The 72,089-nt window shown below is 33.4% G+C and overlaps 2 protein-coding genes across 2 annotated transcripts; both read right to left on the bottom strand.

Moving 5' to 3' along the window:
• Positions 1-10,385: 10,385 nt before the first annotated feature.
• Positions 10,386-32,053, bottom strand: MEPE (matrix extracellular phosphoglycoprotein). Its single transcript, XM_051966713.1, has 6 exons — positions 32,012-32,053; positions 31,821-31,909; positions 30,306-30,424; positions 26,793-26,858; positions 13,735-13,808; positions 10,386-11,876 (listed from the first exon to the last, which is right to left on the bottom strand). Exons 1-6 carry the CDS (start codon positions 32,051-32,053, stop codon positions 10,386-10,388), a joined length of 1,881 nt encoding a protein of 626 aa, XP_051822673.1.
• A 6,241-nt stretch (positions 32,054-38,294) lies between these two features.
• On the bottom strand, positions 38,295-49,516 carry IBSP (integrin binding sialoprotein). The gene is made up of 6 exons (XM_051966141.1): positions 49,463-49,516; positions 49,315-49,365; positions 48,713-48,790; positions 44,171-44,233; positions 41,339-41,482; positions 38,295-39,230 (listed from the first exon to the last, which is right to left on the bottom strand). Exons 1-6 carry the CDS (start codon positions 49,514-49,516, stop codon positions 38,709-38,711), a joined length of 912 nt encoding a protein of 303 aa, XP_051822101.1. The 3' UTR covers positions 38,295-38,708.
• Positions 49,517-72,089: the final 22,573 nt, after the last annotated feature.

The raw sequence follows: 72,089 nt of genomic DNA on the forward strand, positions 1-72,089 counted from the left end.
TTCTGTACTGCAAATTATATCAAATTTATCAAAGAATAGTGAGAATGATAGCACTTTGATTTTAAGACCATAAATTTAAAGATAGTAGGAACCCAAAGATCATTGATTCCAATCCATTCATTTTATAGATGATGAAACTGAAGCTCTGAGAAATTAAGTAAATTGGCCAGGCTCACACATATATAGCAAAGATTTGGTATGCACTAAAATAGAATAGTTTTGAAGTCCTAGCAAGAACCCTGAGAATTGTGGAGAATTAGGCTCAGATTATAACATCAATTGGGTAAGTATCATATCAATGGAATGCAATTGTTCCTTAAAAATCAAAAACAAAACACTATTGACATCATGCAGGATTATAATAATAGGACTCTCACCATTGTGATCATCATTTTAACCTGGAGAATAGCAAAAAGGTAATACAGATAGTAAATATTTAAAGTAGAATTTGAATTCATAGCTTTTTGATTCCAAATAAAGTGTCCCTCTCCATTTCAAACATTTCACAAATTCAATAATGTGAAGAATAATTTTTAAAAAGTGACATTTTTTCAAAGAGAGTATATAAAGTCATTATGGTTCTGTTAAGCCTCAAATTAATTCTTAACTACTAATTAGAACAAAGTAAGGCTTACAAGTTAAAGAGATAATCAACAAAATATCTCATTAATGATTTGATGCACACAGGGAACATAAAACCATATATACATAAAATAGTAATTAATTACGATTATAATAATGACATTTTATAACATATGCAAACATATTACAATAACTTTATCTCATGGATTTTTCTCCAATGATGTAAGTATTATTTTTACCTGATAAATTATAAAATTCTTAGTGTACACTAAAGAAAGGAAGAAAAGTAAGAATTTGAATTTGACTCTGGAGATCAAATAGACATAATAGATGAAGATGATTAACTTAGAAATTCCTTGATTTTTCTAGAGGCATCAAAGTATCAAAGAGAAAGCTGCAACTATGTATGTCAAGACACTTACTTCTATACTTTAATCAAAATTCAGTTCTAAGGTAACATATATATTAGCTAACACTTATGCAATACTAGTCTTAGTGAATAGAATTTTATTTTAGAAATGTAAAATGAACAATATAAGATTTACAAAGTGCCTTGATAAAAATCTTCATAATATTTTTTTTAATTTTTTATTTAATAATTACATTATATTGACACTCATTTCTGTTCCGATTTTTTTTTCCCCTCCCTCCCTCCACCCCCTCCCCTAGATGGCAAGCAGTCCTTTATATGTTGGATATGTTGCAGTATATCCTAGATACAATATATGTTTGCAGAACCGAACAGTTCTCTTGTTGCGTAGGGAGAATTGGATTCAGAAGGTATAAATAATCCGGGAAGAAAAACAAAAATGCAGATAGTTCACATTCGTTTCCCAGTGTTCTTTCTTTGGGTGTAGCTGCTTTTGTCCGTCATTTATCAATTGAAACTCAGGTCTCTTTGTCAAAGAAATCCACTTCCATCAAAATATGTCCTCATACAATATCGTTGTCGAGGTGTATAATGATCTCCTGGTTCTGCTCATTTCACTTAGCATCAGTTCATGTAGGTCTCTCCAAGCCTCTCTGTATTCATCCTGCTGGTCATTTCTTACAGAACAATAATATTCCATAACATTCATATACCACAATTTACCCAGCCATTCTCCAATTGATGGGCATCCATTCATTTTCCAGTTTCTAGCCACTACAAACAGGGCTGCTACAAACATTTTGGCACATACAGGTCCCTTTCCCTTCTTTAGTATTTCTTTGGGATATAAGCCCAATAGAAACACTGCTGGATCAAAGGATATGCACATTTTGATAATTTTTTGGGCATAATTCCAGATTGCTCTCCAGAATGGTTGGATTCGTTCACAACTCCACCAACAATGCATTAGTGTCCCAGTTTTCCCGCATCCCCTCCAACATTCATCATTATTTTTTCCTGTCATCTTAGCCAATCTGACAGGTGTGTAGTGGTATCTCAGAGTTGTCTTAATTTGCATTTCTCTGATCAATAATGATTTGGAACACTCTTTCATATGAGTGGTAATAGTTTCAATCTCATCCTCTGAAAATTGTCTGTTCTTATCCTTTGACCATTTATCAATTGGAGAATGGCTTGATTTCTTATAAATTTGAGTCAGTTCTCTATATATTTTGGAAATGAGGCCTTTATCAGAACCTTTAACTGTGAAAATGTTTTCCCAGTTTGTTGCTTCCCTTCTAATCTTGTTTGCATTAGTTTTATTTGTACAAAGGCTTTTTAATTTGGTGTAATCGAAATTTTCTATTCTGTGATCAGTAATGGTCTCTAGTTCATCTTTGGTCACAAATTTCTTTCTCCTCCACAAGTCTGAGAGATAAACTATTCTATGTTCCTCTAATTTATTTATAATCTCGTTCTTTATGCCTAGGTCATAGACCCATTTTGATCTTATCTTGGTATATGGTGTTAAGTGTGGGTCCATGCCTAATTTCTGCCATACTAATTTCCAATTATCCCAGCAGTTTTTATCAAATAATGAATTCTTTTCCCAGAAGTTAGGGGCTTTGGGTTTGTCAAACACTAGATTGCTATAATTGACTATTCTGTCTTGTGAGCCTAGCCTTTTCCACTGATCCACTAATCTATTTCTTAGCCAATACCAAATGGTTTTGGTGACTGCTGCTTTATAATATAATTTTAGATCAGGTACAGCTAGGCCACCTTCATTTGATTTTTTTTTCATTAATTCCCTTGAGATTCTCGACTTTTTATTGTTCCATATGAATTTTGTTGTTATTTTTTCTAGATCAATAAAATATTTTCTTGGAAGTCTGATTGGTATAGCACTAAATAAATAGATTAGTTTAGGGAGTATTGTCATCTTTATTATGTTCGCTCGGCCGATCTAAGAGCACTTAATATTTTTCCAATTATTTAAGTCTGACTTTATTTGTGTGGAGACTTTTTTATAATTTTGCTCATATAATTCCTGACTTTCCTTTGGTAGATAGATTCCCAAATATTTTATGGTATCAACAGTTATTCTGAATGGAATTTCTCTTTGTATCTCTTGCTGTTGGGTTTTGTTGGTGATGTATAAAAATGCTGAGGATTTATGGGGATTTATTTTGTAGCCAGCTACTTTGCTAAAATTATGAATTATTTCCAATAGCTTTTTGGTAGAATCTCTGGGGTTCTCTAGGTATACATCATATCATCTGCAAAGAGTGATAGTTTGGTTTCCTCATTGCCTACTCTAATTCCTTTTATATCTTTCTCGACTCTTATTGCCGAGGCTAGTGTTTCTAATACGATATTAAATAATAATGGTGATAGTGGGCAACCTTGCTTCACTCCAGATCTTACTGGGAAAGGTTCCAGTTTTTCCCCATTGCATATGATGCTTACTGATGGTTTTAAATATATGCTCCTGACTATTTTAAGGAAAAGTCCATTTATTCCTATGCTCTCAAGTGTTTTTATTAGGAATGGATGTTGGATTTTATCAAATGCTTTTTCTGCATCTATTGAGATGATCATGTGGTTTTTGTTTGTTTGGTTATTGATATAGTCAATTATGCTAATAGTTTTCCTAATATTGAACCAGCCCTGCATTCCTGGTATAAATCCTACTTGGTCATAGTGTATTATCCTAGTGACAATTTTCTGTAATCTTTTTGCTAATATTTTATTTAAGATTTTAGCATCAATATTCATTAGGGAGATTGGTCTATAATTTTCTTTCTCTGTTTTCAGCCTACCTGGTTTAGGTATCAGTACCATATCTGTGTCATAAAAGGAGTTTGGTAGGACTCCTTCAATCCCTATTTTTTCAAATAGTTTATATAACATTGGAGTTAATTGTTCTTTAAATGTTTGGTAGAATTCACATGTAAATCCATCTGGTCCTGGGGATTTTTTCTTAGGGAGTTGATTGATAGTTTGTTCTATTTCTTTTTCTGAGATGGGACTGTTTAGGATATTTACTTCTTCCTCTGTTAGTTTGGGCAAGCTGTATTTTTGGAGGTATTTTTCTATTTCATTTAAGTTGTCGAATTTATTGGCATAAAGTTGGGCAAAGTAACTCCTAATTATTGCTCTAATTTCCTCTTCGTTAGTGGTGAGTTCTCCCTTTTCATTTTTAAGACTAACAATTTGATTTTCCTCTTTCCTTTTTTTAATCAGATTTACTAAGGGTTTGTCTATTTTGTTGGTTTTTTCATAGAACCAACTCTTAGTTTTATTAATCAATTCAATAGTTTTTTTACTTTCAATTTTATTGATCTCACCTTTTACTTTTAGAATTTCAAGTTTAGTGTTTGACTGGGGGTTTTTAATTTGTTCCTTTTCTAGCATTTTTAATTGCAAACCCAATTCATTGACCTTCTCTTTCTCTATTTTATACAAATAGGCCTCTAGAGATATGAAATTTCCCCTTATTACCGCTTTGGCTGCATCCCATACATTTTGGTATGATGTCTCATTATTATCGTTTTCTTGGGTGAAGTTATTAATTATGTCTATGATTTGCTGTTTTACCCAATCATTCTTTAGTATGAGATTATTTAGTTTCCAATTATTTTTTGGTCTACTTCCCCCTGCTTTTTTGTTGAATGTAATTTTCATTGCATCGTGGTCTGAAAAGGATGCATTTACTATTTCTGCCTTACTACATTTGAGTTTGAGGTTTTTATGTCCTAATATATGGTCAATTTTTGTATAGGTTCCATGAACTGCTGAAAAGAAAGTGTATTCCTTTCTGTCTCCATTACATTTTCTCCAGAGATCTATCATATCTAGCTTTTCTAGTATTCTGTTTACCTCTTTGACTTCTTTCTTATTTATTTTCTGGTTTGATTTATCTAATTCTGAGAGTGCAAGGTTAAGATCTCCCACTATTATAGTTTTACTGTCTATTTCTTCTTGCAGCTCTCTTAGTTTCTCTTTTAAGAATTTAGATGCTACCCCACTTGGTGCATATATGTTTAATATAGATAGTGCTTCATTATCCATGCTACCCTTTAGCAAGATATAGTGTCCTTCCTTATCTCTTTTAATTAGGTCAATTTTTGCTTTAGCTTGATCTGAGATCAGGATGGCTACCCCTGCTTTTTTGACTTCACCTGAAGCATAGTAGAAAAAATCTTCATAATATTAACAAAACACTGGGGACATTACTACTAAGACACTTCCTAGCCAAAAAGGAAAAATAGGTTTGATAAATATTCTCAAGAGTAATAATAAACTAATCAAAATATTATAAAAACCCTTTTGGAACAAATGACACTTTACTGAAAAAAATTAACACCAATAATAGGTACATGTAACTGAATTTTTCAAATATAAATCAAAGTCTGTATGAATTCTATGAAAGGAGTAAGATCCAAGAGAAGAATCAAAAGATTCTTCTAAAAAGGATGTGTTATTATTCCTTTTATAGAAATAAGGAACCTGAAACTCAGAAAGATAAGATGAATTTTCTAAGGCCATGTAGCTAGTAAATAGCAAAATCCAAATTAGGAAGTAATTCTTCTGATTCTCAAAATAGGCTTATGGAGTTGATTTTAAGGAAACGCTATAGACAAAAATGCTGCTACTGCCCTCACCAGGTGGAAATTCTTTAAATGGGAGCAATGTCTTTCATTAGAGATTAAACATATACAATTAAAAATAACAAAAATAGTAATGGAAGAAATAAGATTTTAGTTTGATTTCACTCTACAATGCTATTATGGTGTAATAATAGACTGCTATTATGTAATTTCCTGAGCATAGGCGTGATCTATGATTTCTATATACATTTTACTGACATTTAGTTTTAGGTATATGCTATTCACACAAATTGCCAAAAGATGGAGACTTTGCTCCATATTGGTAACACAGATTTCAACAATGCAGTTCATCAGGAACATAGATTTTTAAGGTCCTATGGGACCTTATATGCATTTAGTTTGTCTGAGATTGAAGGAACTTTAGAAATCATAAAGTCTAATACCTTCATTCTCTAGATGAGAAAATCTGATATAAAGTTTATCTTTATTTTTTCTATTTTCTATTATCTCCATTATCCTCTCCATTAGGTTAGTATTTCTATAGTATTATCACAATTTTTCAAACTCTTTATTATCAAAATGTGATTATAAATGAATAAATTTATACAACACTTTAAGGTTTCCAGAAACACTTTTCTCATGACAATGCTACGAAATAGATTTTGTCCCCATTTTACAAATTAGGAAAATGAGCTCTTAAGAAATTAAATGATTATATGATTAGCAATGTTCTGAAACAAGAAACCCAGATATATTCAAGACCAATGTGCCTGTGTCATTTTGCTGCTTAAGATCTTTTGTTTCCCTTTTAAACCCTAATTATTATCAGCATCTCTTTTGCAGTCTTATAATTTCCTGGATCACAGAGAGGTTGTGTGACTAGCTCAGTCACACAACCAATTTATGTGAGAAGTGAGATTTGAATCCAGAAGAGGCCAGACCATCTATTTTGCTATTGCCTCTAAAGACCAGAACAATTTTTCACTTAATTTGCAGCTGAATCCTCCTAACCCTTTTAGAATAGCAGCCTCTGATATTCAGCAGAATCTTGATTTTCTATCCTTATCCCCAGAGTTTAACAGAGTTAGCACATATTAACATACAAAAATAATTAATAAGTGCTATTTCACTTAGTCATTCACTGCCCTGGCTCAGGAATCACCACAACCACTTAGTTCCATATTTGCATCTCTCATTTGCATTCTTGTCTACTTTCTCCTTCTACCAACTTAACTCCCAGCTTCTTTTACCCACAAGTTCCTTACCCAAAGGGGAACGGGAGAGATGTCAAATTTCTTAGTCTTGTGGCCAGACCATTTTGGTCACCCACAGCATCTACTTATCCCCAAGTTTTTTGAATCACCGTGTCATGGACTTGTCTAAAAGTCCAGTTGCATATTTGTATCTTGAATTTTTAGAATTAATTATCTTTCATGTGAAAATATATCAGATTAAAGAGGATAATATTTCCTGTTCTTTAATTTACTATATTACATTTTTGAGCAGAAGATATGATATAATATGTATGAATAAATAAGTACATTTATGTTTATGTAACTTGGAGCTCAAGAGTGCTGTATTAGTATAAGATTCTCCTCATTGGTAAATGATCTTCTGTGCCTACATGAAGTGAGGAGTTGTTGAGAGCTTTTTTATTCTGGCTTCCAGTTAAGAGTGAAGATGGTGCTCTCTTCAGAAAGACTTTGGAGAGAAGAAGACATTGAAAACCTAGAGCTTTGACACATTTACCACACAAGAAACATCTGGAAAATTCCCTTTGGGTGAATTTGGAGGCTATTTCTTGGTTGATTTAAATAGTTTGCTCCAGTGGGAGAGTTCTTCCTTCTTATATTGTCCTGTATATTCTAATCTATATACTATCAGCTTGGATAAATGGGTTTATTCACTATTTATTAGTTACAATGATGTGTGTAATTAGAATTTGTTGGTAATGCAGTCAAGTATTTAGATACAACTTGAAGTATTCCTTTCCTATTAAGGCTTAGGAGGAAAGCAGCTTGAATCTATAAATCATTTTCCTTAGGCTGGCTATACTTAAGGGGGCAGAGGAGATAAAATTCTAATCTGGTGTCCCTTCTCTGAAGCAAGCAAAGTGGCAAGCCCTGTGACCTCAATCTCCTGTTCTCCTCCAGGTAGGAACCAAAGCTTCCTTTGGAAGGAAATAGATAAGATTGTAGATTTATTTATTTGGTTTCCTCGTGAACTTCTTGGCAAATCCATGTGAGCATACATACAAACATAACATTCACGAGCAACACACATTACTGTATATGCATATATGTATGTATAACATATCTATGTTTATAGCACTGGAGAAATCAAGGTTAGCAGTGTCTAACATTTTCCTATTCTGTTCTTCAAAGAACCCAAGCATTTATGGCCTAAGGAAAAAATTGTTCTCTGTTACATTAACTGATATAAAAGGGCAGAGATAAAAATTATAAATATAAATCATTTATTTAATCAGGTACTGACAATTTCTGAGCCACCCCAATAGACTGCATACTTATTTACTAGAAGATTTTGCTGTGAATAAAAAAATGAAAAATTCATCCTAGGGTGAATACTTTCCCAGGTCTCCCTATGAGTAAATTTTTAAGACAGAGGAAATTTGTTGTCTGGTTTAAGGAGGACAAAATGAACTTGTAGATGTCTAAGTATAATAATTGTATTTGCTTTATTTCTACTAGTGTGATTAAAGTTTGTACAACTTGAATTTTCATTTAATCCATTTATAAAACAAGTTACACACAAACTTTAATCAGTAGTAGCATTTGTGAAGTTGATTTTTTAAAGCAAGTGTAAGATGTTTATAATTATCCCTATTAAATTTAATATTATTAGATATTACCCAGTGTGCAAGTCTATCAAGATTTTTTGCATTTTTATACATTTATCACATCCAATGTGATAAACATTCCTCCTTGTTTTTCAAAATTTTGAAAAAATTAGTGGGGATAAGAACAAATCTCTAACTATGCAGTTTAAGTGCCAACATCCACACTTTAAAAAAAAAAGTGATTTTTCTTGGCATCCCAGGTAACCAACCCTTGGCACAATTGAAATTGAAATAAAACAAGTTTTAAAAAAATACCTACATGCTGTCGGCATGGCACTCTACAGATCGAATTGTTAATTAATTTATAGAAATCAGGGATGGAACCACAAGGAAATCCTTCTGGACCAAGTTGGAGACAGATTCTCCTGGTTCTTTGAATACCAAGAAAGACCACAATGGGAACAAACTAGTATTAATGCTTGAATAATACACACATGTTGAATATGCAGAACCACAACTTGAGGTTGGGGATCTCCTCAAGGTTGGTCAGGAGTAGTTCTAGACTTTTTGGTATCTGCCAAAGTTAACATTTCTATGAGTAGCTTGCCCTCAAAGTCTCTATCTTGGTCAGAATGGAACATGGCATAAAATTTACACACTGAAACAAACCTTTTTTTCCCATAACACTGTAGCAAGAGTTATATATTTTTTGGTTTCTTCAGAAGATGGGCCTTTCCTCCCTTTCCAGTCTTTATTCATCTTATGCTTCTCTGCATAAATTTGTCATACACTGACACTCCTGTCACATGACATTCCATCACTGGTTTTTGTGTTTTGGCTAGATGTTCTTGATGCTCACAATGCTCTCTCTCTCTCTCTTCATTTATACCTTCTGGTTTCCTTCAAGTCTCAGCTAAAGTCTCCCTTTCTGCCAGAAATTTCCCCCAGTCTTCCTTAAATTAAGTGCCTTTCCTCTAGTATTATCTCCAATTCATTTTTTCCCCATTAGGTTAAGAGTTCCTTAAGAATATTAACTTTTTTGGTAGCTCCAGTGCTTAAGCACAGTGCCTGGCACTTAGTGGGCATTTAATAAATACTGGATAATTGACTGATTGACTTCAATGGAAGACTTCTTTTGGTTCTTTTAAATGGTCCTTGTATGGCCTCTCATTAGATGACAAGAATATTTCTTTTTCCCATTATGCATAAACTTACTTAATGATTTATGGAAAACATTTATGGAAATTCTCATTTATGGAAAACATCAGACTAAAATTTAGATTTTGTTTCCTGCCCATTCCTGTTCTTTTCTTCTTTCACTTTTAATGACATTGACAATAGTGTAATGTTTTAGTTTTTAATTTTGAGTGTGAGTGTTTCTCCCTATATCTTGAAGTTTGATCAAAGAGAAGAAGAAAATGTTTTAGTTTTTAATTTAGAGTGTTTCTCCCTATGTCTTGAAATTTGATCAAAAGAAGAAAATATAAGCAACTATGCCATGAAATGATTACAGACAGAAGTGGGATAAACATTAATATAATAAAAGAAGAAGGAAAGTTTTTCTTTATTGGAGACAGGAGGAAAAGAAAACTAGACCAAATCATAATTCATTCTTGAGCTCTTGATTTCTAACCTAACTAATGCCATGAATTTTACCTATATAATAAATAAAAGGAATCTTGTTAATATATATAAAAAATCACCACAGACAGCCAATATCCTTATAAAGTATTTAATTTTAGTAAATTACAATAGATTTTTTTAAACATTCTGGTTTTATAAGACTCAGGCAAACAATAAGATAAAATAAAATATTTCCTATTCAAGCCATTCTATTTTATATTAGGCTTTCTCCTTCAAAGAAATCAAAATCAAATTATACCCAGCTTTGAAAAGATTCCCTTACTGTCATGTCATTATAGTATTGGAAATAACCCTGAGAAGACCTAGTGTCCTAATAAAATAATTAATTACTGTCTTCATTGTTAGATGGCTCTAATCTCTCCAAACTAATTGGTGACTATTTACCATTACCACTTTGAAAATATTCAGTGGATTGGTCACTATCACTGTCACTTGAGTCACTGGAAGTTGAATCACTGCTATCATTTCTTTTAGGAGGTTTAAATTTTTTATTGGAATGGGAATTTGTATGACCCCAGAATCTTTTCCTTCCAGATACATGGTGACTTTTGGTAGAACTGAGCCTTCTGTGTGCTGCATAATGGTTTTTTCTGATATTACTAGGAAGTTTTGTGATACTTCTCTCTTTATGGTAGCCATAGTGGACACTTTCCTCATTTTTTATTTCATTTTCTGCTTTTAAAGGGTGGATGTGATCATTAGATGAACTTAGTAAGCCTTGACTTTTTTCTTTACCAAATTTTTTTCCCTTATCATTTTTGGTCTTTTGATCTCTCTTAGGACTTTCTATACCTGCTTTAGTATTATCTTTGCCATATTTAGAAATTTCTTTGTCTTCAATTATATCATTACTCCCTTCCCTAGCATGTTGGCCAATAATGTTTTGCTTTCCCATAGATCCTTGAGAGTGATGAATTCCTACTGACTCCTGAAAAGTATAGCTTGTGTTGGCTTCTCCTTCTTTTCCAGGAAGTTCTCTATAATTTGTACCCCCTCTAACAGCATTACTCTCTTTTACAATTTTGTTATCAATGATGCTGTTCTCTTTTCTTGGTGTTTTCCTGCCATCAGTTCCAACAATGTCTCCAGCAGATTTTCTACCATTGGAATTCAAGTCATATACCTCTTTTTCTGGAACTTCATTATTGCCTTCTTTTCCTATGAGAAGTATAGAGTTGGGATCAATGGCATTATTATTGTCTGGGTATGGAACACTTGTGTAACCATTTATGGTTTCTGTGTCAGGAACAACTATTTCTCTACTGGAAGGAGAAAAGTCATTGTCCTCTTTCCCTTGACCACTGCCTTCAAAATCATATGGAAACTTTATGTGTTTTGGAGTCAGTTTTGAGTGATCATTGGTATATTGAACATGACTAATAGTTCTGTGGTCTCCTGAAATATTTTGGTTTTGGATACCTCTTTGGGTATTATCAATGTCTTCATCTCCTTTGCCTTGGGCTTCAGAATACTTAAGTTCCTTAAGTTTATTGTGAATGGAATTCCCAGTTTCAGTCTGTTCAGTTTTCTCCTCTATCCAGAGTCTTGGAGCACTTGCATATTTTCTGCCATTTTTGTTAATGAGAATGACACCATGTGCTTTTTGGTCAGGTGGATCCTTAATAATACTCTCCCCATGGTCAGTTTTGGCATTTCCAATGAACTCAGCGTAAATAGTATCCTCCAGGTCATGGTGGGAAGTCTTGCTACTATCAGTACCTTGCTCTTTAATCACTGTTTGTTTGCCAGCAGAAACATCCTGGGATTTGTCACTTTCTTGGATAACATTTCTTTTAGGATATACCTCTTGCTTTTTTCCCTTGTCAAAGTAGTGAACTGGAACACGGTCTTGGTTACTTTCTTTTTGCTAAATGGTATTTGCAAAAACAAAAACAAATTGTTCTGTATTAAATTTGGAAGTGACTAATATTAGGCAATATAAAATTAGTTACCAATGATTAATAAAATCAATCAGTAAATTAAATAAATATTTATTAAATATCTACCATGTGCAAAACATTGAGGTATATGTCAGCAAAGTGGCAAGGACAAGAATCAAGTATGAAATACAGTGTCTTTGCTTTGAGACTTTAGGAGTTTATAATCTAATTGAGTAGATAATACTAGTATTATCTATGAAAAGTGAACAATATAAATAAAAATGAAAAGTGAGCAAATATAAATAAACAAAATAAACTTGTTAAAACATGTATATAATTAAGTGTGAGATGACTGAAACTAGGATGGTCAAGGAAAACAACATGAAGAGGGCAGGACTTGATCTGGACTGGAAACTGGACTTTGAAGTATGAGCACAATTCAACAAAATTCATAGACTTAGAACTGGAACCAAATTCAGATGTTATCTAAATCAATGCCCTGATTTTACAAATAAATTAAAACTCAAGATTGGATTATTGTAATAGCCTTCTAATTGATCTCTGTGCCTCTAATACAGCCTCCATTAAGTGGTCAAAGTGATTTTTTTTTTGTGAAGTGTAAATATATCTCCATTCCCCTACTCAATAAACACAATTAATTTGTTCAGTCATTTCGGTCATGTCTGACTCTTCATGATATCATTTGGGATTTTCTTGGCAGAGATACAAAGAGACCTACTCAAGCTCATTTTACAAATAAGAAACTGATGCAAACAGGATCAAATGACTTGCTCAAAGACATAGCTAGTTAGTGTCTGAAGCCAGATTTGCATTTAGGCTTTCTTGACTGTAGGACTATTCCCTGTGCCATATAGTTGCCCCTATAAACTCTAATAGTTCCCTATCACCTCTATTATTAAATATCTGATATTTAAAGTTCTTTACAACCTAGTCCTTTCTTAACTTTGCAGTTTTTAGTGCCCTTCCTGCTCTCTGCAACTCAGTCTCACTGAATGATTCACATATGGCATTTCATCTCCTAATCCTAATATATGGACTGAATAGTCTTACTTCCAATTATTGGGTTCTCTAGATTCTTCTAAATTCATCTAAAATCCTACTTCCTCCAGGAGGCCTTTCTCAGAGCCCTAGTTCCTCTCCTAAGAAGTGAGAGGGAAAAAAAAGAGAATCAAAGGCTCAATTAACAAAATAAGGAGATCAGGAAGAGAAGCTGGTTTGGAAAGAGATCATGAAAATTTCAACTTGAAGCAAGCTGAATTTATTGGGAAATGGAACAAATAGCTATAGATTAGTTATATGGAAATCCTGTGATTGAGGACTAAAGTAAATTTTAGATATCGTCTAATCTAGTTCTTCTATTTTAAAGATGAAGAAAGAGAGGATTAGTGAGACTAAGTGGCCCACTCACCATTATGGAATTATGGAATAAAAAGCTGAGAATTTGAACCCAAATTTTCTGACTAGAAGTCCGTTGCTCTTACACCACCACCATATTAGCTACCAAATGGAATGAGAGATAAATTGTTGAATCATGAATATTAAAAGTCAAAAGAGATTTTAAAGTTATCTATTCAATCTTACTCCCAATGTAAGAATCCTTTCTATAATATCAGACAATGTAATCATTCAGTTTCTATTTGACCAATCAGTGTTCAGAAATTTGCTTATTTTTAAAGAAATAAAGTTATTATCAATTTAAATTTTTATAGTTTTCTTATATTGATCTAATTTTTCCCACTATAATTGACATCTATTTATTCTCTAAGCTAATTACCTTTTTTTCCTAAATTACTTCTCATGTGACATAATTTTCAAGTCCTTTACCATCTTGTTGACAAATGAGAAGAGGGTAAAAGCCTGAACCAAAGTGTGCCAATAGACATTCAGTGGAAAAAGAACTAGTAAACATTGCAAAGAAGAAATAGTCAATAAGGTACACATCTTGGAAAGGAATAGCATTATATATATATTTTTATGAAACAGAAATTGTGTCTACAGTCATTTTCCATATATGAGAAATGTTATTTCCATATATTTTCATAGTACTCATTTCATTCAAATCAGAAAAATTTATTGTGATTTAGATTTTCATGATAAGTAGTAGAAATAACAAGAAGAAAGACAATTTAATACCTGCCCTCAAGAAGCTTATTATCATTTAATTGTAAGGGATAAATATGTACACATATAAAATTTCTTAAGGGAAAATGTGGCAAGATATAGAGATATATCCAGACAAATCTGGAAAGGTCTCATGTAAAAAGTGTCAACTAATGGAAGTTTGTGAGAAAATTGGGGAATTAATACATTGTTGGTAGAAGTGTGAACCAATCCAAACATTCAGGAGAGCAATTTGGAACTGTCCCTGAAAGGTTTCTCAAACTGTACATACTCTTTGATCTAGCAGTGTCTCTACTGTTGTCTGTATCCCAAAGAGATCATAAAAAAAGGGAAAAGGACCCACATTTGCAAAAATGTTTGTAACAGCCTTTCTTGCAGTGTCAAAGAATAGAAAATTGAATGGATGTCCATCAGTTGGGTAATGGCTGAATAAGTTATAGTATATGAATGTAATGGAATATTGTTGTTCTATAAGAAATGATGAGCAAACTGATTTCAGAAAAGCCTGTAAAGACTTATGTGAACTGATACTAAGTGAAGTGAGTAGAACCAAGAGAACATTGTGCATAGCAACAACAAGATTATGTGATGATCAATTGTGATGCACTTGGATCTTTTCAAGCCAATTCAAGGCAATTTTAATAGAAAAGAGCCATCTGCATTTAGAGAGAGAACTATGGAGACTGAAAGTGGATCAAAGCATAAATATTTTTACCTTTTATTGTTTGTTTGCTTGCTTGCTGTTTTTTCTTCTATTTTTTTCCTTTTGATCTGATATTTCTTGCAAACATGACTAATGTGAAAATTGTACATATTTAATCTACATTGTTTGCTGTCTAGGGGAGGGGGTGATGGGAGGAAGGGAGAAAAATTTGGAACACAAAGTTTTGCAAAGGTGAATGTTGCATGTATTTGGAAAAATTAAAAAGATATTTTTAAAAGTGTCAATTGAGAGGAATTATGGCCAAACAAGAGATAGAAAACATTAAGGGATATAAAATTGATGATTTTGAGTACATAAATTAAACAATTTTTTTTCAAACAGAACAAATGCAGCCAAAAATAGAAAGTAAGCAGAAAACTGTGCATATGTGTGTGTGTCTGTAAATGTAGATTTTATACTAAATTTTTCTGAAAAAAATCTCATTTCTCAAATATGTAGATAAATGAATAGAATTTGTAAGGCTGACTCAGTTCTAACTGATAAATGGTCAAAAGATAATAAACAGAACATTTTCAGATGAAATCAAAAGTTATCTATAGGCATCTGAAAAATTGCTCTAAATTGCCATTGATTAGAGAAATGCAAATTAAAACAACTCTGAGGTACCATCTCATACCTTTCAGATTGACTGAAATGATATAAAAACAAAAAACAAATATTGGGATGTGGGAAAATTGGGATACTAATACACTGTTGGTGAAATTGTGAACTGATCTAACCAGTTTAGAGAGTAATTTGGAATTGTGCGCAAAAGATTGTAGAGCTATGCGTAACTTTTGATCCAGAAATGTGGTTACTAAGTCAAATAAATTTTTTAAAAATTCAAAAGAATCTATTTGCATGAAAAGTATTTATAGCAGTTCTTTTTACAATGCAAAGAATTAGAAATTGAGGGAATGTCCATAAATTGAGGAATGGTTGAATATATTGTGGTAAATGATTGTGGTAGAATATTATTGTGCTATAAGAAAGGAGAAGCAGGATGCTTTCAGAAAAACATGAAAAGATTTACATGAATGATGCAAAGTGAAATGAATAGAATTAGAACACTCTATAGTCACAGCAATAGTGTATGATGATCAAGTAATATAAAGATCTAAGACAACTCCAAAAGACTTCAGATGAAAAATATTATTCACCTCAAAAAAAAAAGAACTGATAAAATCTGAATGCAGATCAAAGCATATTATTTTATTTTATTTTATTCATGCTTTGGGTTGTTTTTTTTGGGGGGTGGTCTGTTTTTCACAGATCAAACACAACATAACTAATATAGTTCACAACATAACATCTTCGAGATGGAAAAGGTTAGGAAGGAGGGAAAAAATTTGGAACTCAAAGTTTTTTGAAAAAATGAATGTTTTACATATAATTTTAAAAAATGAAACATTTTAAAAAAGAAGTGTCATCTGAGTATCACTTTTCCTACAAAATATAGGAGCTTTGCAACAGGCAAAAATTTGCAAGGAATGTCTTTTAGCCTAAAAGGACAATCAATATGCATTGAAGTAAGAATTTGCAGGATAAAATGAGAAAACAGCTAATAATCCTTTTGTCTGGAACATAGAGTGAATGAAAGCAGTTATGTAAAGTAAGACTGGAGCCAGATTTTGGAGGTTCTTAAATGCCTATGAGTCTATTTTTTTAAGTCAACAGATAATAAGTAGGCACTGAAGGTTATGGACTGGGGAATAACATGGCCAACCTTGTGCATAGGAAAGCTAGGAGGGTCATATTTAGGTGGAAAGAAGATGACTTCAGTTTTTAGATGTTAATTTTGAAATATCTATGAGATATTTAGGTAGAGATATCCAATGGATATGAAATTATCTATTGATAATGAATATTGAAAATATGAAAATGCAGATAAGTAGAGAGATTTGAGATGATTTTTGGATATTGTAACTGCATATCTGAAACCCTAGAGTGGACAGTCATATAGCTTACTCATCAGAGAAATGAGGCAATAAACAGATCTCTAGAGTAAAAGGAGGAAGTTGAATCATGAAGGGACTGAATAGGGAGAAAAGTATCATTATGGAAAGCAAGGGAACAGAGCTTTTCAAAAAAAAAAAAAAAAGCAGGGGTAATTGACTGCTATATGGAGGATAACTCAAGATTGGGGATTTACATATTAGGAATAAGAGAAGGTGAAGGATTGAAGGACTGAAGACATTTCTGCTGCTCTGGCTGAGGGTAGGTCCAAGTCTATAGAGGAAGGGATTCTAAGCTAAACAGTGGATGGTAGACTGAGAGAAACAGAAGATGCAAGGGACCAGAGGTCAGTAAGAATGCAAAGAGTAATCTCAGGAAATGGGAAAGGTATAAGGACAGAAAGCAGCTGTCACAGTGGAATGAGGTAGAGGTCTTTCAGGTGATGAGAAACTCATGTATTTGTTCCCTTGGTGTCTGAAGTAGAATGGAAATGGAGCTTTTGGATGGTAAAGAGATTGATGAACTAAAAATTCAGAGTGACAGGATACACCCACATTCTGATTTGTCTCTCCAAATTCTATTTATTGTCAAGGCAGAGGTCATAAGCCCAAATTCAGAAACTTCTACCTGGATATTTAATTGGTTGCTCTTTTCTTTGTTTCCAAAACAAGATATTAAGGTATATGAAGCTCTATTTGAAGCCAAATTGTATTCAGTGTTGGAAGTGATAGCTATAATATTGAATCAGTTTATTCTGAATTTCCTATGTTCCTAGACTAAGTAAATAGTTGTTAAATGGGTGCTCTGGAATCCTTCCAATATGCATCCCTTAAATCTGCAAATTCGTAGTACTTGCAGAAATGGATTTGGAATAATTGATAATGGAAGGGCTAATTTAGTATGTAGTGGCAAAGTTGCTATCAGAAAGAGCCAGATGATACACATCCTCTAAGGATTTTTTGTTTGAGTTTTGTTTGAGTCATTGAATATATTTTCAATAAAAACAATAAAAACAGGCTTGGACATTTTTCAGCAATTCCTCAATCAGCATGTTATTACTGTCAGCAGGAGAAATCTTTGAAAAAAATATCGAAATATTGCTGCCAATCTTTGTCTGCAGTTTATAAAGTTTTTTGAGATACCTGGGGCAGGGAGAGATTAGGTCAACTTTGTATCAACTACTTCCCACAGTCTCTTTCACTTAATGGAGAAACATTTCTTTTAAGATGATTCTGACTATAGGAAATAAGGAATAAAAATAAATAAATCTAAAATAAACAATATTAATATTAATAATTATTAATAATAATATTAAAATTATCCAACCACTGATAGTTCCCATTAATTTATTCATTATGAAAATTACAATTATTACATTCATTTCACCCTTTCCTGATGACTCCTATTTCTTCAGGCAACATGCCAAACTTTAAACAAAGTGACAGCTACCTGCATTGCATCACTACGATCAATGCAATGGCTGCCAAAAGGCAGCCCCCAAAAGAGAAGAAGGGAACAAGGATTTATTAAATACCTACTATGTGTCAGAAACTGTACTTTGTGTTTATGTAACTGTTCACAAACATTATCTCATTTGAGATAATTTTTAAAATCTTCAATTTACCACTACTAAAAATCTATACAATTATATTTGAATTAGTGTTCTACATGCAAAAAGTCACTGTTTTAACTTGGTTCATATTATCAAGAAAGAGAACACAAAAGGATCCATTCTCATCAAAATCCCAAAGAAAGGCTTTAATGGAATTGGACACAGGACAATACATAAATGTTGATGAGTGCAGAAAGCCTGGAGCAAAGAGTATTAATGGAGTCTAAGAGAGTCAGGTTCAGAATAAAGATTCTAAGTCCTAGATATAATTCTCAAAGTCCCGAATAGGGAAGACATTTAATATAAACTGATAACCTCTACAATTTTGCTTCAGGCTGGCCCTGAGATTTGAACTTTTAAAACAAAAAAATGAATTTAGTGATTCCTTTTGCCTTTAAGTAAGTTTGGCATTCTCTCCCAACAGATGCAAAAACATACTGGGAGAAAGCACTCATAAGTGCTTTAGTAAATTTGACTTAGCTCTTGCTAAATACTACAATTCTGGCTTAGTTAAGTGGTAGTAGCAGATGTGACCAGCAGAGGGAGAATGCTAAAAAGGCCTATGGATTTTCCTTTTTCTCCCGGGTTATCTACCAAACCAGCAGTTTTCCACATTGAATTTACATTTATAAGTTTGGAAAGTGTCTGTGTGGTTCCTTGCCTCCACCTATGTGCCTAAGTATGCCAGTATAATAAATTCTATGAAAACATTTCATAATTATTGGAAGGAGAGTGAGGGTGTTGTGAGAAAAAGTCATTTCTTTAGATTGTAGGAATATAGTTTTTTAATTTAGCTTAGCTAATGTCACTAAGCCATTATTCTGTGACTGAGTTGTCTTGAGTAAGTTATTTTTCTATAACTTGTTTTTCAATATTAAGATAAGTATATGGTGCAGACTGATGTAATAAACATTTACATTCTTAAGAAGCTGATAAACATGTGGATCCTCTGAAAAGAAAGATCATCAATGAAAAAGTATTATAAACAATTTTATCATTGTACCATTTATTCTTCACTTTCCCCATACGGCTTTGTTTAGTGTTTCAATTATTGAAACAATTGAAAGTATAAAAAAAAAATAGTAGCAAAGAGATTGTTTTCAAATATCTGATGCAATGATTTGAAAAGAAAAATCATCAAAATATTTAGAGATATCTTATCATACTTTACTCAGAGAACATCTCTTTTTTAAAATATCATCTGAGTAAATGGATTTTTTTCAAAAATGATGAGCCCACTTTAAAAGCACCACAACAAAAAACAATTAGAGTATCAGCAAGATAACTGTAATAAGCAAAAATACAATATAACAAATAAATACGTGTGTAGCTATATCTGGATCCTGCTATTCTTTAGACTGTTAAATGTAGAAAAATGTGACATTACCATTTAATTCAGTATCAAAAGAAAACTTTTTGGTATGTGATTAAGTACTCAAGATATCAAAACAATGTGTTTTCTACTAACAAATGTGGAGTCATTTGATGTCACTTAACTCAATTCTGAATGTTTCAATTTCATCAAAGCTGTGTCTATTGTATGAAATTGTCATACACAGTCTTATTGACTAGCTCCTTTGGTTGGATTCCCAGGTGGACAATTTATACTGAATTCTGTTCTCTTGAAAACAGCAAGATTCCAGTATAAGAAAGTAATTTCGTAATAGGGAAAATTATAGATTGGATGTTGTACAGAGATCTTTTTAAAGTTGAAGAAATTGAGAGAAGTATTCATTAACACAGCTAATTAACACAGTAAATTAATATTAAAAATAAAATCAGATCTTAGTTCTCCTTATCCCCAGTATATATACTATTTCCCCTTTACTTAGGACTTCTTAAACTTTTTCCACTCATATCCCTTTCCACCCAAGAAATTTTTACATAACCCTAGCTATATAAGTATATAAAATAGTTTACAAATTAAACATTTATTGATAATAAGTTATAATTTCACCTACTCCACATTCAGTTATAAGACTCCATGTGGAGTCTCAGCCCATAGTTTAAGAAGCTGTACCCTATACCACATTCATTTCTGGAATGCTTCTGGAATTGATATTTTGTAATTAAAGAATTTTATGGCATCATCTTTTGAATTTAGTTTTAGAATTCCTATAATATTTTGCCCCTGATAATTTAAAAATAGGGTACATATTACTTAAAAATTAATTATATTTAAATAAATTAAATTTAAATTGGGATTTCACCCTGTTATTTCCTTTCTTTCTTTCATTAATCTTTTTTTTTTTTGCTGAGGCAATTGTAGTTAAGTGACTTGTGTAGGTCACCCAGATAGACCCTATTATTTTCTAATTGTATTGGTATCTATGCTAACCATTTTCATGATCCTATACTATAATGGTAAACAAACTGTCAATCCTCTCCTTAGTGAAGGCAGAATAGGGTAACACTATATAACTTCCATTTTCAGCTGGAAAAAAAAAAACTAAGGCTCAGATAACAGATTACTGCTCCCCTTTAGATCTGTTCCCTTTGGGGAGTGACAACATTCCTCTTTTAATCTAAAAGTATGGATTCAATGGATTGATTCAATTAGTCTCGTGGTTTTGATGCCCCCATGAACTGGAAAAACTCTTCCTTCTCTCCTTTGCTAATATGCTTTAATAGAGTCAATCAAATAAACATTTGATGTATAGCAATCAAAACAGCTGTACAAGTTTCTTTATTCATAACCATGGAAGAAAAGGAATAAAATAAAATTAATTGAACCATGTAGACCAGTCTACTTCCAGATCAATCTGCTCAAATGCTTTTTAAGATCTGTAAACAAGTTTTGGAATTTTTTTTCCCTTTATTTTTGACCTCTTGTTTCCTACTGACCCTCTTGGATTGAAATTGGAGAATCATGATCCTGAGAGTAAACTTCAAATTTTATTCCACTGCAATATTATTGCCTTTTCATTGGAGAACAGCTGCAGGGCCTGACAAAGGCTGTATCCATGCCAATAGCCAATTTTTCTTTACTCTCTTTGTCCCCAAGGAAGGGACAAGGGGAAAAGTGGCAGTTTGACTTATACCTAAATAAAAATCTCCTCTACTAGCAATGGTCGTCTAGATTTGTTCTAAGGCTCCTATTGATACATCCTGAAAACTAAAATTCTAATATTCTAGAATAGAAGGTGGGCAGAAGGAAATGGGGGGAGGATATTGGGAGGAAGGGACTCTTCCTGCCCTCCCACTCATAATCTATCTAGCAATCTAGTCTTCCTGAATCCTTGCTAAAGTTGGCTAATGGCACCCTAAGTGCTAGGGCTCTAGATGGATAAGAATGGCTCAGGTGGGATTGAGGAAAGGCTCCAAGGAGGATGAAAAGGGATGAACAAGATCTCTAAGATTGTAAAACTAGTACATTTATCAAGCCAGACTAATACTCTGTGATCTCTTTCTTTGTTTTTCTTGGGCCCCAGGATTTAATTTTTCTGATGCTTTCCATTGCCACCTCCTGTTAAATCCATGCTGCTCTCTTTCCTTTCCCTAGATCACTAAAGAAAAGAAAGCAGGTGAACAGATTCCCTTGCACTGCCCTCTCACTGAAGCAAGCACATAATCCCTGGGAGTTTTCTGAGGAATTTTACTTTTAGCAATGAGCTAACAAGAAGTAATAAAAACAATAAAAGTGCTTCCTACTCTTACTTATTCTTTTCTTTTTTAAATATAAAAACAAAACTTTACGTGGTTGCTAATGGTGTATTTTGGAATAGACAAAGGCCTGAAGTAAGATATATTTGCATTTTAGAACATAGTCTAGATAGTGTTTTAAGGAGATACAGGTCTAGCCATTTTGGTACCTTAACAAAAAGTGGAGGGGTAGGAGTGGGGAAAGCAGCATTAAACAAGATCTCAAATCAATTCTGTAATTCATGATATGGAAAGACTACAAGAAGTAATTAGGACAATTCCAAGGAGCAAATAGTTGTTGAAGTAGCTTGATAGACATTACTAAAAATAATATCTGGTAGGTTCCAGTTATTTTTCTAAATAGATCTTAACCTCAGTGTTTGCTAAGCTACTGAAGGTGTATGTGTTGGAAAGTTGTATAATCTTCTAAAATATTTTTTCATATCTGTATTCTCTAAAATGTGGCCTCTCAGGATAATGCCTTAGTCCCATCTCTGCTATTAGGGATTTCACTGCAAGAGGGGAAGAGGTTTGATGAGCCATTTGGAGAAGGGAAGCAAGAATAAACATGCGGGTTTTTCCCTTCTGTTCTCATCATCAGATTCTGTCAATTTAGACCAAGAACTACCCCTGTTCAAGGTAAGAAGTGTGACTAGCTTGGAGACTTGCATTAAGTCTGTAGTAGCAATTAGAGGGAAGAAAAAGGGAGAAGGAGAAGGAAATCCTTCTAATAGCCAGGAAAGAAGGGAGGTTTCTATGGCCACTTAAAACTAATAGGCTGTTCTGCTAAAGGTTATTTGAATGTTAGCAAAATGGATAATTTGGCCATATGCTGACAATTGTTTGCAGTTAAGACTCAGAAATCCCCCACATCTGTTTCTTAGAATCAGAAAGAGTAACTGCTTCAAGAACTCATGATTTCATCTAGGCAGATCTTCCCTCTACATAGATACCCTGGTGATGGTTACATTAATGACTATGTTGGAAAAAAAATGCCCAATAACTGTTGCTAAGGATCTAATCCTCTGGCAATTCTCTGATCTTAACTCAAATGTTCTCCAGCTCACCAACTCACTCTGGTTCCTGGATTTTCTCATATGTGAATAATCCTATTTTCTTTGACCTTTTTTGATTTAATACCTTTTCCCAAAAAGTATAGAAATTTGGGGGCAGCTATATGGCACTGGTCCTGAAATCAGGAGGACCTGAGTTCAAATACAGTCTCAGATACTCAATGTTTACTAGCTATGTGACCCTGCACAAGCCACTTAACCCCAATTGCCTTGCCAAAAAAAAGTATGAAAATCTTAATAACTGACCTTTAATAGGTTAGAAATAGAGTGATGTAGTGGGAGAAGGCTAGCCTTGGAGACAGAACCATATGGGTATCAGTCCTTCCCTTGACACACATAGGTTATGTGACTGTGCACAAATCACTTACTGTCTCAGAACTCTAGACAACTATGTAGAATTGTAAGCCACAGAGGTGCCATGTCCTGTGATGATAGAAGGAATTAGAGCTACTTTTATGGTATCTAGCTTTGATGGATATAGGAGCTTCCCCTCTCTCCAGCCCTTCTTTATTTTAAAAATAACTTCAATTAGATTTATGATACACCAGGCAACTGTATTCTTCTTAGAACTAGTTAAATATATTTCATCCCTTCCCATTAATCCATCATTTTTGTGTTTTTACATTACACTATATTTCATTTAAGTCTCTAGCAATTTAATCCCATTCTTAATAGTATCTTCTTAGACAGTCAACTGTTTGCTTTCAAAATCAGTTTTCCTCTTCTGCATCCCATGCCCTAAATGGTCAGAAGTAAGGGATCTGTGTCCCTCTATCCTTGGGTTTCTTGCCCAACCATTGGTAACCTTTGACAATACTCTGTAGAATCAGTCCTCTTGGCAGCAAGGTTTGTTCCTATATGAATCACCAGTAACAATTGTAGAAGTAGGCAACTGTTTTGGTAAGATCTGGTACATCTTAAATGATGCAGAAAGACAAGAGACTTCTTTGTTTTTACCTGTTCCAAAAATAGCTAACTCAGCATGCCCCAGCAACTGGGACTCCCAGCAGGGAGGCTTCTTCTCCTGATCCTTAATAGTCATTTCTCATCATTTCATCAGTCATTTTCTGCTGTTTCTGCTTCCCCTTCAGAACTCTAGCTTCCTCATTTTCAGAAAGAGCCTAAAATTTATTTATTTCAAAAAATGCCTTCCCTTTCTTCCTCCCTAATCCTCCCAGAGCTAGGCTGGATCAGCAAATCTGGTTCCATCATTGCTGCAGTTTGATGAGGCACTGATGGAACTGGGTTTTTTTGATTGATCTTGACTTTGGATAACCAGGAATCTGCCCCCTTTCCCCCCATAATTGTCAGAAGATACAGTTTGAGCACTAAGGAATATATTTCCCCAAACTGATACCATACTGATGAAAGGTCATGACATTTCTATGTGGTACCAAGAAGTGTTACTCAGCCAAAGTCTATATTTAGGTGCCTGTGGCAAAGAAATGTGACTCTTTCCAATACCCCTTCAGACATTACCTAATTAGTCCTAAATCTACAGCACAGAAAGTAATGTATGTGACAGCAGGCTTCAGAGTAATTTGGTCACATCCTTTCCGTTCAGTGGAATGATTCAGACAAAAACGTGAAAGGTGAAAACAGAAGCCTAAATTCCTTCTCATCTGGTAAAAGTGATCCCAATCAAAAAAATCAAAGTACATAGTTTGAAAAAGGTAATTTATTTTTAAGGGAATTTTAAACATCTTTTTTAAAATACTTTGAAAAGTATGCTTTCCCCTTCCTTTCCTATTCCTTATAAAAATGGTATTATAGGGAGTAGGTAGATGGCACAGTGGATAGAGCAACAGCCCTGAAATCAGAAGGATCTGAGTTCAAATATGACCTCAGACACTTAACACTTCCTAGCTGTATGACTCTAGGCAAGTCACTTAACCCCAATTGCCTCAGGAAAAAAAAAAAGATACTATATCAAAAAATCTGGACTATAGACACCCACAGTTAATCTATGCTGCTTCTAGGCATAAGCAAAATTGCCATAAAAATGAGAAAGGTGGCAATGCAATGCCAGTATTGATTTATTATAACATTATAAACAACAAACAAATGGCATTGATTAAATTGCTTCTCTTCATATTATATTTAAATTTGTAATTCTCAAAGTCTTGGGAGATTATAATAAAATCTAGACTTTTAATAAATACTAAAATGTTACTGTTGTGCCTGCCTTTTATTCATTATAGAAAAAGAGGACTCTCTAGGGACCGAGAATTTGGTTTCTGGGTTGTTTTGTTTATGTCTTTGACACTTAGCATTACTCTTTGGGTATAGCAGCTATTTAATAAGAAAGTTTAAAAATTTCCTTTGAGATATTGTCTAATACTATGAATTGTTGTTAGCTATTGGAATTTTTAAGTTGATTTTAATGATATTGCTCTGAAATTGGCTCCTTCAGAGCTTCTTACTACTTAAAAAGGCAGTTTGGTGACATGCTTTAGTTATGTGAAGCTGGTCCTCTGGTTAGTGCTACTAATCCACTTATTAAGCAAAGAGAACTACATAGACATTGCTATATATTTATAATCAATCAATCACCAAGCATTTATTAATTATCTACCAGGTGCCAGGGAGGGCAGTTGGGTGGCACAGTGAATAGTTTTAAGTGTGGAGTCAGAAAGACTGAATTCAAATCTGATCTCAATACTTATTAGCTACGTGACCCTGGACATTTCACTCAATTCTATTTGACTCAGTTTGCTCATCTGTAAAATAAACTGGAGAAAGAAATAGAAAACTACTCTGTTGTCTTTGCCCCCCTCAATGGGGTGACAAAGAGTTGAACATGACTGAAATGAACAATAACAAATGTGTCAGGGAACATGCTAGTCCCTGAGGACACAAAAGTATTAAAAAAACAAACCCTGTTCTTTCAAAAGGCTCTTCTTCTAGTGGGGAAGTAGCATGTATACATGTAAGTGTAAGTGTACAAATATATGTACAAAGTAATTATGTGGGAGGTTGGGAGTAGTTAGGGAAAAGCAGGTGAGATAAATGATTATCAATAACTAATCATTTGCAGAGATTCAGAGTTGCCCCTTTTTTTTTCCATTTTCAAGACCTGAGTAGAGACTGGTTTAGTTAAATAAACTTCTCTTTGAGCAAACCCAATCCCTAAAAACAATCTCTAATCTCAGGTGAATTCTATTCAGTAAAGCTTAGAGGGAGACAGATCCTTTTGTTTAAAAAACCTAAGGCAGGGGTGGTCTGATTATAGAAATAGTTTCTCTATTTTTTTCATTTTAATATAGCTCATTTTCCACTGTGTTATTCAATCAACTGATTGCCACCCCTCCAAAACACTTACTCGTTTTGAAGGGTTTTTGAACTGTGAACCCACTACATGATTGAGATATGCCAAATGATCATCCTTTTATTAATAACTATTGGTCTTATTAATAAATTGATTAAATTACCCAGAAACTATGTCTTTTGAATTGTTATAGTAGAAAGGATTCATATAGGAGGTAAAACTTGAGCTGAATACCAAAGAAAAAATAGATATTATGAAAAGAAGTGAGGAAGGAAAGCTTTCTAGGCATGGGGCACCCTGGGGAAGATGAAATATTATTTATGAGAACCACAGAGGGGGAAAGAGTGAGTATGGCTTAATTGAAGAGAGTGTGAAAGGAAGTTATATTTTATAAGGCTTGAAAAGTAAGTTGGAATCAGGTTGTGATGGGATAAAAATGACAACTTCAGGAGTTTTTGGATTCTAAAGGGAATCAAGAGTCACTGAAATTTCTTAAAGGGTACTTACTGGCACTGCCCCGATGACACTTAGAAAACACAGGCCCAAAAGGATCACTTGCATCTTTGAGGATTTCTAATAAAAGACAGCAATTGTTAATTTGTTAATGATTAGTCACAACAACTAGATTTTTTTTAAGTTAAAAGTACAAATTAGAGTGTCTTCTTTCAGATATCATGACTTTCTTTTTCCATTATTGATCACTAAATCTCATCATTTTGTCAGCATTCTCTACGATTATAGTGAGTTTTAACCATTTGGGATTATTACCAAAAAGAAAAAAAAAGAAATAAAATACAGAAAAGTAATTGTGTTCTTGTCATTCAAATAATAACCATGATTTATAGTGAATGCTGTCAAATGCTAATAGCATTTTTTTTTTGCTTTTTTATGCAAAGTGCCCATTTCTATACCTTTACAAGATTGTTACCCCAATATCTGGAATGTATTTCCTCCTCAGCTTAGTTTCATGGAATCCCTGCCTTCATGATTATTTACTTTTTGTTCATTCTCTAGTTCACTCTCTAGTTAATAGTGCCTTTCCCTGTTCCCACTCCCCAAAATGACTTGGTACTGATTTTTCTTTCCTTCCTTCCTTCCCTTCCTTCCCTTCCTTCCTTCCTTCCCTTCCTTCCCTTCCTTCCCTTCCTTCCCTTCCTTCCTTCCTTTCCTTCTTTCCTTCCTTCCCTTCCTTCCCTTCCTTTCCTTCCTTCCCTTCTTTTCTTCCTTCCTTCCTTCCTTCCTTCCTTCCTTCCTTCCTTCCTTCCTTCCTTCCTTCCTTCCTTCCTTCCTCACCACCTAGCTGCCCCTGTATAGATTTTTCTACCTACACTATAATTCCATATTCTTTGCTTCCTGTTGCCAATCCAATATTTATAGACATTTAGCTTTGGAGGCCAGATCCACAATAGGGATTCTGTAAACTATGGCCTTCCCATTTGTTCCTGATATATATTAGTAAGCCTTTCAACCACTTCAGTTTGAATATCATTAATTCTGATACTATAGGAATACTAACTGTATCTTGATCTAATGAGTTTGCATCCCATCTCTGATAAAGACAAAGCAGATTGAAAATAACTATTACATTTATTCATCTCAAACAGAAATAGGATGTAAAGTCACTGGGACAAATATAACTTTGCTTCAATTGACTTAATTTTTCTTGGCTTCAGTTTCTTTATTTTTTTTAAATAAAGGGATTGAATTAGATAACTTCTCTCTAAATCTTTCTATAATCCCAAAACAAAATCTTCTGTGTAATTTCCTTATTGTAGAAAGACTTTATATTTAGTTATAGCTAGTATTCAATGAATTTATTTTGTATACATGTACAGCATATGAGTTTCTAGGACGGAGAGCTAGGAAGAACTGAGTTCATATCCTTCCTTTGGTGTGTAGCCCTGGACAAGTCATTGGACTTAGTTCCTGGTGATTCTCTGAGGTTACAAGTTACTGATCAATTGCCTTTCTGCATAAATGAAAAGCTTCCTTCTACGAATTTCTTATATTAATGAAATCACAGGTCTGAATCAATGCACAAAATGAGATTCTGGGAAAAGCAAAATTTATCATTGATAGCACAATGTAGTAGAGTTGATAAAGAGCTGTTTTGGGATTCATGTGCTTAAGACACATAATGGCTGTGTGACCTTGGATTAAGTTTTTAAATTTTCTGTGTTCCAGGCAATTCCATAAGACTTCAAGTTACACATGAGTCATAGTTGAATGTTAGCTAAGTAAGTTTCCACACTATTGTAATCATAAGTCCTTTAAAAAAAACCATTCAAACATTTTTATGTTAAAAGTCCTTCCTGGGGTAAATATAGTCACTTCTTTTCTTAATTTTTTTTCTCTGACAAGAGAAATGACAAGAGTCATTTTTCAAATTTTTAACATAAGTATGTTCTATTTGTTGACTATTAATAAGCTAAATTAGATCATTAACTGTGACATTGATATCAGTGTATTAAAATAATAAAATTGCAAGTCCAATTAAAATATTTAAAGTCATTTTTAAATTACTATTTCATTATTAAATGTTAAAATAATGTCTATTATTGAAAATTTTAATCAGAATATTCTTGTGTCATCTTAAATATTGTAAAGCATTCAGTTGAAAAAATATTCCATTCATTGAAGATAAATTAACTAAGATTATTTTTAAAATCCAGGCTTCAAAATAATTCTTTCTTCTGAATTCACAGATATCTTTGAACTCCTATTCAGCCACCTAAGTACAATTTAACTTTCCCAGAACTTTATAGATAGAAATAATGGAAACTATGATAACAAATGTCCAGTATCAAATTACTAAATGCTACTTCGTGAAATTTTAAGAAATGGATTCCAAATTATCAAAACAACCAAATTATTTGTTGTATTCCTGATAAGAGAGATACAACATAGATAATTGATATTGATTTCTATTGTGTTCTACTCTTGTCAATTATGACAGAGAATAACTTGGCCCAATAGTCAGTCAAAGGAATTTAAACTGAGAGCTAGAAGGGGCCTCAGAAGACTTTACCTCTTATTCTACAGATTAAGAAAATGGGACCCAGAATGCTAAAAAGACTGATCAAAGTCACACCTTTAGATAGTAATGTATTTTAATTTTATACATTTCCTTTTTTATGATAAAGAATTTGAAAGCAAATATATATGAGAGCAAAGTCTATTCCACACGTAAAGTTTCAATCACAATGATATTCTATCCTCCTCCTTCATAGAGAAAAATAGCCTTATTTGTAGTCTTTCTCAGATATTCTACAATTCCCTTAGGAGGAGATGGTGTGTTGTATACATCCATTTCTCTTGACAACTTAGCCATCCAGTTTTTTGTCATCCCAAAATGAATAGAAGAGCTCATAATCAACACAAACATTTTGCACCCATTCTAACTTTTTATAGCTGTCCATTTCTCAGCACCAGGAGTACCAGACAATGCTACCTTAATGCCAGGAGCTTTCTTTTTTATTCTGTTCCTCTTGTTCTTTCATTTTAGATTTATTTTAGTATGCATTTACTTTCACAATTAATACATCCCTTTCAGATGCAAATGATACTAGTATGCAAATAAAATAAAGTTACTATAAACAGAATTACTTGTTATTGAGAACATTATTTTACAAAATTACCTGATATCTTCAGTCTGTACTCTTCAGTAGGCTTTGCAAACCTTGGGCATTTTGCTGAAATTTAAAGTTTGCTCTAGTTCTGAATGACCAATCAGCTTAAGTTGGCTTAGCCCCAGCTTGGGGAGAGCTTATGGGGTAGAGAAGAGTGGGTAAAGTAATTTTCATCTAAAAATGTGTTTTTGTGGTAGGAAGCAGTTATCAAATGTTCCAGCAAGTTGGATAAATAGAAAGTATATAAATACTTTAGTTGAGAAGTCATATTGTCAGATAATTGGAATGGATTTTAGGGCTTGGGGTGCTGGTCATTATATTAGTTAGCTATTTCCATTAGGGAATTTTTGCAAAGAGAAAATGTTTATTGCAAGATATATTAAGCACTTACTATGGCATGACTTAGGGAATGGAGAGCTGGCTTCATGGCCAAAAAAGTTGGGGTTCAAATTCTGTTTCTGACACATCTTGGCTGCATGACCTTCGCTTCTTACTGTCCCAAGCAACTGCCTAAGATTATAAGTTGCCAAGAGCTGATAATGCATTGGTAAAAGGATTTCCTCTTGTAAAAGGCACTGTGCTAGGCTCTGGAAATAGAATGATGAAAGTGTAGCCCCTGCCTTTAAGGAGTTAAGTGGGGGAAGAAAGTCACATGTGTTACAAAAAAATAAGTAAAAAAAAGATTAGCCAAGAAAAGAGTTATAAAAGAGAGGATTGTTTATCAGTGCCAAGTGCTACACAGAGATCAAGGTAGACTGAAAATGGTGCTTCTCCTTCACTCTTCCTCTGCAATTCGGGTCTCACCTGCACTCCCCCCATAGAGCAGTGATTGCAGGGGAACCCCAGAGCCGTCTCGAGACCTCTCCTCTGCCTTGCCAGCTTGGTGACCTGTTATTTAAATGCTCGTTTCCCTTATTAGGGTGAGATTAATGATGAAACCGGGGACCCAATTCTCTCTTCTCAGACCTCCATTTTTTAATTTTTTAAGCACGAAATTTAAGTTACACAGTTAAAAGATTTGGAGAAGCTTAACTGCATTCTTATCTTGATCTACAGCCACGCCCAGGGCCACAACGTGGGCCATCCCAGACCCACTGTCTACTTCTCAAAAAAACTGGACTCGGTTTCCCTGGGATGGCCCTCCTTCCTCAGAGTGGCGGCTGCCTCAGCCCTTTTAATTGAAGAGTCCTCAAAACTAAACTTTGGGACAGCCATCAGAGGTTTTCACTCCCGGGGTTCGGAGCATTTTAGAAGCCAAAGGACATCAGTGGCTTGGTGGGAGGCCTAATAGATATCAGGGTCTCCTACCTGACCTGACTCTGGGCCTGTCACACCCTTAATCCTGCCATCCATAATTGTGAAGCCCAGGAGGCTGAACTCATTGCCCTAACCAGAGCTTTGGAACTGGGGAAGGGAATGAGAGGGATAAACCGCATTTTCACCAGTCACAAGCTGGGAGACAAACAGGTCTCTCAGGACTGCCCAATTTGTGCCCAAGTGGATCCTGAGGGAGCTGTTAAACCTCCCCCTCTTGAAGCCAGTTCCCACCTATCCAGGTGGAGAGTAGCAAACAGACTTTACTCCCCCATGTAGGGGGTTCCAAGCTGCTTTTGGTTTTGTTAGCACTTTTCTTTGTAGGATTGAAAAGGCCCTGAAAGTATCAAAGCACTTGCTAAGCCTGCCTAAGCTCCTCACAGAGAAACAAACAGTCCAGCTTTCACTTCTCAGGTATTTCAGAGTACTCCTGTGAAGCACTCTGGAGGAAGATGGATGAAACTGTCTGCATCCTTCTTTCTTTCACTCTCTTACCTAACTTTTTCTCACTCCAAAGATGAGAACTTTTTGCTCCTGACATTTTCTCTTTTACTTTTCTTGATTATCATTCTATGCTCCTGCCAGTAATTACCTTCTACAACTAGGAAGCTCTGTGGGCAGTGGGGCTTGTTCAGCATTGGGTGGGCTATCATCATCCTTAAGGCAGCCCACAGATGGGACCTGATGTATTTTTTGCAAACGGCCCCATTTTCAAACAAAATCCATCTCAACCCTGGATGACACCCCACTTTTAATCTGCTCCTGAGATTTGTTTCCTCTAACCTTCAAGCTGCGAATTTTCAACCCCTTCAGCCTGGAGATCATGGGACGACTGATTGGGACACGCAATACCCCTTAGATGCCCTGCTGCTATTTCCACTCCTGGCACAAACCCCCAGTGAACTCAGGGATAGCTCTAGGACCCTTGCCAGCTTGAAGCAATTACAGAAGTCTGAGATCTTTGCCCTTTATCTCAAATGAATTTTTTTTGACATTTAAAGACATTTTCTTTTATTTCTTATTGGTGTACAAGTGTACAATGGCAAGTTAAGGGTGGGCAAGGGGTGTGAACAGATACAATGATATACTTTTTAAAATTATAACTTTTTATTTACAAAACATATGCATGGGTGGTTTTTCAACATTGACCCTTGCAAAACCTTCTGTTCCAACTTTTCTTCTCCTTCCCTGCACCTCCTCCCCTAGATGGCAGGTAGAACAATACATGATAAATATGTTAAGGTATATGTTAAATACAATATATGTATACATATTTATACAGTTATCTTGCTGCTCAAGAAAGACTGAATCTAGAAAGAAGATAAAAAAAAACCTGAGAAGGAAAACAAAAATGCATGCAAACATCAACAGAAAGAGTGGAAATGCTATGTTGTGGACTACAATCATTATACATACTTCTCTCTGGATGTAGCTGATTCTCTTCATTACTGAATAATTGGAACTGGTTTGAATCATCTCACTGTTGAAGAGAGCTACGTCCATCAGAATTGATCATCATATAATATTGTTGTTGAAGTGTATAATAATCTCCTGGTTCTGCTCATTTCACTCAGCATCAAATCAATCAATTCTCCAGGCCGCTCTGAAATCATTCTGCTGGTCGATTCTTACAGAACAATAATATTCCATAACATTCATATACCACAATTTACCCAACCATTCTTCAATTGATGGGCATCCATTCAATTTCCAGTTTCTAGCCACTACAAACAGGGCTGCTACAAACATTTTTGCACACGTGGGTGGGTCTCTTTCCCTCCTTTAAAATCTCTTTGGGATATAATCCTAATAGGAACACTGCTGGATCAAAGGGTATGCAGAGTTTGATAATTTTTTGAGCATAGTTCCAAAATGCTCTCCAGGATGGTTGGATCTGTTCACAGTTGCACCGATAATGTATCAGTGTCCCAGTTTTCCCACATCTCTTCCAACATTCATCATTATCTTTTCCTATCATCTTAGCCAATCTGAGAGGTGTGTCGTGTACCTCGGAGTTGTCTTAATTTGCATTTCTCTGATCAATAGTGATTTGGAGCATCTTTTCACATGACTAGAAATAATTTCAATTTCTTTGTCCCAAAATTGTCTGTTCATATCCTTTGACCATTTATCAATTAGAGGATGGCTTGATTTCTTATAAATTAGAGCCAATTCTCTATGTCTTTTGGAACTGAGGCCTTTATCAGAACCCTTGACTACAAAAATGTTTTCCTAGTTTATTGATTTCCTTCTAATCTTGTCTGCATTAGTTTTGTTTGTACAAAAACTTAATATAATCAAAATTTTCTATTTTGTGATTAATAATGATCTCTAGTTCTTCTTTGGTCACAAATTTCTTCCTCCCCCACAGATCAGAGAGGTAAACTATCCTATGTTCTTCTAATTTATTTATGATCTCATTTTTTATACCTAGATCATTAATCCATTTTGATCTTATCTTAGTATATGGTGTTAAGTGTGGGTCATTGCCTAGTTTCTGCTAGTTTCCAATTTTCCTAGCAGTTTTTGTCAAATAGTGAATTCTTATCCCAAAAAGCTGGGTTCTTTGAATCCCAAATGAATTTGGGTGGTAACTTCTTGAGAAATGATGCCGTAAACTCTGTAAAAAACTGTGTCCCCTTTTGATCTGTAAAATTAGCACTCTGAAATTGTGTCCCCTGGTCTCCCAGGCTCCAAAAAGTCTAGGAGAAAACATCCTTTCCAGGCTGAGCCTTTTCTAAGGCAAATCACATACACCCCCATTGATCTTTTGGGGATGCTGACCCTTTTCAGGAAAGCCCAAATTCTTTCAAGCCTTCAAAATGATTTTCACTCACTTGGGAGATCTGGGCCCAATATTGATAAGTATCTAGGCCTGGGGACATTGGCTTTCTTCTCACTTTGAAACCTGAGCCTCAGATTTCCTATTAAAAGGCAATTTTAAATTCATTTCTTTTTGCCTTTGTGATGGCAGTGTTGCAGAGGGCCCTGCTCATGGCTCAGGAGTCAAGAGGAGTAACTAAGATCTGGCGCCCAGATAGACATCAGTAAACAATTAGAAAAAAAATATGAAGCCTAAAACATTATCCCCTACATCTTGGGATGAGAGCCCAGCTTTCATATAAAGTTAACAGTTAAGAAATAAACAATTAAAACAATGAGTAAACAAAAGAAAGAGAACTCAACCAGAGGTAGCTCCTATGATGACAAGAGATTTGGATTCTGAAGAAGATAGTGACATTAAAGTAACTACTTCTACTTCAAATTTAAAAAAAGTAAAATGGTCACAATCCCAAAAAGAGGTTTTCCCCCTGAGGCAATTGGAATTAAGTGACTTGCACATCTAGGAAGTGTTAAGTGTCTGAGTCAAGTGGAATTCAGGTCCTCCTGACTTCAGGGCTGGTGCTCTATCCATTATGCCACCTAGATGCCCTGCAAAAAGAGTTTTGACAGAACTTAAAAGAGACTTTAAAATCAAATTAGGTTGAGGAAAAATAGGGGGGAAATGCAAAAACATAAAGAGCATTATGAAAAAAGTCAACCAATTGGGAAAAGATACCCAAAAACTCACAAAAGAAAACAACTCCTTAAAAATACTAATTGAGGAGGGAGAAGCTAATGACTTCACAAGACAATAAGAAATAATAAAATAAAATTCAAAGAATGAAAAAAATAAAGAATGTAAAATATCTTATTAAGAAAACAATTGTTCTGTTCAACATATAGGACAAAAGGCAACATATGAATTGTTGGATTAATTGAAAATTATGACAAAAAAAAAAAGTCCAGACACTACACTTCAAGAAATCATTAAAGAAAATTGCCCTGGAATTTTACAACTAGAGGGTACAATAGGAATTGAAAAAAAAATCCACTGATTCCAACCTGAAAGAGATTCTAAGATGAAAACTCACAGGAATATTGTAGCTAAGAGATCCCAAGTCAAGAAGATAATGATACAAGCAACTAGGGTGAACAACATTTAAATACTGTGGAACTACAGTCAGAATAACACTAGATTTATCAGCTTCTATATTCAAATACTGAAGGATGGAATAGAATATTCCAGAGCAAAGGCACTAGGTTTGCAACTAAAAATAGCTTACCCAGCAAAGCTGAGTGTGATCCTGCATGGAAAAAAAAGGAATATTTAATGTATTGATGGATTTTCAGGTATTATAAGGAAAAGACCAGAACAGAACAGAACATTTGACCTATAAAAACTAGCAGAAACATAAGAAGATAAAGATTAAGAATTAATTATAACAATCTTATTAAGATCAAACATTTACTTCTTCTATGAGAAAACATTATCTGTGATCCTTAAGAATATTACTATTACTATTATTTGATTACTTTGAAAGAATATACATAGATAGAAGAGATGGTCCTTAAAAATAAAATTGGGTAGAGAGAGGTAAAATGGAACAATTGTCTATACAAAGAGTGAATGGAAGAATTTTATAGCAGAGGCAGGAGGAAAGGGAAGGTTGGCAGTGCTAAAATCTTATTCTCATCAGAACTGGGTTAAAGAAAAGGATAAAAGTTTTCTTAACTTACAAAGAAATAGGAAGGTGAGGGGATAGAATAAAAGAAGGACTCTTAGAAGGGGTAGGGTTAGGCAGTCAGGGGTTAGAAGTAATAGAGTTTGAGGAGGGATAGAGTAAAAAAGAGAGGGAGAAAAAATAGGATGGAGGAAAACATACAACTAGCAATTTAACTTTGAATGGGAATGGGATGAACCCACCCATAAAAGAGAAGGAAGAAGAAAAGGAACAGTTTGAAACTTAAACGGTAACAAAAAATTAAACTAATTTTAAAAAGCAACATTTGTAGCACAAAGAAGGACTAATTTGGGTTCTTGTGGCAAATGGTTTCATGTGAATCACAGTATTTTAAAGATGGATGATCATCTAATCTAAAATGTATCTAGAAAAGAATCTGCATTAGAATATGGCCATAAGTGGTCCTATAATCTCATCTTGAAGACCTCTAATGAATGAAAGAGGGAACTTAGTAACATTCAAGGAGTCTATCACCATTATGAGTAACTCAATTAGTCAGGAAACATTTTTTTAAAAATCAAGAATAAATTGAATTCTTTAAATGAAAGAGAAAAAATAGGAGGGAAAAGGAATATATTTTAATATTTCTAAGAGGAAGTAATGAGGCCTGAACTTGGGGGTGTCTTTGTAAGTAGAAAAAAGAGACAGATATCAATTACACTCAGTGGAAATATGAACAATTGAGGGTAGTGCAAAGTACTGTTAAAAAGTTAAGTAGATAATTCAGGAGTTACCCTTTTTCTTCAATAATACTAGGATTCAAAGGCTAATGTTGATCAGAATTATTCAGGTGACTGCCTTAATCCATCTGTTCACTTCACTTTTTAAAATAAAAAGCAGTGATTTTTCTTTTCTATTCACTAATATTTACTGTATAAGTCTATGCCTGAGAAGTGAGAAGTTTTTATAGAACTGACAAAAGTTCTTTCTGAGAATCTTGACATGTTCTTATACATAAAGGAGTTATTCTAGTCACTGACAACATTCCATTTAGCCCTCAAATAATTACTTAAAATAAAAAGATATGAAAGTTCACCTTTTTTTTTTTTTTGAGTCATTTCAGTATACTACTGGTGATTTTGGTGATGATTTATACAATTATGAAACTCCTGGGACTCCAAAGTTCAACTCTTATTCATTTCTTTGCCTGCAAGTGAAATGTTGCATTTAAAGGGGTTGTTCATTTTTGTTTCTATTTAATTAGTGACTAGCCATATACTAGCAGGACAAAAGCCCAAGGTGTAATATAGCTCTTTCAGTTTTTTCATTGTCTGCTGAGCTTTGAGGCTATGGTTTCTTGAAAACTAGTTTAGTAGAAATGGATGGAGTTGGAAGACCAAAAGTATATAAATCTATAACTGACAACTCATAACCAAGAGATGAGCCTTATAGGACACTGACTAGTCCAAATCAATCCACATGATAAATTTTTAATTGGCAATATCAATCTCATTTGTTCTCATGTCCTAAAATATTTCATTAGAACCACTTCTTTACATTTTGTGTTTTGCAAAGATAAGTACCTTAAATAAGCAATATACTTAATCCTATATAACAGCACAGGGCTCTTTTGATAACTTCTTCAAAAATTTCAAAATGGCTTTAGTTTGGTGGAGGAGTAACTTTGTAAGGTCACTTTGTAGCAAGAAAGAAGTATTGAATTCAAAATGAGGGCAGCACAACGAATCATTGTGACCACAGTTATTTTTCTGGGACCTTGAATCTATTCAGCTAGTACCAGGAGTAATTCAAATAAGAAATATCCAGAGTTCATTACAAATAATAAAACAGCCAATACCAACAAAAGCACTAACAATGAGAACTTTCATGTTCACTGTTGTTCTTTGTTGTCTTTTGAGTAAAATACAAAGTCTTCTTGTTTGTATTGAAATCTCTTGTCATATGTCAATCTATAATACAATCTATATTTTTATGAATTCTCTGCTCCTGTCACATAGAATTCCATCTTCCTACCTTGCCATTTTATACATTGTCCCCTGTTCTTAGAATGTGTTCCTCATTTCCTGTGCTTAGGACCTCTACCTCTTTTCAAGACGGACTTCAAGTGCAGTCTTCATCAAGAGATTGTTCCTCACTCCCAATTATTAGTTTCTCTTTGTCGAATCATTGAACATTCCTTTCCTACATATTTTCTGTTTGATTATCTTTAAACATGTTGTAGAAATAGAAATAGAAAAGAAGCTTCCTAAGGTAAAGGACTAATTCATTTTTCTATTCATATGTCCAACACACAGTACTAGTAGATATCATGTACCTAATGAAATGCTTTTTAATGGATTTATTCCACTTAGAAGCTGGATTAATCTCATCAAACAAGTTCATAAGCATAGTAAAAGTTTAATTATTAAATGTCAACCACATTTCTTTTAAATTCCAACATGCTTTGTGAATTCCATTTGACTTTAACAGAAACAATAGAACAAAAGTGTACAATAAGATTCTATTTAAAAACAGTGTTTGATAGGCAACATTATAAAAGTCTATATATCTGTTGTATAGTGTCCATTAGCATCATGAGATGGCATATTCTGAAACAACACCACATATTATAATTTCATAATAATGCCAGCCATTAAAAACATTTATTTGACTTTTTTTCTAAATGGGTGTGGTGCAGCAACCCCAAAACATTCTCCAGGATTGTTATAATTCCCAAAAGTTACTCCTGCTTGTTAAGAAGTGGTACTGATTTGCAAGAGCGTTCATTAATACACCCCAGATAAATACTAAGAATTCAGCTAATTTAAAAAGTTGACCTACTGGCCAAAGAAAGTTTTAAAGCAGCAGCACCACTCCATATTATACTGAGGATATATTGCATCTTCCTGAGTTCAACTTGTAAAAAATGACCATGCAAACCATTAATAGAAATGGCTTCATCCCATTTTCTGTCTTTACTGATGATAGTAGTAATCTTGACCATAGCCGTTGTATGCATGTCCTTTGTAGTAGCTGTATTCATCTTCATATGCTCTGTAATTGTCACCACGGGGTTCTCCATTCTCATTTTCATAGACTTCATACCCATTGTCATATTCATTAGTGACTGGTTCTTCATACCCACTATCATAGAGATTACTGGTGTTTTCCTCATATGGAGGAGAAGTAACTTCAAAGTCCCCTTTTAAAAGGGTAGTAAACTCATAAACAACATTCAGAGAGGTTGTCACTTCAGTGCTATTGCTGGCTTCATTTTCTGTGGCTTCAGTGCCATTTTCTACTTCCTCTTCTTCTTCTCCATCTTCCTTCCCACCATTCCCATTTCCCTGGTCTCCTTCAGCATTTTCATGGTTGGTGCTGTTGCCTCCTTCCTTATTTTCATCGACTTCAGCTTCACTTTCTTCATTTTCTTCTTCCTCCTCCTCCTCTTCTTCATCACTTTCTTCCTTTTTTGTAACTTGATTATTTGTTTCTTCCTATGGTGAAAATTTTGAAAACATTAATGATCTATTTTAAAACAACTAAGAACATTTTTGTTTTTTCAGTACTCTTCTTTGTAGGGACACCATTTCAAATTTTGTCTTGAAATAGGCAACTTTAGCTTTTAAAAGATTATTTTTAAAGCTTTTAAAAGAGCAACTAAGAAAAAGAAATATCTATCTAGTAGGCCCTCTCTTTGAAAAGATCATTTTTAGATTAAGGAAAAGTATTTTATGGTATTTAGCATCCTGAATTTTATAGAAATCATGGTAAACTGTCCATGGATCTGCTAAGGAGTGCTTTCTTATTTTGCTTTTTCAATAATCTTTTAACTGGATGTTAAATTGAAATCTGAGGAATGAAGACATAGTTTGTGATGATGGAGTTTAATTTTTCTGTGACAGAGGTTAAGGAAAAGTCCGAGCTTTTTATTCACAATCAAATAGGTGAATTGATTTAATGTAGTTAAGGAAATTCATATTTTAACTAGGACCAATCAAGTTCTTTAGGAACTTGTGATAAAGAAATTTTCTCCACCAAAGCTATCTGTAACTTACTTTCTTAAGAATTGCTTTGGGTTATTTAGAGAGTAGATAATTTGCCACGATCACACAATCAGGATCAGGACTTGAATCTGAATCTGTCTAACTCCAGAAACACCTTTCTATACTACTACAACACTCTGTTCTTTAAATTGATATTTATTAGTCTGCGAATTGAGCAGTAATATCAGAAATTCTCAATTTTAATGCTTTATTCACTAACTCCCATAATGATTTTTTTTAAAGGCAATTGGTATTAAATGACTTGTTCAATGTCACAAAACCAGTAAGAGTCTGAGGATTCCAGAGTCAGTGTTCTATCCATTGTACCACATAGCTGTCCCTCATAACCATACCATGCTCAATGAACTCCAATGATTTCCTATTACTTCCAAGATCAAATATAAACTCTTCTGCTTGGTACAAAGAAACTCTTCATAAACATACCACACAAACACACATATGCATATATTACATTCATATGGGAAATCCTTGATTTTTCCCCCCGTATTCCAGTTGAAGGAGAAAGAGAAAATTATTATGGATTTTGAAAAATAAAAAACAACTTCTAAAAAAATCATTTGCTATGTTCTGCTTATAATTTCCTGTTATGTCTTCTCCCTGGTTACTACCATTCAGTAAAACCTTCAAAATCCAGTTTAAATGTTACTTTATTCATGAATCTTTTCCTGGTCTCCAAAGCCAGAAGTTATCATAGAAATCATATAATGTCCCTAAAGAACTGTTAAGTAGAACTAGTATTCAAATCCTGAGCTTCTGCCTTCTTATGCATTTTTGTGCCCTTTTTATCTTACTTTTTAAATTATGAAGTTCTCAAGAACAGGGGTTGTGTTTTATTGATCTTTTTATTTCTTAGCAAATGTGTGTGTGTGATGTGTATATCTCCTAAATGAATAGAGGAATAAAAAGCTTTGACATCAGAAGACCTAGCTTCAAAACTCATCTTTGTTTCTTACTAGCTGTGTGATTTTGGGCAAATCCCTTAACCTCCTTCTAACTTAATATCATATGGTCTAAATGTTCACTAATGCTCCTTCTAGCTCTACATCTATATCTTATCTCTATATTTTTTATTACTGAATAATCTTTGTGGTAATCAGAATGTTGACCAATCAACTGAGAAAGTTTCAATTCTGGTAAAAAGAAAAAAAGTCGTACTCAGTAAGGCAAGAATGTAAACTATATTATATGTAGGGAAGAGTTTGAATAAAAGGGGTTTTATGATTAACAACTTATTAGTTAACTTGTATTTATAGGAGGATATGGAGAAAAGTCGCACATGATGGAGACAGTATGGATGGCACTACTACATCTTCTGATGATACCACAAGTCCAATTTACTATTAAATTTTTAGTTAACTAGGACATTCAATTACCTAGTTATTCAAGCATTCTAGCAAATGGAGGTTTTAGGATATATGTTTATTTCAAAGCATACACAAGAATTCCTAACGTCAACTGAAGACAATAGAAAAAATATAGAATAGAATAGAAGAGGGACATCAAGGTCATGGTAATTTAGTATAAAATATAATTATCACCTTTTTTGGATTTTGAATTGCTGCTAAGCCAATATCCCCACTTGCAGTGGTATTCTCCTCTCCATATCCAAGGGTAGTAGTGGATAGAGTGGTAGATTCTTCACTTCCATTAGATTCAGTTTCCTCTTCTTCATTTGAATTCTCCTGGTATGAAAGTCCATTTCAAACATTTTATTTTAGCCAACAAATAGTAAACTATATTTCAAACTTTGTCACAAATAGAAAGTCGGGCTTTGTCTCAATCATCCTTTACTCATATTATCTCCCAACTTGGAATACACTTCTCTCTATATGGAGTCCCTCTCCTTTTATAAACTCAGCTCAAAAATCTATTTCTTTAGAATATACCTGCATTTTATGCATCTAATAAATAAGGGATCCAATTCACTTTCACTTCAATGTGCATATAATTTCTCTTAGGCCTCCTCAATCAATGTATTTATATATTTTTGTATTTTTCTTCTTTTTTTTTTTTTGGATTTTCTTCTTTCTTGTTGAAAATTGCATAAAATATCATGAAACCCATAAGTATTTGCTTTTGATAAAGAAGCTTTTCCATTCTGTGATTTAGATCTACATGTACTGACTATATCACATTTAGGGAGTTTTCTCCAATAGGTGATTTTTCATTTAAATACTTCTCCAAAAAACATATCTTACATTTTTGTAAGACTAAGTTTTTCAAAGCGCTTAGCTCACAGAGTCATATGGCCAGCTCCTTGTCATTGGTGAAAAGTTGCTCTATTGGAACCATAGCTATTGAAGCAGTTACCAGTTATTGATTGGTCAAAGAGAACTAATGTCATTGGCTAAGAATCAAGTCCAATCAATACCCTTTGGCACTGCTTCCAGTTTGAGAATAGTAAAAAACCGTATATAAAGATTTTTTTGATCTCTGCTGTTCTCTCTGGTTTGAGAAAGAAATGCAAAAAGGGTTTTACAATTGTTAGTAAGAGCTCCATTCTGATTGGAGAGTTAGCATTTGAGTAAGTGTATATCTGGTCTACCTTGTACCTGTTTTTCTTTAGTATAAAGAGAAGAGCAGTTTACATTTTGAGCCAACTTTTCCTAAATGCCCTTTTGAGAGTATTGATTAATTGAAAAGACATATACATTTTTTTCAGATGAAAAGGGGGGTTAATATCAAATTCTAGGCAGGAAGATTGCAGTTGGGACTTAATCTGAGGACATGAGTTTTCTTCTTTCATTGTTTGCCAAGTATATGTCCATTCTTCATCTCTTTTATATATATGTTATGATGTATTTGGTTTACTATATTGGTATGTGTAATATTTATTTTTTCCTTATTAAATAACTGATTCTTTGAAAATCTACTAGTGCCCTTATTTTGAATGGTTGGTTGTATAAAAATTATACAAAATGTGGATATATTACCTTGTGAGTGGTTGGATATGTATATCCATCATAATACATATCATAAAACATAATAGTGAAAACTTCTATAACTAGAATGGTAAGTGTAGGAAGTATATTTTCCCCCAACATGATTACTTCTAGGACCCTAAGGAAGTATGAATGTAACCTCTTAGAAGTGATCTATCTCTGGGATTAAATCTGATAATGTGAGAGCAATTTGGTGAAGTGAGCTAAATCCAGGGTGTCTCCCAAACCAAATTGAGAGATTTGAGATCCCAAGTGTGACACTATAGGAATACTTATATCCAAATTTGTGAGGAAACAACTATTTCTAGTTCAATATTTAAGGTATCATATTATGGTAATACTGGAATAGGGAATTATATCCCATTAGTGATATTACACTTTGAAGTCACTGAGAATTAAATGTTTGTTGATTGACTTGATGGGTTTTATTAAATAAGACCTTCCAATACTGTAGATATTGATATAGGCTGCATTTATTTTCTAATGTTCTTTTTGAAAATACTATAAGCACTACAATACAAGATGATTTCCTTCCCTTTCCTTTTTCCTTTGCCATCAATTCCCTTTTTTGCCTCCTGTGAACCAGCTTTCGATTTAGTGTTATCATTCTTCTAGCTTTGACTTTTGTTTATGACAGGTATGAAAAGATTGATGTAATTTTTTTCTTCCAGATCTATGCCCCCTTTCTGATCATTTAACAAATATTTATATTTTGAGTACTCATAACTAAGTTAATGTTAGAGATGGTCTAATTAGACTCTTAGAAAAATAAAACTGTCTTAGTCTTCCTCTAAGAAGGGTGCTTGAAACTTTTCCAGCATCATTACTATAATCTCCCAGAGCTTGATGTCTATGGGTGTAGCCTTTTAGCACAGGACAATGTCTAGCACACTGGTGTGGAGTCAAAGAGTCTGGATTAAATTCTTCCTCCCTAAAATAAGGGAGTTGGCCAAGATGGCATTTGGGGGTCCTTCCAGCTCTAGATATCTTTTCTTCTGAGATACCAGTGTTATTTCTATGTCACAATGAGACATGGGTAGAAATTTTTTTGGAATTTTAAAGTTTTATATCATTTTATATTTACCACTACAACAATATTAAGATTATCGTTTATTCAACTTCTGTTATCATCCCCTAGTAATCTAAATATAAGATTTCAGTTGCTTTTTCATCATACTTTTAACCCTAATTCAAAAGTGGAACTACCTCTGAGTTTGTAACTGGAAAGTTATGGCAACATCTGGGAAATTGTTTCAATTTTTAGCTGAATTGGGAATGAGTTACCTAACATCACTGCTCTCCAAAATAGAAAGCAGTAGGCAGTAAGTAATCCTGGACATGGCCATTTGTTGAGTATAGCATCTCTAGTTTCTTGTTCATTTTCATGCTGGTCTGTTTGTTTTGACATTGACCACAGAAATTACCCACCTCTTCCTCTTCCTCTTCTTCTGAGCTTTCACCATCACCTTCCTCAGATGAATCACCATTGTGCTAAAATATATAAAAAGAGAGTCAGAATTTTCTATAGCCAGTCATAAATAACACTCAACACATAGAAATGTCAGATGTAGTTACGTATAAGCTAGATTGTATTTAAAGTCAATATATTGGTAAACCAAAATTGGAATGTAGAATTACAGAGCTATGGAGGTAGAAGGGACCTTAGAAATCATCAATTATAACTCCCTCATTTCATAGATTAGAGAATTGAGGCTCAGAAATACTGTAATTTTCCTGTGGCTGACTTGGAACTAGAGCTTAGAGTTAGTCCTATTTTAATGTGCCTTTTAAAAAAATCAATATGAAATGATAGTTTTTTGAAATAAAAATTATTTTCTCACAATTCAAAAGAAATCATTAATTTAACAAACATTTATTAACTGCCCATTGTGTGCAAAGCACTCTAATGATGGGAAAGAGACAAATTGAGGTAAGATATCATTTTTCCATTCATGAAGTATGGAATAAAATACCAACATAATTAACTTTAAATACAAGTTGTTTTAAGTAATTATCATATTTTAGGCATTTAAAATAGCACTTGATTCAATTCTCTATGTCTATCTTTTTCTTTCTAATCATTCTATGTCCATTTCATTATCTGTAAAGTTTCTTCCTTCAGTTCTGGCATTTTTTTTAATTCTATAATTCTCTAATCGTTTGTTAAAAGAGAAGTACACAAACATATGGTAGAGAAACTTATTAATTTTATATAAGCTTTTCTTCATCAAAGAATCCCTAAAATATATAGAAAATGACAATCAAAAGCTTTAAGTTGAGTGTTATGGCCATGAAACAATGTAAGATTTAAGGGAATACCAAATGCAACCATATTTACTTGAAAAAATCAGTTATTATATCACTTTTCTGCAGTATATTTAAAAATTCTCCCTTATTGAAAAATATTACCCCATTATTATTTTAAAATAGTAATGATAATTTTAGTTATCAGAGATTTAGTACTTCCTCCTTTCCTATGGCAGATAGAGATTCCTTCTCTTCTTGGGATTGTCAAAAGAGAGATTGGATAAAAGAAAAGATGTAAGAATTGAGAATCTATAAATTTCAAGCAAATTTCAACTTTAATTATAATGATTTAGTTTTGAACTAGCTCTTAAAATGTAACCATACCAGAAATTTCAATTTAGAAGGGAATTTAATAATCATATACAAAGAGTCATATTTCTTTTTTTTATATTTCCAATATTTGTCATATTGTACAAGAAAAATCAAATCAAAAGGGAAAGACACAACAAAGAAATAATAGACAAAGAAAAAAAGGGTGAAAATAATATGCTTCATTCCACATCCAGACCTCATAGTTCTCTCTTTGGATGTTGAAGGCATTTTCCATCCAAAGTCTATTCGAATTGTGTTGAATTACCACATTGCTGAGAAGAGTCAAGTTGTCTAGCACATAATCTTGCTGTTACTGTATACTGTGTTCTCTTGGTTCTGCTCATTTCATTCAGCATCAGCTCATGTAAGTCTTTTCAGGGTTTTCTGAAATTAACCTGCTCACCATTTCTTATAGAACAATAATATTCCATTCCAATCAGATACCACAATTTATTCAGCCATTCCCCAACTGATAGGCATCCACTCAATTTTCAATTCCTTACTATTACAAAAAGAGCTTCTATAAACATCTTTGCACATGTGTGTCCTTTTTCCTCTTTTACAATCCCTTTGGGATACAGACTCAGTAGTGATACCTCTTGGATCAAAAGGTATGCACAGTTTTATGGTCCTTTGAGCATAGTTACAAATTACTGGCCAGAATAGTTCACAATTCCACAAACAATTCATTAGTGTCTCAATTTTCCCACATCCCCTCCAACATTTTTCATTATCTTTCCCTGTTATCTTAGTCAATCTGAGAGGTGTGAAGTAGTATCTCAGAGTTGTTTTAATTTTAATTTCTCTAATCAAAAATGATTTAGAGAATTTTTTCATACATATAAATGGCAAAAGGCCATATGGCAAAAAAAAAGGAATTGCTACTTTAACATAAGTAATAATCAAGCTTCTGGTTTCCAGCTTGCCTCCTGAGGCAGTATGTTCCATTTGTATACAATTATAATTGTTATTAATAGTTTTTATTGCTATCAAGCAGTTGCTTCTGAACAATTTTCACATTTCTGTATTCTGAGGCCAAAATGAACAAATCTAATCCATCTTCCACATAACAATCCTTCAAGTAGTTGAAAACAGTTGTCAAGTCCCACAGGAATCTTCTTTTCTTCAGGCTAGATAATACCTCAAGTCCTTCAACGAATCTTTATATTATATGAATGCAAGGTCCTTTATCATCCTGATGGACTTCCTCTCAATACTCTTATCTTTGCCATAATTCTTTTCTTTTTTTTTCCTTTCTTTTTGGTTTATTTGTTTGTTTGGTTTTTTTTTTTTTTTTTGAGAGATTTGAGAGAAATTTGCCCAAGGAAATAAGTATCTGAGACAGTACTGGTTCTCAGGTTCTCCCGACTTCAGAGCAGTTGCTCTGTCTATAGCACAATCTAACTGTTCCACTATGGGACTTAGAAGTAAACATTTCTCCAGATAACCTTTGACCAGATCAGAGCACAGTAAAACATCATGTTTTTATTTTTGGAATCTTTTACTTCTGTTAATGCAAAACCATATTTTCAGAGTTTTTGGCAGATATCTCACAAAGCCTGTTCCTGTTGCGTTTGTAGTGCACAAAACATCTAGAGGTTTTTACTTCCAGAAAACTACTCTGACCACATCTCTCCCATCCCATACTTAAGCAGTTTTTGAACCCATATGTGAGGCATTGATCCCTGTGGAATTTCATTTTATTAGAATCAACCCAAAAGTCTTGTCCAATGGAGTTTTGAAAATTAGATTGATTCAGCTACTTCTCATTCCCAGATCTACTTGTCAAGTGATGTTGGGTAGAGAAGTCATCCAATCTATAGCTTTGTACTGCCTAATAGTAAGTCATCCCTCTATCTGTTTGTACCTAAAAATTGTCATGTTGGGAGGAACTGAGATGCAATGACATAGATCTATCTAAATTGTCCTTATCTCATTAAGAAATTATCAATTAAAAACTGGCTCCATCTTGAAGCCATTGCTGATCTCCAAAGATCAACCCATTAATGTGTTGATATTATGCCTTTTTGTTCTGAATTTTGCCTTGCTAAGCCCAAACAAACAAGTTTCCTTTTAATGAAAGGTAGAGGGAATTTTTATACAAGGAGTCCACATATTAATGAAATAGGAGGTTTAGAGCCCCTCCAAAAAAAATCCCTTTCCATAGAAGAGATTGCTAGTGGAAAATGGAAATTACTTTGTAAAGAGATCAATTATTCTCTCCTTCCATTTTCCTTTGTTAATATAGTACATTAAATAGTTACCCTATTGCCAGTCTTCAACATCATTTATACTTTAATGAATAAATTAGAAAAGTCAGGAGAACTTGAGAACCAGTACTGTCTCAGACACTTATTTCCTTGGGCAAATTTCTCTCAAATCTCTCAAAAAAAACAAATAAACCAAAAATTAGAATTTGAAGCTCTCTAGGACTGCTATGTTGTAGCTCTTTCTAAGGATCCCTGGATTAATCCTTGAGCATCAGGATCCCTGGATATCTACTGACTTTTTCCATTTTTCACAATTCAATTTAACAAACTTTTACTAAGTGCCTATTATATCCTAGGTTCTGGGGATTTAAAGACAACATCCAAATTGTCTTCACTCTTGAGGAGCTTTAAATTGGCCTAAATTTTTGACATTAAGATTTAGACTATTTCTTTATGACATTAATGAATCATCTATGACAGGCTGTGTAAATTCTACATATTGATATATTTATACATACATATATACATACATACATACTCTGTGATCTTGAGTATATAATCACCCTGAGTCTCAGTCTTCTCACTTATAAAGTGGAAATAATGACATGTACTCCACTTACCTCATTGGGCTATTGTAAGGTTCAAATGAAATAAGGAATGTAAAACCCATGGAAATAGTAAAATATTATGTTAATGTAAATTATTCTTATAGATTGCATAGAATGACTATTTTTTGCAATTCATTAATTGGTCGGCCAGTCAAAACAACTAGATTTAACTTGTTGAAAACTACTTTTCAATTCTAGATATGACATTGATAGTTTTGCTTTAAAACAAAAACAAACCTCCTTTGTGCTTTAGTGAAACATTTAGAATACCACTTGTGCTTGGTACTTGTTTTGATTTGTGTACAAAGAATAACAGGTTCTCTGCCCCTATCTGCCCTGGGTTGAGATAGTGAAAATTATGTATAATAAAGTAAGCTGGAACTATATTGGATGCTATATGTTTTCAGAATTTCTTTGAATAGTTACTGTTAAAATTATTTTTTGTTTATACTTTCAAATAATAATTTAAGCATTTTGATCTTACATCATCTTACATCTTATATCATGAGGAAATAGTTAACTGAGGTTATTACCTGAACTGGAATTCTCTTTAGAGGCGGGTAAAGGTAGGAATATTTGTAGATATAATAGCGATGTCTATGATTAAGGACCTAAGGGAAAAAAGAAATTAAAATTTTGTATTTTTTATACTAATGAATGAAACAGTCCCCACATTAAAATGGAAAATGAGAGCTGGTTGGATTTGGAAATTACAAAGTTTCTCTAATAACTCCAAATTTCTCCCAGAAAAAATTCCCATTTTTTTGATATCAATATTACACCAATGTTGCTCATGAGTCATTTGGAACAGCAGCCTCTAAATAACCAAAAAATTATATCTCTGAAGGACAGATGGAGGTGTGACTAAGCTGCAACACATAGGAGGAAATCATGAAAAAATGATAAGACATCATCAAAGAAAAGTTTGTTTGAAATATGAGATGGGATGGTCATGTGGTGTCTGATCTATGTATTCCAATGGTAGTTTCAATATCTGAAGAAATTAAGAAAAGCTTCAGTATATTGAATGGACCTACCTATGCCAGATTTATGGGAGGGCAAGGATCACATTATAATGAAGACTTGCCATTTGAGAAGATTATAAAAGAAGAAAATGTAAAAAAGAATCAATTACCCCATTTTCTTCAGAATCATCTAATTTGGCCCTTCGGTATAAGTTTTTTACCTGGAAGGGAAAAATCAATATTAAATATGTATTTTGATTTATCTACCCATCTGTCTATCAACAATGAATAAATTAAGAGAGTAAGAAAAGAACTTACTGAGAAAGCACAGGCTATTCCCAAAAGGCTGAGCAAAATTAGGGCAGTCTTCATTTTGTTGCTTTCTGAAATCAAACAATGTATTATCATTGTAAAAACAGTTTTTGTATTTCTTCCCATGTTGATTGGGTTTCATTTGTTTTCACCCTGCTTGAATTTTTTTTTATTTGTACAACTTGTAAAATTAATAACCATGTATACATGTATATAAGTATGTTCCTTAAAAAAAGATCAAAGTAGATGATTCCAAGTCATTTCTTCTATAATCTAACTTTTCTTTATTTTCATTTAAATAGTATTTTATTTTTCCAAATACATGCAAAGATAGTTTTCAAAATTCACTTTGGCAAAAACATGGATTCCAATTTTTTCTCCCTCTTTCCTCTCCCCTAGATAGCATTTTCTTGAAGTTTTAAAATTTTTTATTTCCAAGTATTTGGCCTCAATCAAATGGGGAATGGCTAAAAGTTATAATACATGATTGTGATGAAATACTACTGTGCCATAAGAAAAGAAAAGCTGAACAATTTTAGAAAAACATGGAAAAATTTGCACAAAAATAATGAAAAGTAAAATGGGCATAATCAAGAGAACACTGTATATAAAGTAATAGCAGTTTTGTTTTAAGGATGATTTTGAGCGAATAATTATATTTTTATATACATAATGTACATTATGTATATATATATCATATATATGTTTATATAATATATAATAATTATATATTTACTTGTTTCTCTGAAAAATTTGTCTATTATAAAACCCAAATTAACTATAAAGGAATATGATGCAATTTGCTATCTGCATATGGAGAAATAAATTATTTTAAAAGTATGGATAGAATAGATTTGTATATATATTTGTATCTAATAGTGGTCATCTCTAGAATTGGAGAGGAAAGAAAAAAATTACGTGATAATTCTATTGTATATTTGAAGAGAATAGCAAGTTGTGTATAGCTGATTTGCAGTTTCATTTGAAATCATATTTTTTATTCACTATATAATGGAAATTTTTGTTTTGTTTTATGAATTAAAAATAAATAAAAGTATATTGGTCCATAAGATGGTTAAAACTGCATGTTCCTATGTTTAATCTTGCATTTTGTATATGTTTTCTGCAGTAACTGTGAATTTGACAAAGAATTGTACTAATAAGTGCAAAGTGTTTCATTTAAAAGACTTTTGTGTGCATCCAAGGAAAAATAAGTAAAGAATAGAACTATGGAAGATTTAAAATTTAAGACCTTTTTAGGAGAGGCTTTTCTTTTTCACTGAGGTAAAAATTCCATTTAATCATCTTCTGTGAGTAAGTAGTACTTGGGATTATGCTGAAAGGAGAAGTTTAAAAAATAAGATCCAATGAGGTGGGAGCAAAAAACTATAACTGGAATAACCATAATATCCATAAGAAGACCTAAAACTTTTAGATTAGCTGTTGAATTCAGGAAGGCAGAAGGGAGGATGCTCCCTTAGATACTTCTTGTGCCTCGGTGAAGTAGTGAGAATGGCAAGCTTCCAGTGCCCTCTGATGGCATATAATGATATAGCACCCAAATCCTTCCAATTATCCTTATTGAGGGGGAAAGGATAGAAAATATACTTTATATATGGAAACTGTAACATTTGGCTTCTTAGACCAGGCCACAACCTATTTTACCTATATTTATTTACCCATTTGCCTTTATTTACTCTGTATATATTTATATATTTACTTGTCTCTCTGAAAAAATTGAAGTCCTTGGAAAGTAAAGATTGTGTTTTTTTGTTTTGTTTTATTTTTGTATTTCTATCCCTAATTGAGGCATTTGCCAAAAGCTCTGTCTTCTCCCCTGGTTCTCATCGTATGAGAATTCCCATAATCCCCTCTGCTGATTATTTAACATTTTCTCTCTATGTAACTTGTTTGTGTAGTTTGCATGTTGTCTCTTCCATTAGACTGTGAGCTCCTTCAGACCAGGGATATCATTTACTTTTCTTTGTATCTTCAGATCTTAGCACAGTGTCTAGCATTGACTGACTAAATATTGATTGGTTAGATTGATATACCTGAGTATTTTAACAATACCACAAGTTCTATGGGAAAATGTGTTCTGATTTTCTGTTTGGATGCCAAAAATATGTCCTATAACTGTCCGATGATCAGTGACACTTTCCTCACTTATCTGAAAATGCAAGTGAGGCAAAGTTTGTGGTAACTCTGAGTTATTCATAAATTGCTTGGGGGTGTTTAAGTAAAGCTAGACTCCACAATGGGAGCTCTCCACCTTGGTGAACTCTCAAACTAAAAAATCCTATGCAAACACACACAAAATGGAAAACAAAAAATAAAAAGGATTCAACTCTAACCTCATCCTAGACTGTCTTTTCTACTTAAACCTTATGACAAAGAAAAGACAAAGGTCACAAGATAATAATAATAATAAGATTTGGAGTAGTAAACAGGACACTGTGATAAACTTAGTTGCATTGGGATTTGGTTCATAGCTTTGGCCACTATTTCTGCTCTGCTTTTTCTAGGAGAGTGATATTTGTGTTTGTGTGAGTTTATAATAGAAAAGTATAAAATCTCAGTTTTCATAAATAATGTTCTGAGTTTGAGATTTTAAGAAACAAAGGCACAATCTTAACTTTAACTGTAAATTTTGAATAATATATAATATATAATCCACATAGATGAATTCATTCAAGTAGATAGAACAGAAGGAACACATTTGCTTGGGATATGAAGCTGCCCAGAGACCTTCCAGGAAATCAACTTCATCAAAACAATGGCTGAACATCAGGTGGCCTGCAGGGCTTAGAAAGCTGTGGTAGACAAAACTGAATGCTATAATCTAGGACTAGCAAACTTCAGCAACCTTTGAATTCTCAAATCCTATGTACCTTAGATGGGCTAAACTTTTGGTTAAAAAGATAAAATTTGTTTACAGTTAAAGCCTGCAGTCATGGATGATCAATTACCCTAGCCATCTTTAGATATATGTCGACCTCCTCTACTGAAAAAGGGTCTATCTTAAGTGGCCCATTTCAAGTAAACAGCAATGGTTTTAATTATGAATTTAAGAAAATAAAACTAAGTAAATTTATTTTTATCAATCTACTTTCCAATCTACTATATAATACATTTATAAGTATTTTTCCTTCTTAAGTGATTTCATAGTGCCAGTTTAGTACTTAAAAGTACTCCTTTTAAATTATTTTATTTAAAAGTAAAGTGTTGTTTATGTTAGCAAATCAGTCAATAAATACTAAGCAACCCCACTACATTCCATGCACTATGCATACCTCTGAGGATACAAATGTACAAACAAGCTATATGCATGATACATATGAAACAACAACAGAAAAAAAAAAGATATTGGGCTAAAAAGTGATCAAGAAAATTTTCTATAGAAAATAGGATTTTAGCTGGGACTTGAAGAAAGCCAGAACAGCCAAAAGTTAGAGATGAATAGAGAGAGAACTCTAGGCATGGGAACAGCCAATAAAAAATGCCACAAATCAAAAGATATTTGGGCTTCAGTCACATTGATTGCCTTAAAAAAAAGATCTTATGTGAGGAACATTAAGAAGGCCAGTGTCTCTGGATTATAACATATATAATGCTATATTATTGGGATGAGAGGGATATTATTAGGATATTGGGATGAGAGGATCATAAGAGAATAGTTAAGGATGATGTCTACGTTGAAAGCCTGATTTGACTAGGAAGATGATGGTCTCTTCAACAGTAAAAAGGGAAATTATGAAGGGAGAGTGAGAAATGAGGGAGGAGAAAGTAATGAGTTCAATTTTGGACATGTTGAGGCAGTTGGGTTAAGTGACTTGATCAGGGTCACACATCTAGAAAATGCTAAGTGTCTGAGGCCAGATTTGAACTCAGTCCTCCTGACTTCAGGTCAGTGCTCTATTCCTTGTACCATCTAGCTGCTCCATGGACATGTTGAGTTTAAGATGTATACAGGATACACTAGTTCAAGATTTCCAATAGGAAGTTGGAGATATGAGAAAAAGATGTCAACAAAAAAGGTCAAGTGGATGTGAGAATCAAAAGCATATAGATACTTAAATCCATGGGAACTGAAAATAGTGTAGAGGAAGAAGAAAAAAAAGTCTCATATCAGAATCCTACTCTAAATAAAAAAGCACAAGAGACTGAGAAGGAGGAGTAGTCAAATAAAAGGAGACCCAGGTAGTGTCATAAAAACACTAGAGAGACAAAAGTATCAAAGAGAAGAGGTTGAATGACAATAAGAAAGGCAGCAAAGATGTCAAGAAGAATGAGAATTGATAAAAGGTCATTATATCTGTCAATAAAAATATTGTTAGTAACTTTGGAGAGAGCAGTTTGGGTTAAATAATAAAGTCAGAAGACAGATTGTAGTGAATTAAGAAGAGAATGAGAGGAAAGAAAATAGAATCACCTGATTGTAGATGGTCTTCTCTAGATGTTAAACCACAAAAAGAAGAGAGAAATGAGACAATAACTAATGAGAATGATCTGGTCATTGAGGGATTTTTGAAGCATTGGGGAGATATAGGTATTTTGTATGCAGTAGGGAAGCAATTAGCCAGAGGAAGAGATTGAAGATAAGTGAGAGTGGGACTGATAGAAGGGAAAATCTACTGGAAGAAAGAATAGGAAGTGGGATCATTTATGCCAGTAGGAGGTTTTGCCTTGGCAAAGAAAAGGGCCACCTCACTATGTGAGAAAGGGCTAAGGAGATAGTGACAGAAGGTATCTGGTGATGTGAGATAAGAAAAAGGGGACAAGAAGGTCATGTTTAACCCTTATGGTTGAAAAGAATAAGTTATTTAACCAACTCAAATTATATATTTAGTAATGTATCATATGGACTTTTGCAACCATTTCCATTTACTATCTATTCTCTTTTGTCCTCTACATAAAGGATGTGGGAAGGAAGGAAGATGTGGAATCTTCTATTTCCTTTTTTATTTTCTTTAAGAAATTTCACAAAGTTCCAAAAAGTTTGAATAACACTCATTTGAGAAAGCTATTGAATATATTCTCTCTTGTATAAAAAGAAACATAACAGAGTTGTAGTTTCCAATGCTTTAGCAATGGCAATAATCATTTCTTAGGAAATATTTAAATACTTTGAAGATCTGAAATTGCATTGGTGCTTGCACTTCTCTTACCTATGCAACAAATTGTTTACCTTTCTGGAGCTCTTTGGATTCCTTAGCAGTTCTTTGCATATTAACAAGTTCCCAGAATTCACCATGAAGCCATTTGATGATTAGTCTTGAAAAATGATTATTTCTCTTTTATTAGTAATCAATTATTAATTGAAATTTAGATTTTTTTCTTTCTATTTCCTCATTCAGAAATAAGCCCTCTGTAATCAGGCCCTTACTCAAAGCTAGACATTTATACAGCACAAAGAAGCCTCTGAGTAAAACTTTAGTGGAAGTGTAATGCCAGAGAAACTGAGGCAAGATAGAGATTAGAAAATTATTATTATTTTATTTGGATTTCTGAGAGGGAGAGAGTATGCTGGGGACAGGTTGTCCCCAGGGCTGATGTCTCAAAGCATCCAGCCCAGAATGTAAGTTCTCAATGACATATATATGGCCTTAAGCTTGAGTAGACAAAGTGGGGTAGAGTCCAAACTCGGGTGAGCAGGAATCTCCAAGAAGGGGACCATCAATATGGTTCTGTCAGGTTGGGGATAGCACCATAATTTCTTACAAATTGGGAGGACTTAGGAGGTATCCACCTAGAGCCAGGAAGTCTGAAACTTAGAAATATAGAGGATGTCAATTAGGTATCTGAGATAGGACATCTGGAGTCTTATCTTTTGGAATAATTGGAACCTAATTATTTCAGTTCCAATGAGCAGAAAAGGGGAGTTGCAACCAGGGAGACTGAAGCAGAACAATTCAAGGAAACTGAGGCAGGCCCATTGAGAGGGGACTGCAGCACAACATTGGCTATCAATAAAATATAGTCACAGTAATTATATGTTACAAAGTATACTAAAAACTGTAAAAAACATGAAAACATCTCTTAATATATCATCATAAACCAACATTCTTTGAAAAGCTACTTTTTTTGAGGGGTAGGGCATATCTGTGACTCTTAGGGAAGTGAATGCCCCCTGGGGAAACTTCCTTTGCCAATGCACCCTGGCATTTATTTTATAGCATAGAATCTTGGGGAGTTTCACTTGGGGCACTGAGAGATCAAGTGACTTACCCAATTAACACACCAATATGTGTTGGAGAAATGACTTGAAATCTAGAATTTCCCAACTCATAGTCTAGTTCTTTGTCTTTAAGAGTGTTTATTTATACATTTATCTGTTTGTTTATTTATTTGTATATTTGCTTTTTTATCTGAAACTTCATACTACTTTTTTTTTTGGTCTGCTACCATGGAAAACCCAAAGGAAAACTTCTGACCTAGGTTGCTGTTTTTATTCAAAAGCATCATGAAATCCAATGCACTCATCTTTAGAAGTTGATGAACATGTACTGTGTTTCTGTGTTCTTTTTGATACCAAAGTTTCAAATGGAAATGGGAATGGGAGGAGAAGAGGGAGGAAGGGAGAAGAGGGAAAGAGAGAAGAGGGAAAAGAAAGAAAAGGGAGGAAAAGGAAGAGGAGGAAGACTTGATTCTTAGGAATTACATATTTGCTAACTAATTATTTACAACTAACATGAAACTTGGGTTATTGTTACATTAGAAAACACAAGAAATTTTCTCATGATGTTTTTAGCAATTAAGAAGCACTTATTAAGGGCCTACTTCATGTCAGACACTGTGGTATGGCCTGGAAATACAAAAATTAAAAAGAAATGGTTGCTATCTTCTGATATTGAAGAACAGAATATGAACACCATTTTTAACAGTATTCCAGGGAGCAATGATGTTGTAGCCAAGAGGAACTGAATAATGATTCTATACAGAGACAGAACTTCCAAGTCCTGCAGTCTCGATTTATGAGTTGCTTTTGCCATACATCTAACATTCAAAGTACACTTAGCACAGTGTCAGTCATATAGTAGATACTTCATAAATGTTTATTGACTGCCACATTTGCACTTCATGACAACCATATTCTAATTTAAGATTGTTCTTCCCATGGATGCTATATGTATTTATAGGATAGTGCACCTCGGGTTATAGGGGAATTCATTTTTGTCTACATCATCTTAGTAAATACCTTTTTTGCTAAAAGCTAATTGCGCCTATTATTTGAGTCTTACTTGAAAACATACTGATGTGGTCTCCTGAGCTACAGTTTTAGAAATACAGATTCAGAATTTCAGATAGCAGCTGCCCTTTAGGACCCCACCTCTGAAAGCAAAGGCAGATTTGAGAAGTACCCACAGGTGGTATGTTGTAAGTATAATAAAATATATGCAAAATAAATACATATAGTGAAGGTAATTTATTTTTATTTACTTTTGTGAAGATTCTATTGGCTTTGAGGAATTGGAAAAAAGTATGTAGAAAGAGGGAGTAATGTAAATTAGAATTGGTTTTCAAAAGGATTTATTCACTGTGCCTCTTCTTTATATTGTATAGTGAAGATAGCCCATTCCTGTATCTTCGTTTAGAAGTTCCATCAGCAACCCAAATTAACAATTCTAACCTGCAACTCTAATGGCATCCCCAAACCTGGGCCTTCTCCAAATTAGACTCTAAACCTCAGAATCATCCCTGACTTTTCTATCTATCCCTTACTATATATATATATATATATATATATATATATATATATATATATATATATATATATATATATAATCACAAATTCTATCCTTTTAATCTTCAGAACCTCTTTCATTTATAACTTTTTCTCTACTTGCATAATCATTACCTTAATTCAGGCCTTTCATTTCTAACTTGAACTTATCTAATAGTTTCCTCACTAGTTTCCCCAATTCTAAATTCACATCTCCCAGAAAGACATACAAATTGTCTTCTTCTTAATGTACAGAGCTGGTCTGTATATTAAGCATTCCTCTGCTCAAAAACTGCAGTGATAGTGTCTATAAAATAAAATATAAGCTTGTTCACATAATATTTCATAATTTGGTATCAACCTAGCTTTTGAGTCTTAAGGGAGCTCTACTCTCCTTACAATCAAATTGGAATACTATTTCCCCAATTGTATGTATTTACTCAGTTCATGCCCTCCTCATCTCAGTCAGTCAGAATCCTATTTTTCATTCAAAAATTACCTTAGTCATCTTCTCTGTGCACTTTTCTCTGGTCTCTCCAACTAGTAGTTTACTCTCTTACTAAATCACATTGTCTCATTTCTTTTAGATTCTTATTAGAATCTTATTATCTTATTTAATTGTGTTGATGCTCTATTTCCCAGTAAACTCTAAGTGCATCTAGACTAAGTCTGGCCTATTCCCTATCTTTCCATCATTGTCACTTAGCATAATATTTTATACTGAGTATTTTATACTAAATATTTGACTTACTAAATACTTTATACTGAATAGATGTTTGCTGACTAAATGGAATTGATTAAATTAAGAAAGTCTAAGTCGCAGAAACAAGAGGGGGGAAAAGGCATATATCAGTAGCAAAGTCTGAAAGGCAATAATCAATCTACAACTAAAGTAATAGAAATGAAGTTTGGAATTTCATTTTCAATCCAAAATCAAGATCCAGAATGATCTACTCAGATAATAATACAGATGATAATATAATATAAAACAAACACTAAATTCTAAACCTAACCCTATCATCTTGGTTATGAAATTTTCCATTGAGAATATGAGATATACTGCCAAATTCTTTGTTTCATCAAATACATTATATTTTCTTGATGGCAAAGAAAGTCTTAGAAAATTATGTCTCTCTCTATAGATATATGTATATTTGTGTATATGCAGACATAAAATTCTAAGACATAAATTCTAAAAATTAGAAAAAGTTACATAGTATTTTATTATATAAACTCCTTAAGACGTTTTAATTCTTTGTATTTGTATACCCAGTCCCTAACACAGTGCTCAGAATATATATATGTATATATATATATATTTATTTAAATTTTAATGCATATTAGATTGAAATCTAAAGTATTGTGAGATACAGTTTCAATGAAACACAAAGACAGCTTTCTTCCCCTGCAAAGCTCTTGGATACATCAGATTAGCAAAGTATCTTTTCTACATCAGGAATGGTTGGTGGGGGAAGAGAAAGGGAAGATTACAAATCAGAATTTGTGGCATGCAGAAATAAGAATAAGGACAATGATTCCAAGTTAATTTCCAAAGTATTAAGGAATTTGAACTCTAGTTTGAAGAGTACATCTTTTTGGATAGAATTTAAAAATTGGTAAAATACAATACAAATAAAATACAAATTATACTACCATTCTAGACAGGAGAAAGATTTTAGAATTTGAAATTACAAAACCAAAGGCAAAGCCTTCTTCCCTCCCACTCTACCCTAAGTTAGTGGATTAAAACTTACCCTTTCGTAATGCTGAGATGAGCAGGCAAGCTAGCAGGAGTAAATGAGTGGACACAGATTTAATTTTTCCTCTGCTCACTCATTCATTCCTGCTGGATATAAACTATTTTTTGTTCTCTAGCAGCCAATCACAAACACTGCCAATATGATGTCAGAAAGTGGGTTCTCATAAAAAAAAAACCCAAACTTCATCACTTTTTTCTAGTCTCAGGTTTAGTTTATAAACATGAAATGCTCTTCTAGTGCCAGGAGGTTTGCATTGTGGAATTAAATTGAAGGTTTAAGTTAAGATGAATGGTTTGAGTTCTGAATGTTCATAATAATATTTAGGATTGAATTAAGATAAATATCCAGGGCATCAGACTATTTTAGAAAATGATTTCTAAAAAATGATTCCTTCCCACTAAAGTCTGTGTTAGAAGGAAAGGAAATCTTGTGGGTATTTTTGCAAATGCAGGACAATGTGAATAAAGTAAAATTGTGTGGAAATCTCAGTAGAAAACCCACAGATCTAATTAACAATTTACATTCAAAGTTGATTTCTGTGCTCCTATATTTATTTATGATATATGCTCAAGTGAAAAAGCTAATTGATGTGATCATGTCATTTTTTCAACTAATAGAACATATCTTTCAAAACATCGAACTATAAGGCTAACTGCAGCAGTGTTGGAATTGGAGTCAGAATCAGTAGGATCCAGAGAAGATTATTAAAGTTCTTCTTCACTCAAGGATGGGCATTTACATACAAAGGTATTAAATATTCTATATTTTTAGAATGCTCCAAAACCTAAAATAATAAAGTACAAATCAAAACAGTCTTGAAGATTTTCACTTCACATGCAAAATTTATCAAAAACAACTAATCACTGTTAGAAGTGTTTTGGATAGCCATTGTTGACAGAGGTGAATTAGGATAGCTATTCTGGAATGCAATTTGTAATTTTGTAAATAGAGTGACTGAAATATTCACATGTTTTAACCTAAAGAGTCTATTAATAAAACAAAAGATTATTTAAACTAAATTATTGATAGCAGTACTTTTGGGGGAATACCAGCTGGAAACAAAGTAGATGCCCATCAGATGGGGGATGGCTAAACAAATGATAGTTACATAAATGTAATGGGATATCACTGTTCTATAATAAATTATACATAAGGTAAACACAGAAAAGCAAGGAAACACTTTCACAAACTCATGCAGAATGAAGTGGGCAGAGAGATACTAAAGTAATCTAAGTGTAAAGAACAACAACCTCAAAAAGAAAATTGATGTTGAAAGGTAACAGAATAAGCTAGGCTCTAAAGAAAAGATATTAAAAAATAATTCTCCCAGCTCCTTTGCCAAACTATACTAGTGGAAATCAGTTCAATTACACATGTGAGTTACTTAGTTCAAATGAATATAGAAGTGGGATAAAAAGGGGGAAAAGGGCCAGATACGAAGACCTTTAAATGCCAAATATAGGACTTTATATTTGATTCTAGAAATAATAAGAATTCATTGTGGGAAAAGGGAGGACAGAGGGAAGAGGAATAGGCAAGGACAGGGAAGAAGGGAATGACAGGGTCAGAGCTATTTTTTTTTAATTTTTAATTTTTTTATTTATTTTATTATGGCTTTTTATTTACAAGTTATATACATGGGTAATTTTATAGCATTGACAATTGCCAAACCTTTTGTTCCAATTTTTCACCTCCTTCCCTCCACCCCCTCCCCCAGATGGCAAGTTGACCAATACATGTTAAATATGTTAAAGTATAAATTAAATACAATATATGTATACATGTCCAAACAGTTATTTTTCTGTACAAAAAGAATTGGAATTTGAAATAGTGTACAATTAGCCTGTGAAGGAAATCAAAAATGCAGGTGGACAAAAATAGAAGGATTGGGAATTCTATGTAGTGGGTCATAGTCATCTCCCAGAGTTCTCTCACTGGGTGTAGCTGATTCAATTCATTACTGCTCTATTGGAACTGATTTGGTTCATCTCAACAATCATTGTTGAAGATGGTCATGTCCATCAGAATTGATCATCATATAGTATTGTTGTTGAAGTATATAATGATCTCCTGGTCCTGCTCATTTCACTCAGCATCAGTTCATGTAAGTCTCTCTAGGCCTTTGGACAAAGCTATTCTTTAGGAAAATTGTTTTAGCATCTGAAAAGCTGATAGATTGGATTAGGAAGAGATTTGAAAAAGAGAAGACAAACAGAAACCTTATTACAATGAAAAGAGAAGACAAGACTTTTTATGTATACTGAGAGAAAAAAAGGAGCATGAAAAAAGGAGTAAGAGCGGGTATATGTTGGTAAATGCTTAACAACCAGCCCTTCGGAGGAAAAAAGTCTACATAATATGTTTTAAGTTAAATCATTATTATCATTTCTCCATCATTTTGTTAATCAATCAAAAAGGGCAAGAGATGATGTAAGCTCACACAGAGAAGTCAGCTACATGACAAGAAAGAAGACATAGGAAAGATATTGTGAAAGTCAAAGAAAACTTAGTAAAAGCAATATATGGAGTAATTGTGAAAGAAAAAATTGAAGATGATGCCAACATTGTGATCCTGGGTCACTGGCAGGATTGTGGTAGCCTTGGAAATAATAAGGAAGTTTAGAATAGGGAACAATTTGGGGCAAAAGAAAATGAGTTTTCTTTTATATACATTGAGTTGGAAATGTCTACAATATATTGCATTTGAGATGGACAAAAGGTTCAATAGAGAGATTAAAGCTAGAAATATAGATTATCAAGATATAGTTGATAATTAAATCTATGAGTTGATAAGATCACCAAGTAAAATAATATATAGAGAGAGAAAAAAAAAGGCTTATGCTTTTGGAAGATAGCCACAGTCAATGGACATGATGTAGATGAAGATTTACCATTGGAAACTGAGAAGGAATGGGACACACAGGAAGACAACCAAGAGTTAGGGAAACTTGGAGAGGAGAGACTAAGAAGGGTAAGTAATCAATAGTCAAATGTTATAGAGAAGTCATAAAGGATAAGGATTGAGAGAGGGTCATTAGATCAAGTCATTGGTACATTTGAAAGACTCTATTATAAAGAAAGATAACTTTCCCAAGTGGGGGAGAAACATGGGGTGATAATCTAATCATATAGTAAGAATAACTGAGCAGGGGTGTTGTTTCTTTGTGGAGACAATAACATTTTTTTTAGGTGGTAGGGAAAGAGCCAGAAAATGGGGAAAGAGAATAGATTAGAGAATGACAATGGAGAAAATCTGTTGGAGAAGAGGGGGTGGGATCAAGGCTGCTTGTATAGAGAATGGTCTTTTCAAGAGCTGATTGCATCAGAAAATACATTATGAGAAATATTGGAGAGATGTTGTGAGATGGAAGTAAAGTAGAAGTAGTTAAAGGAAATTGAAAATGAATACAAAAGATACAGTTCTGCAAAAATAGTGTCAGAAGAGCTCAAATTCAGAATAATCTATGGACAATTATAATTGCTAAGATTCTTTGTGGGGAGGAAGAGACACTTGGAGTTAAGTGATTTGCTCAAGTTCATATAGCTAGTGTCTGAGCAAATTTGAACTCAAGTCTTGCTGATTTCAGGGCCAGTTGTTCTAACCACTGTACTATCTAGGCACCCCAAGGCTTTTTATATCTATAAGATTTCTACACAATGCCAGCAAAATTCAGCAGAATGAGATAAAAAAGAGAAATCCATTTAAAATAAATAGAGGTTGCATTAAATCCCTGGAAGTGTAACAAACAAGAACTATATCATTAAAACTACAAAACAAATATTAGTTGCTCATAGGGAGATTTAAAAAAATGTAATGAAATTGACAAAACAACCTAAATTAATTTACTTATTCAACGTCATACCAACCAAATGCCGATACAGTTAGAAAAGTTAATAAAGAAATTCATCTGGAGGAACAAAAGGTCATGATGAAAATGATGAATAAAAAAGATATAAATAATAGTAATAAAGGGATAATCAGCTGTACTAGATCTAAAATTATACTACAAAAGCAACAACAAAACAAATACAAGATGATTTAGTATTGGTTTGAATTGAATTTTAATTTAGGAAGTATTATTCATAAATGTGGTTGTATTCTATATTAATATTAATTATTATATTTATTATATACCTTACAACTTTTTAAGAAAGCCTCTAAAAGAAGAGATCTTATAAATGATCAAACAAAAAGGTTTAAATGAATTAATTTAAATAATAATAGAGAAATTAAAAGATCCCATCTTCTCATTTTTTATAAACAGTTTGTTATATTAGATTTTATTGTTTTTTGAATGTTGATTGAGTTAGCTTTTAAACTGCATGTTTCACCTTCCTTTGACTAGTTCAGATGAAAATAAAGTTCAAAAGTGATGCCTACTCTTTATATATCTTTATATAACATTTAATAATCAATCTTCTCCTTAAAAAACTAATTATGGGAGATAAAGCTTCTCATTTTTCCTATTTCTTCCCTAGAATATTACTTGAATGAATGGCTCTCATTTAGAACATCAACATATGATAAAATAACTCCATGACCTTCTGTCTTATTTAATTCCTTTTATAACCTATAATATTAGATTTCTGAAGAACACTCTTGTTTCTTCTTCCCTCATTAGAATACTATTTTTTTTATTCTATTAAAGTTCCTTCTGAAAAATCACAAGCTATTATAATGATTGTGATCAAGTCCTACATTGAATAAGTAGGAAAATTTATATATAGATGTTATATGTATAATTAGAGGCACATACATATATGTGTGTATACGTATGTGTGTGTGTGTGTGTATACATATATATATATATATATATATATATATATATATATATATATATATATATATATATATATCTTCTTCTTTTTAGCATTTGCTAAAGGAATGAAGCATCTTTTGGTCTTGTGGTTTTAGAACTGTGGGGAGGGGAGAAATCTAGGATTTTGCCTACAATTTCCAGTTAGTCCAAAACCAGAGCCAGGTCTTCCTTGTAATTATGTTTTCCTGTAATAGCTCCAAAAGCACCAATTCTACTTTGAAGTTCATAGTTTGTTAAGGTGAATACTATTCCTAAAGCATCTGGATATTTCTTGAAGTATAATAGCTTAAACTCTGAACTTTTCACAAATCTTTTCTACAGTAGTGCAGAAAGATTTGTCTACCAAAATAAAGCTTTTGTAATAAAAGGTACCTATTTCACATAATCTAGACATCTGTGCAAGTATTTGAAGAGAAATTGCAATTTTCCTAACTCCAGTGACTCTAAATCATTAATTCCAGATATTCTTTTCATTTGGTTAGTCAATAAGCATTTATTAAACTTTACTATGTGTGCAGATAATGTGCTAGATTCTGGCAATACAAAGAAAAACAAATACACCCTGTATCCTTTTTCAAAGAGCTTGTACTCTATTAGAGAGAGAATGTACAATTAATTGTTATACAAGATGTATAAAAAGTAAATAGAAATTAATCTCAGAAGAAAGGTATCAATGATTAGGAGTAGAGGGAAAAAATGATTCTTCTACAGGTTAGGTACTAAATGTACCTGTCCCTTTGCCTGCCCATCACATATATCTTCTATGTCTTTCAAAAATTTTTACTTCTAATTCATGTCCTTTCTTACATTGTTTAGATATTATTTGCTCTCTCTTCTCACTTTACCATTCATTATTTGTGATATAATAAAACAATTATTCTTGAAGGAACAATCTTTCCTTCGTTACTTTTTTTCATTTTTCATTTTTTATTTTTAATTCTGAATTTTTAAGTTTTTCTTTGTTTAAACAAATTTCTCAAAAACTCAGAAATTGTAAAACTCTGATACTCTTTTTATTAGTCAAATATGGTCAATATTCAAAACACGTAAAAAAAAAGTAAAGAAAGAGAATTATACACCAATACCAATAATATCAATTCAAATTTTAAAAATAAAATTCTGGCAAAAAAAAATCTAGGGAAACATTTTTAAAATTCAAGTTGGAATTATACTAGTGATTCAAAGATCATTTGACTAGGAAAACATTTAACATAATGACATTAAGAGAAAAGCATCCATGATCATATGACTAGATCAATGAATGGAGAAAAATTCTTTGATGAAGTACAGATTCATAAACATTTTATAATCATTTTGAATGAGTTTTTTTTGTTATTGCTATTAAGTTTAATTATTGTTATATGGAAATGTTATATACTTGCATGCATCAATTTTGAACGCTTTAATTATACTGAAGCTATTAATTGTCTCAATTAATATTTTTGCTGATTCCTGAGAACAAAGCTTCCCAAAGTGTGTGGTCTGTGGACTTTTTCAGGAAGTTTATAAGGTCAAAATTATGTTCATAATTATATTAAGATTTGCCTGTTAAAATACTCCCCTTTTTCCAACTACATTGGATTGGAGATATGGCTAAACAAGTTGTGGTACATGAAGGTAATGGAATATTATTGTTCTTATAAAAAATGATGAACAAGCTGATTATAGAAAGGCTTGGAAAGATTTACATGAACTGATGCTGAATGAAACAAGTAGAACCAGGCACATATTGTACATAATAACAGTAAGAATGTACAATAATTAACTATGAAAGGCCCAAGCCTTTCTTGGTTTCTTGGTTCTTCTCAAAAGTTCAGTGATCCAAAATAATCCCAATAGACTTTGGACAGAAAATGCCATCTGTAATCAAAAAATGAATTAAGGAGACTGAATATAAATCAACAGATGCTATATTCATTTCTTTTTTTCTGTTTTTTTTTATCTCTCCCTTGGTTTTTCCCTTTTGCTCTGATTTTTCCCTCCCAATATAATTCATAAAACAATGTATATTAAAAATAAACAAAAATATATAATGGGCTTATTGTTAATTTAAATGAATACATATTTTAAAATTTTATCAGCTTTAATTTCAAATATGGTAAATATTAATAAATAAAAACCCCATCAACAAAGGTTGGGAGGTTCTCAATAATTTTTAAAAGTGTAAAGGAGTCTTGAGGTCAAAATGTTTGAGAACTACTGCCCTTAGACTATCTTTTCTTTGCTTATCTTTACTTTTTAAATTTCTTTATTTAGTATTATTGCTTTTGCTGATATTCCTAAAACAATGCCAAATAATAGTTGGAAGAGTAGGTATCCTTGCTTTACTCTGATATTTATTGTAAACGTTTTTAATGTATTTTTCATCTGCATTGTATGTGTTTTTTGGTTTGTTTGGTCATTCAGTTGTTTTTAACTCTTTGACAAGTAATGGGGTTTTCTTGACAAAAATACTGGAGCAGTTTGCTCTTTCTTTCTCCACTGTTTCCCCATTTTAAAGAAGAAATGACTTTTTATAGACAGTATTGGAAACCTGGGGTCTTTTTTAACCTATTTACTATGTAGTTCAACCTTGACAGCAAAACTTTAATTTATATATGATTTCAATCTTCAAATGTTGATTTTTTTGGTTTGCACTTTTTATTTGTGTCCATCTGAATGTTATCTCTAAAATATCAAATCTTTATCCTGAACACTGAGCATGGGTGTGACTTTTTCTTGCAGTTTTCTCATGAGTTGGGAGCAGAGGCTTCCAAATTCCATATTCCAGAGGGAATTCTTCCCACTCTCCTAGTATCAGAGATAAAGCATGTTTTGGTACAGGAGCCTTAACATTAATTGAGGACCTAGATGTTTGATGGTAATTGTAGGACTGTAGTGATCCTTCAAACAGGACAATGGATTTAGGCCAGAAGATTCTGAGAAAAGGAAGCTTACAAACATAGTCACTGAGTGGGGCTAGTACAATAACTCCATGTTCTTAAATCTAATAATGCAGGATACAAATGTTCCTGGGAACTCAGTGGCAATGCAAGCTCTAGGGCAATTACTCATTCCAGAGTAACAGTAGATTCCAGGTAATGTGGTTGGGAATGGGGAAAGATAGGTTGAAATTGAGGTACATATGATATGCACACATACATGGACATATCCAACAGATTATTAAAGATTTGACAAGGTTATTGAGAGATGGTGTAGAGAAAGAAGTGAAGAGTTTTAGACAGAGTCATGGGGAAAATCCACATTTTAGGCTATGGGATATAGGTAATGATTCAGCAAATGAAACTGAGAAGTGGTTGAGCAAATGAGAAAAGAGTCAGAAGAACAGTGCCATGACAGTCAAAGGAGAAAAAATTATATTAGACAAAGTAGTAGCTAACAATTTCAAAAACCTCAAAGAGATGATGACATGTCAGGATTTTTAAAAATCCATAGATTGATCAATTATAATATTTTGGTCATTTTGGGGAGAGGAATTCCATAGTGAAATTCTTCACTATGGAGCTCACGTGTGGTGAATGGTAGATTACAAGGAATTTAGAAGTATATGGCAAGTAAGGAAGTGAAAACAAATATGTTATTGTTCAGCATCTTAGTTATGTCTGATTTGTTGTGACCACATAGACTTGTCCTTGGAGTTGGTTTTCTGCAAAAACATTTTCTTATATATGTCATGTTATGAAAGAAAACATAGATCTCCTACTTCAATAAAAAAAAACCCTCAAAAAAATAAAGTTGAGAAAGAGAGAGAGAGACAGATAGACAGAGACAGAGAAAGAGAGACAGAAAGAAAGACAGAGAGACAAAGAGAGAGATGGGAGACAAAAAGACAGAGAGAGAGAGAGAGAGAGAGAGAGAGAGCAAGAGAGAGAGAGAGAGAGAGAGAGAGAGAGAGAGAGAGAGAGAGAGAGAATGATTCAATATTTATTTAGACACAATAGTTTTCTTCTTTGGGTGTAGATAGTATTTTTCATCATAAGTTCTTTAGAGTAGTCATGTATCATTGTACTGCTAAGGACAACAGTCATTTATTATTCTGAAATATCATTCTGTAACATTGCTATTACTTTGCATACAATACATTTCACTTTGCTTGAGTTCATGGAGGACTTTGTTTTTTCTCCAAGAGCATTCTGCTCATCACTTCCCATAGAAAAACAATATTCCATGATAATCATGCACTACAATTTATTCAGCCATTCCCCAAATGAAGAGCACTCAGTTTTACCCTAAGAAGAGAACTGTTACAAACATTTTTGTGTATATGTATCCTTTTCTTTTTATCTTCCCCATTTAAAAATATTTTTTGGTACTTATGTCTAATAATGATATTGTTAGGTCAAAGGATATGCATGAATTTATAGCCCTTTGATCATAGATCATATTTTTTGTTCGCTTATCAATTCGAGTTCTTACTTTTTATAAATTTGACTCATTCCCTCCATGTTTAAGAAATAAGATCTTATCAGAGAAACTTGCTTCAAAATTCTTTTTACAATTACAATTGCTAACTGTATCTCCCCCCATTTATTCTATTCTTTCTCTCTCTCCTTTCACCCTGTCAGAACTCTTTGAGCCAATACTGATGAGAGTTCTTGGAGTTTTCTTGGCAACGATACTGCAGTGGCTTCCCACGTGTCCTTCTCCAATGTGTCCTCATTTTAAGAATGAGAAAATGAGTCAAATACGAGTAAATGACTTGCTCAAGATCACACAGCTAGTGTCTGAGGCTGGATTTGAATTCAGCTCTTCCTGACTCCAGGTCCAGTGCCCCATCGATTGTACCACCTAGACACCCCAGAAACATGTGTAGAAAACCTAGGTTCTCTGGGCACCTGTTTCCTGAGTTTCCCGACTCCTCGAAGAAAAAAACCCTGTCTAAATGTGTTGCTTCTACCTTTCTGCCTTCTAATTATTTCTAAACTTCTTGAGATCAGTTTTTTAAACCTATATTTTAGACTGAAACTTTTCTCTCCTGGCTCTTTGCCTATCCGACTATTCTGTCTCAGTCTCTTTCATGGGATCATCAACTATATTCTATCCCATATTTTTTAATTTAATTGCCTTGGACTCCCTTTTATCTTTTTCTCTATATTCTCTCAGTGACATAATCAACTCCCATGGTTATCTTGAATTGGTTGTTCCAAAGACATATCAAATTAAACTTGTTCCAAACAGAACTCATCATTCCTACTAAATTCATTCTTTTTTAATAGTTCTTTTTAACTGCATTAACTGCTCTCTTAAATGAATCAGTGAATGAAAAGCATTTATTAAAATACTATGTTCCAAGAATTTTGCTAAATGCCAAGAATATAAAGGCAAAAAAGAATCTCTTCGTCTAGGAGCTCACAATATAATGGGGGGAGATGACATGCAAACAATTATGTACAAACAAGCTCATATAAGAAATCATTAACAAAAGGAAAGCATTAAAATTAAGAAGGCCTGGAAAAGGCTTCCTGTAGTGAAATCAAATAAGATTATGAATAAATGAATGTATGAATGAAAAAAACATTTATTCAGTGCTTATGTAAAGAGGCTTGTTTTAGCACACACAAATGACCTAACATGGAGGCCTCTGTTGCTTCTCACATGGGCAGAAGTAGCCTTGGCTTTTCATCTTTAAAAGTCACCAGACACAGTCAACAGACTATGTCTGAACAATGTCTGTTCTCTTTCTGGTTGTTGTCAATTCACTCACAGTACCTGCTCTATTCACCAAACTAAGAGGAAGGGAAAACTTAGTTCTTTTTTCTTCTCTCCCTCTCTTTTACCTTGACTCCAAGAAATGTGCCTGGGGATGTTTGTGTTAGTTCTGTGTAGCTTGTTTTTCAGGTGCAGAGGGTGTTTTGAGTCAGATTGACTTTGGAACCAAGAATTCCAAGTCAGATGTTGCACTTAGCCAGCTAGCCCAGCAAAGCAGCCCTAAAAATCCAGGATGCCTGGGAATCAAACACAAAGACAATTTTGAATTTGGAGCTAGGACTGTGCTATATAGGAACTGAGCTAAATTATGAAAATAGTCCCCTTCTCCTCCTCAGAGAGACTGAGATTGTGAGAGAGAGAGAGAGAGAGAGAACGAACGAGAACAAATGTGTTGGGCCAGTGAGTTTTTATATTTGTGATCATTCCTTTTTAAATGACTATTCCTTTATAAAAACTAATTTGTTAAACGGCTAAATGGAACTCGAATGCAGGGAGTTCCCCATACTCAGGGAAAATACCATCAGTGGGCCTAGAGCCAATGGCAGAGAATCTAAACATGTGAAATTCCCCTTAAGAGTCCTGGAGAATCATGGAGAAGGAATGAAATCTGATGTATCTTAGCTTTCCAGGCAGAGAGGGACAGGGTAGAGTGCCAATGTGCCAAACACTCTGCTAAGTGCTAATGATATAATTAGAGCAGAGAGTTAGAAGTTTACTCTCAAAGCGTTATAAGCTAATTTTGAAAGAGAATTGATTTAGGAAGTTGGAAAGGTCTGGTAGACCTTAGGGCTCAGTAACACAGTAAATAACAGTGCTTGAGGAATGGGCAGATATGGTAACAGGGAAGATAACAAGGCTCAATATTCTTCCATTTTATTGGGAGGATTGTAATTGGTTATTCACTGTTCATCAAGGAGGTTTGAACAACTATGTTTACACTATAACGAGGGAGGAATATGGATCTAGGATCTGGAATGGAGTTGGGAAGACTCCTCAGGGTCTAGTCTGTTCTACATATAGCACTTTGCAAACCATAAAATATTGCATAAATACCAGGTGTAGTTATTGACTTTGTACTATTATTTTTTATTATAGCTTTTTATTTATAAGATATATTCATGGGTAATTTTTCAACATTGACAATTGCCAAACCTTTTGTTCTAATTTTTCCCCTCCTCTCCCCCACCCCCTCCCCTAGATGGCAGGATGGCCAATACATGTTAAATATGTTAAAGTATAAGTCAAATATATGTATACATGTCCATACAGTTATTTTGTTGCACAAAAAGAATTGGACTCTGAAATATTGTACAATTAGCCTGTGAAGGAAATCAAAAATGCAGGTGGACAAAAATAGAGGGATTGGGAATTCTCTGTAGTGGTTCTTAGTCATCTCCCAGAGTTTTTTCGCTGGGTGGAGCTGGTTGTTCATTACTGCTCTATTGGAATTAATTTGGTTCATCTCATTGCTGGAGATGGCCACATCCATCAGAATTGATCATCATATAATATTGTTGTTGAAGTATATAATGACCTCTTGGTTCTGCTCATTTCACTCAGCATCAGTTCGTGTAAGTCTCTCCAGGCCTCTCTGAAATCATCCTGCTGGTCATTTCTTACAGAGCAATAATATTCCATAATATTCATATACCACAATTTATTCAGCCTTCCTCCAATTGATGGGCATCCACTCAGTTTCCTGTTTCTAGACACTACATTCTTGCACATATGGGTCCCTTTTTCTTCATTAAGATCTCTTTGGGATATAGGCCCAAAGGGTATGCACAGTTTGATAACTTTTTGAGCATAGTTCCAAATCACTCTCCAGAATGGCTGAATCTGTTCACAATTCTACCAACAATGTATCAATGTCCCAGTTTTCCCACATCCCCTCCAATATTCTGCATTATCTTTCCCTGTCATTCTAGCCAATCTGGACTTTGTATTATTTTTATAAACTGCTCATGACCTCAGAACAAGTAAGACATGTGAATTGCATGTTCTGCTTATAAGATTCAGCTCTATGTTTCTTTGAAATATCTTTCTAAGCAGAAAGTCAAATTGTTATTTAAAATTTTACAAAACAATCTCCAAACATTGCTAACATTCATGTTTATTTAGTCTTTTTTTGTTTGTTTGTTTGTTTTGTTTTGTTTTCCTAAGGCAATTGGGGTTAAGTGACTTTCTCAGGGTCACACCGCCAGGAAGTGTTAAATGTCTGAGTTCATATTTGAACTCAGGTCCTCCTGACTTCAGAGCTGGTGCTCTATTCATTGCACCACCTAGCTGCCCCTGTTTAGTTTTTTTATACTCAAAGTATAAAATCTTTGAGTGAGCACTAAAGTTGGATACTGAAGGGCCTACATGTGATTTAATTACTGTAAAAAAGCAAACAAACCCTAAACCATCTCTAGCCTCTAAGCAAATCCCAAAATGACCCCTTAGAAATATCATTCCTATTCTAATTCAACACTGAAGTTATTTACCTGTTCCCAGTCATTCTGTCAGTAAATCTTAAATGCCTGTTATAAATTGCTTTCCAGGTTTATTTACAATTCCACCAACAATGCATCAGTTTCACTGGTTTTTCTGCAATATTTTTCCTCCCAATAGTTATCATT

The sequence above is a fragment of the Antechinus flavipes genome, chromosome 6 (genome assembly GCF_016432865.1).
Source record: "Antechinus flavipes isolate AdamAnt ecotype Samford, QLD, Australia chromosome 6, AdamAnt_v2, whole genome shotgun sequence".
NCBI classification, from domain to species: Eukaryota; Metazoa; Chordata; class Mammalia; order Dasyuromorphia; family Dasyuridae; genus Antechinus; species Antechinus flavipes.

Coding starts and splice junctions, on each gene's coding strand:
- IBSP (XM_051966141.1), bottom strand. CDS start 49,516: ATGAAGACTGCCCTAATTTTGCTCAGCCTTTTGGGAATAGCCTGTGCT. Junction 44,234..48,712: donor TAAAGAGAATTCCAGTTCAG/GTAATAACCTCA, acceptor TATATATTTTAG/CACAATGGTGATTCATCTGA. Junction 39,231..41,338: donor CAATTCAAAATCCAAAAAAG/GTGATAATTATA, acceptor TTTTCACCATAG/GAAGAAACAAATAATCAAGT.
- MEPE (XM_051966713.1), bottom strand. CDS start 32,053: ATGATCTCCAGGCTGAAGGGGTTGAAAATTCGCAGCTTGAAG. Junction 31,910..32,011: donor TGAAAATTCGCAGCTTGAAG/GTTAGAGGAAAC, acceptor AAAATACATCAG/GTCCCATCTGTGGGCTGCCT. Junction 13,809..26,792: donor GTGTCATCGGGGCAGTGCCA/GTAAGTACCCTT, acceptor AATGTTTACTAG/TTCTTTTTCCACTGAATGTC.